A 72,089-nucleotide genomic window follows, 5' to 3' on the forward strand; every position below is an offset into this window, starting at 1 on the left:
GACATTTTTGTCTAAATCATTAATATAAATAGTGAATAAGAGAGGACCAAGTACAGAGCCCTGGGGCACACCATTCAGGACAGACAATTTAACAGACATAAGCCCATCAAATTGAGTGCACTGAGTTCTATCAGACAGATAGTTAGCAAACCATGCAACTGCATGCTCCGAAAGACCTACACTCAACAATCTCTGCCTTAGTATAGCATGATCAACTGTATCAAAAGCCTTAGAGAGATCAATAAAAAGTGAGACACAGTGCTGTTTTTTGTCAAGGGCTTCAGTGATATCATTTAAAACCTTCATGGCTGCTGTAATTGTGCTATGCTTCTTCCTGAAGCCCGATTGATACATTGATAAAATAGAGTTAGTAAATAAAAACTCTTTTAGCTGTTCACTTACAAGGGTTTCAAGTATTTTCACCAGGGGTGACAGCTTTGAGATTGGCCTATAATTATTTAAAAGAGTTGGATCTCCCCCTTTTAAAAGTGGTAGGACAAATGCTGACTTCCAGATCTTTGGAATTTCATTACATTCCAGGGTTAGATTGAACAGATATGTAAGTGGTTCAGCTATGAAATCAGCTGCCAGATTTAAAAAGCAGGGATCCAAAAGATCAGGACCTGCAGGCTTTCTTTGATCTAAGGATTTCAGGGCTTTATGTACCACCTGCACTGAGAATGGCAGAAAACTAAAAGTTTGACCAGCTCTCACTGGTTCATCCACACAGGGTTGTACAGAGACAGAGGACACTGGTTCATCCACACAGGGTTGTACAGAGACAGAGGACACTGAATCAAACAGCCTACCAGATGATACAAAGTGCTCATTGAAACAATTCAGCATTTCAGTTTTGTCATATATAGCAACAGAGTCCTTCAAAACACATGACGGTAATTCATTAACATTACTGTTACCAGACATAGACTTAATAGCATTCCAAAACTTTCTAGGGTCATTCAGGTTATCAGTGGTAACAGACATAAAATATTCAGACTTGGCCTTCCTGAGAAGAAAAGAACACTTGTTTCTTAACTGCCTAAAAATAAGCCAATCAGCATCAGAACAAGATTTCCTTGCTTTAGCCCAGGCTAGATTACGGTCGTGAATAATACAAGACAGCTCAGAAGAAAACCATGGATTATCCCGCCCTTTAACCCTGAACCTGCGGAATGGTGCATGTTTGTTTACTATTTGGAAAAAACCATCATGAAAGAATATCCAGGCAGTTTCCACATCAGGGATAAGCTCAATCTTGCTCCAGTCAACATAAAACAAATCATGAAAGAAAGCCTGCTCATTAAAACACTTCAAATTTCTCTTACGAATAAAACGTGGATTTGTCTTTGGAACCTTAGTATTTCTAACAGCAACAACAGCACAATGGTCACTTAAATCATTACAAAAACACCAACCGCAGAATATTTATGTGGAACATTTGTCAATATCAAATCAATCAGGGTAGATTTATCAGGGCATTTAAGATTTGGGCGAGTGGGTGAATTAATCAACTGGGTAAGATTCATAGAATTACAAAACATTTTTAAATCATCAGACACCGGCTTTAACCAACACCAGTTGAGATCACCAATCAAGATCATTTCACTGTAAAGAAGTTTAGACATAAGGTGCGTCAAAGAAGAAAATGCATCACCAAGAGCAGAGGGGGGTCTATAACAGCCAATCACAGTTATAGAGAGGCCCTTTGAAACCTCAATATTCAAAGCAAGAAATTCCAACTGTTTACAAATAGTTTCAGACTTTGCCACACTTACATGGAATTTAGATTTTTACATATATAGCCACACCCCCACCTTTCTTAACCCGATCTGTACGATAAACATTGTAACCACTTATACAAATATCCTTATCAAAAATAGACTTGCTGAGCCAGGTTTCCGAAAACACAATTACATCAGCATCAGTTGATTTAGCCCAAATCCTAACCCCATCAATTTTTGACAACAGGCTGCGTACATTTAAATGAAAAATACCAAAACCAGATCTAGATTTAAAATCAGAGGGGGTTTGGAGACATTGCATATCAGGGCCAGGGTTAGGTTGCACGTTACCTGATATCAACAACAGAAGAATAACTAGGCACCTCTGTTTAATAACCTTGCACGGCTTCTCTTTTTTAAGGGACCTACTGCAAGCGAATTCTACAAGTGAGTTTCCAGACAATACAAAACAGTCATTTAAAACCATTAGACTTTGGTAGTGACACAAATTCGTACTGTTCACATCATGCCACAAATACATCGGCACTTGGACGAGTGGACCGAGTGAAAAAGAGCGAGTTCCTGCAGACAAAATGTCTAATGGACGCGAGAGTACATTTTCAGATGTACTCACCCTGCGACAATGTTCGTTTTCTCCAGAGTTCAATAAAGTCAGTGCACAAAGCAATACCACGTAAATTGTCATTTTCTCTGACCAAAAAACAAGAGGCCAACGAAGGTAAGTGGAGAGAGGGACAGCGTGTATGTGAGTCAATGTGAGTGTTTGCGCGTGTGAGTAGATTGGGTGTTGAGGGCGATAGAGAGAACGGGTTGAGCTGCCACTGACAGCCAGGCGAAGAGCAAGGAGCAGCTCGGACAAGACACTCCGCGGACTAACGAGGAACTCAGGCCAGCCAGAGATAGGGTTACTTTGGTAAACTTCAAGTAATGAAGTTCCGAGTTGAGGAGGACCCGTGATCTTTACACCAGCAAAAATAAAATAGTTTGCACTACGCAACAACGAAGTTACGCAACCATAAATAAATAGATTATTAGTAGGTTAAAATGTACTAGTCACAAACAAACGACTTGACATGCTGCCATCTTGGATTAACAGAGCATCTGTTAAATCAGACTTGACGGTTAACATCTCTGAATTGCCTTAATGGGTTACCACGCTGATATAGTATAATCCTTAATGGGTTACCCTGCTGACATAGTATAATCCTTAATTGGGTTACCATGCTGATATAGTATAATCCTTAATTGGGTTACCATGGGTTACCATACTGATATCGTATAATCCTTAATGGGTTACCATGCTGATATAGTATAATCCTTAATGGGTTACCATACTGATATCGTATAATCCTTAATGGGTTACCATGCTGATATAGTATAATCCTTAATGGGTGACCATGCTGATATAGTATAATCCTTAATGGGTGACCATGCTGATATAGTATAATCCTTAATGTGTTACCATGCTGATATAGTATAATCCTTAATGGGTTACCATGCTGATATAGTATAATCCTTAATGGGTTACCATGCTGATATAGTATAATCCTTAATGGGTTACCACGCTGATATAGTATAATCCTTAATGGGTTACCACGCTGATATAGTATAATCCATAATGGGTTACCACGCTGATATAGTATAATCCTTAATGGGTTACCCTGCTGACATAGTATAATCCTTAATTGGGTTACCATGCTGATATAGTATAATCCTTAATTGGGTTACCATGGGTTACCATACTGATATCGTATAATCCTTAATGGGTTACCATGCTGATATAGTATAATCCTTAATGGGTTACCATACTGATATCGTATAATCCTTAATGGGTTACCATGCTGATATAGTATAATCCTTAATGGGTGACCATGCTGATATAGTATAATCCTTAATGGGTGACCATGCTGATATAGTATAATCCTTAATGTGTTACCATGCTGATATAGTATAATCCTTAATGGGTTACCATGCTGATATAGTATAATCCTTAATGGGTTACCATGCTGATATAGTATAATCCTTAATGGGTTACCATGCTGATATAGTATAATCCTTAATGGGTTACCACGCTGATATAGTATAATCCTTAATGGGTTACCATGCTGATATAGTATAATCCTTAATGGGTTACCATGCTGATATAGTATAATCCTTAATGTGTTACCATGCTGATATAGTATAATCCTTAATGTGTTACCATGCTGACATAGTATAATCCTTAATGGGTTACCATGCTGATATAGTATAATCCTTAATGGGTTACCACGCTGATATAGTATAATCCATAATGGGTTACCATGCTGATATAGTATAATCCTTAATGGGTTACCATGCTGATATAGTATAATCCTTAATGGGTGACCATGCTGATATAGTATAATCCTTAATGGGTGACCATGCTGATATAGTATAATCCTTAATTGGGTTACCACGCTGATATAGTATAATCCTTAATGGGTGACCATGCTGATATAGTATAATCCTTAATTGGGTTACCATGGGTTACCATCCTGATATAGTATAATCCTTAATGGGTTACCACGCTGATATAGTATAATCCTTAATGGGTTACCATGCTGATATAGTATAATCCTTAATGGGTTACCACGCTGATATAGTATAATCCTTAATGGGTGACCATGCTGATATAGTATAATCCTTAATGGGTGACCATGCTGATATAGTATAATCCTTAATGGGTTACCACGCTGATATAGTATAATCCTTAATGGGTGACCATGCTGATATAGTATAATCCTTAATGGGTGACCATGCTGATATAGTATAATCCTTAATTGGGTTACCACGCTGATATAGTATAATCCTTAATGGGTGACCATGCTGATATAGTATAATCCTTAATTGGGTTACCATGGGTTACCATCCTGATATAGTATAATCCTTAATGGGTTACCACGCTGATATAGTATAATCCTTAATGGGTTACCATGCTGATATAGTATAATCCTTAATGGGTTACCACGCTGATATAGTATAATCCTTAATGGGTTACCATGCTGATATAGTATAATCCTTAATGGGTGACCATGCTGATATAGTATAATCCTTAATGGGTTACCACGCTGATATAGTATAATCCTTAATGGGTGACCATGCTGATATAGTATAATCCTTAATGGGTGACCATGCTGATATAGTATAATCCTTAATGGGTGACCATGCTGATATAGTATAATCCTTAATTGGGTTACCACGCTGATATAGTATAATCCTTAATGGGTGACCATGCTGATATAGTATAATCCTTAATTGGGTTACCACGCTGATATAGTATAATCCTTAATGGGTGACCATGCTGATATAGTATAATCCTTAATTGGGTTACCATGGGTTACCATCCTGATATAGTATAATCCTTAATGGGTGACCATGGATTACCGTGCTGATATTGGTCGAGTTCCCATGCTTACGCGTTGCATACATCAACCAATGGTTGCATGCCACATCATCGACCCTGCTGTCGGGCACCAGATTGCTATAACATATGATGTGGTTAGCTGATATTATCAACGCCTGGGCAGAGGAACGCTCCCCTACTAATCGTCTTTAATCGGTTATTATGGGTTACCATGCTGATATTGTGTAATTTTGGCTGCCATCTGCCAGTCACAATGGCTCTAAATGTCCAATCTACCATCTGGATAATCAGTAATAATGATGCTCAGGTCTCATCAATCATGATTAGGGACAGTTTGTTTTTGAATTGTTGTTGTTTGACCGGTATTTCCAGCATCATCCACTAGTGTTGCTGCAGGTAGAAAATCCTAGGAAATGTTATTTAATTGACACAAGCTGTCTCCAATTAATCAATCACTGTCTGGTTGCGCGTGAGTGTTTGGTGGGGAGATGGACTAAACTGGGATGGCGGAGCTCTATGAATCTTAATCACACTAGTCCTGTTATTTGGCAGGGAATACTATTTGTAGATCAGTGATTATTCTAAACCTCACTTTGCTCAAGCTGATCCTCTCAAACAGACTCAGATGTTGTAGTTTAACTTGGGTCAATTAGGGGCAGTTTAAGGGGAGGGTAAATTAAACCAACCATGGAAGCACAGGATGTTGTAGCAAATTTAGGGGGTAACCTGTAGATAAGATTGTAGTATTTCATAGATATTTTTCTAAGTTTAGTATGCTTGTGATCAGGGTCTGCATGGGGTCAAACTATCTAAACCCCAATAAGAGGCTGATCAGATTCTGGGCTAGGGTCAAACCATCTAAACCCCAATGAAGAGGCTGATCAGGGTCTGCATGGGGTCAAACCATCTAACCCCCAATAAGAGGCTGATCAGGATCTGGGCTGGGGTCAAACCATCTAAACCCCAATAAGAGGCTGATCAGGGTCTGGGCTGGGGTCAAACCATCTAAACCCCAATGAAGAGGCTGACCAGGGTCTGCATGGGGTCAAACTATCTAAACCCCAATAAGAGGCTGATCAGATTCTGGGCTAGGGTCAAACTATCTAAACCCCAATAAGAGGCTGATCAGATTCTGGGCTAGGGTCAAACTATCTAAACCCCAATAAGAGGCTGATCAGATTCTGGGCTGGGGTCAAACTATCTAAACCCCAATAAGAGGCTGACCAGGGTCTGGGCTGGGGTCAAACCATCTAAACCCCAATGAAGAGGCTGATCAGGGTCTGGGCTGGGGTCAAACCATCTAAACCCCAATAAGAGGCTGATCAGGGTCTGGGCTGGGGTCAAACTATCTAAACCCCAATGAAGAGGCTGACCAGGGTCTGGGCTGGGGTCAAACTATCTAAACCCCAATGAAGAGGCTGACCAGGGTCTGGGCTGGGGTCAAACTATCTAAACCCCAATGAAGAGGCTGATCAGGGTCTGGGCTGGGGTCAAACTATCTAAACCCCAATGAAGAGGCTGACCAGGGTCTGCGTGGGGTCAAACCATCTAAACCCCAATGAAGAGGCTGATCAGTGTCTGGGCTGGGGTCAAACCATCTAAACCCCAATGAAGAGGCTGATCAGGGTCTGCGTGGGGTCAAACCATCTAAACCCCAATGAAGAGGCTGATCAGGGTCTGGGCTGGGGTCAAACTATCTAAACCCCAATGAAGAGGCTGATCAGTGTCTGGGCTGGGGTCAAACTATCTAAACCCCAATGAAGAGGCTGATCAGGGTCTGGGCTGGGGTCAAACCATCTAAACCCCAATGAAGAGGCTGATCAGGGTCTGGGCTGGGGTCAAACCATCTAAACCCCAATGAAGAGGCTGATCAGGGTCTGGGCTGGGGTCAAACCATCTAAACCCCAATGAAGAGGCTGATCAGGGTCTGCGTGGGGTCAAACCATCTAAACCCCAATGAAGAGGCTGATCAGGGTCTGGGCTGGGGTCAAACCATCTAAACCCCAATGAAGAGGCTGATCAGGGGTTTGATGGCACAAGCGGGGAGCCAACAGCAGGCAGGGAGCCCAGCCAACAGCAGGCAGGGAGCCAAGCCAACAGCAGGTGGGGAGCCAAGCCAACAGCAGGTGGGGAGCCAAGCCAACAGCAGGCAGGGAGCCCAGCCAACAGCAGGCAGGGAGCCCAGCCAACAGCAGGCAGGGAGCCAAGCCAACAGCAGGTGGGGAGCCAAGCCAACAGCAGGCAGGGAGCCAAGCCAACAGCAGGCAGGGAGCCAAGCCAACAGCAGGCAGGGAGCCAAGCCAACAGCAGGCGGGGAGCCAAGCCAACAGCAAGTTGCAGTAGTCCAGACAGGAGATGACAAGTGCCTGGATTAGGACCTGCGCCGCTTCCTGTGTGAGGTAGGGTCGTAACAGAGAGGAAGAGGAAGAGAGAGGCCCAACTCTGCTGAAAATCTTTCCCTCCAACAGGTGGCATTGATTCGCCCACCAAGCGTGTTTGTATGGAGGTCAATAACAGTGTCGCATTTGATCAACCAAAAAATGTATGAGGTTTATTTGATCTAATAGAAGTTTCTTAATGCTTAAGTTGTTACGAGAGTACTGATATAAGTAGGACGTGACATCCCGGAAACTTTGAGGAAAAACACTTTACATCAGAGTTGTCTCAAGATGGTTATGTATATTCATGACATGAGGCTAGTAGCATACCATCTCTCCATGTAATACGAGAAGTTGACGTCAACAACCCTCATCAAATATTCAAAAATAGATTACAATAATGAGATGTATCCACCAATCCAAAGAAAGGATAAGCGGGAGCTAGAAAGCCCGCCATGCCGCTTTGTGGACAATTACTCCCATTGTTAGGGCGGAGAGACGTCTATCTTGTCAGTATATCCATAATCTTTGGTTGTACTTGTAGTGTCTGAGGGATTATGACTTTGCTAATGTTTTCAAAGTGGAACCTGAGAGGATGTTTATTCAGTTTTAGGGGGAGCAGTTTTAGAGGGACACCCCATAGAACAGAGGAAGTCTGTTGTGTGGAGACAGGTGATTGGTCAGTATGGGAAACCACCCATATCCTGGTAAAGATGATAAATACTTGGTTTGAGACAAAGAAGATCAGAACAGACATATTATTTTGGGACACTGTTCTCCAGATGCTGCAGACGTCTGTAAACTTATGCTGAAATCTTGTGATATAAATAAAACGTATAATCAAAGTACAGTATAAGCGGACTCCTTGGTTTCACAGCATAATTAGCAACGTTTACTCAACACAACATACTCTACAGATGTTGTAGAGCATGAACCTGCAGGAGCGAGTCAACTGCTTTGAAGTTTGCAGAAAACGTCACGGTGTTGTCCAGGGTCACGCCAAGGTTCTTTGCACTCTGGGAGGGCGACACTGTGGAGTTGTCAACCGTGATGGAGAGGTCTTTGAGCGGGCAGGCCTTCCCCAGGAGGAAGAGCAGCTCCATCTTGTCGTGGTTGAGCTTGAGGTGGTGGGCCGACATCCAAGCTGAGATATTTGCCAGGCACCCAGAGATGCTTGTCACCACCTGGGTGTCAGACAGGGGAAGGAGAAAAATTGTGTCATCCGCATAACAATGATAGGAGAGACCATGTATCCAATAGTACCAGATTTGAAATAATCCCATGTTTTAGTGGATGTATTAAAGTAATGGGTTTGTGCTACATAGATTGACCCATATTATTAGGTTAATTGACCAGGAATTCTTGTTCTTGAGTGAGAAAGATTCTCAGCATATGCACAGTATCAAAGGCCATGGGCACAAACTGGGCTATTGTTGTTATTATTTCACAATAACTTAATCCTTACTCTAAATGGCTATTCCGTTAAGAAACTGCTCATTGCTTTCCAGGGACGGCCTGTTCAATAGGGCGATATGGGCGACGCACTGCCAAACGGGAAAAGGAAGGGATTTTTTTTCTAATCAATTATATCACGGCAACAGTAGTTATCAGTGTTGTAATCTATACGTCTGATCTGCCACAGTGCCACACTGCCACTAAATGTCGAATCAGGCTAAAGTCGTGCTTCAAATGGCTCCACCCCCTTTTGGGGCGATTTCAGTCAGATTGAAAATCGCCCAGAACTTCTGTCATAGACTCCCATGTAAAATCTATTTTTTTCAAATTTCAGAGCCTTCAATACAATCTCAATGGGTGTCTGTGGGCTTGCACTTACGCGCTTTCGTCACATGAACGTAACTAAGAAAAGAGAGGGTAGCAGCGTCAATCAATTCACTACTACTATCAACATGGCTAGGCTTCAGTGCAACTCGATTGTGTCTTTGAAAGAATTTCCTTTTTGTCGGCGAACAAATGAAGATAAATTGGCAACGAAACAATTAGGACCTCCCAGACCAAATTTAATAATTCAACAGGTTTCTACTAAAGGGGGAAGTCCTACACCCGAGGATTTTCCAAAAAAATGGTACGAACGAAAAAATAACATTGCCACTCAACTGGATGAGGGATACAGGCTAGCTGTCCGCCGCCACAACGATGAGGTTAGTGTTGATAATCACAAGTTTACTGGAGAACTGAGACCAAGTAGAGACTTTGGACAGGGTGGATATGGTTATATTGCGATATTGTCAATACAGTATATCGTAAAGTATCACTATGTAACTCGATTTCTTTCACCCCAATCCCTCAAATTAACGGTAAATAACTGAATTGTTTGCCCCACATTTAGCTAAGATGATTAGCTAGCCAGCTAAAATGTTTTATTTAGTTAGCAGTCGCATCTACAATAGTTTACTGTCAATAACATGTCTCCAAAAATGACGTGGTGTCTCCAATTGTGTTGACATTTTACAATTGCGATGCGCATCCATGAGTATCCACTTTCTGTAGCTCAGCTGGTAGAGCACGGCGCTTGTAACGCCAAGGTAGTGGGTTCGATCCCCGGGACCACCCATACACAAAAATGTATGCACGCATGACTGTAAGTCGCTTTGGATAAAAGCGTCTGCTAAATGGCATATTATTATTATTATTATTATTATTCCAGCCTTGTGTAGGTCTCCAATTTTGTCCCTGACATCCTTGGAGAGCTCTTTGGTCTTGGCCATGGTGGAGAGTTTGGAATCTGATTGATTGATTGCTTCTGTGGACAGGTGTCTTTTATACAGGTAACAAGCTGAGATTAGGAGCACTCCCTGAGATCAGTCAATAAATGATTCTGGTATTGACTTATATGCTGCCCCTGTCTTCATGTTGTTGCTGGACATATCTTTTTAAAAATGTGTGTAGGTCACCTAAATCATCAGAAAAATTGCCCCTCCTGAGAATTTTTTCAGGAGCCGCCACTGTTGCTTTCCCCGTGCAACTAATCTCTGGCCTAGAAACACACAACTTGTCGCTATCATTTCAACAAACAGCCATTGTTGTCTTGCTGCTGTTATAGTGCTGCTCCGCCGTGAGCGCCGGCCAATCATATTAGATGAGAAGGCCGAGGTGGGCGGGTGTTTGTGGGTAGCGCTATCGACAGTATGGCGGACGATGGCGACAGGTCGAGTGGAGCAGTTGACGCTAGTGGCGGTCAGAGAACTTCAGAGGAGTCTGACGGGTTCAGTCTGGGCGGGATGTTGTTAAATTTAAGTATTTTAGTTTTAGTGGTTGCGATCTGCTATGTTATTTATCGGCGATGGGGTAAACGAATTGGTGCTGACGCGGCCCAGGCAAGCGAGGCCTCGTCTCTTCCAAAGATGAGAAGACGTGATTTCACTTTGGAGCAACTGAGGGAATACGATGGACTTCAAAACCCCCGGATCATGATGGCAGTTAATATGAAAGTATTCGATGTTACCACCGGCAAAAAGTTTTATGGTCGAGGTAGGAATCTGTGAATGGAATAGAGCACACTAGTTAGTTAGCTAGGTACTGTATTTAGCTACTGTGTCTGGTGCCAGTCTAGACCAACACAAATGATAGCATCGGTTATTTGGGCGCAATAGCTAACTACTACTAGATAGCTAGCTAACTCAGTTACAGCACGTTTGTAGCTAGCTACCCAAGCAATTATTTTAGTGATTTAATTTTACACGTTAGTTAATCTGGCACTTTGCATTGTTTGCATTTACATGGCTTGTTAGCCAGCTAGCTAGTTTGTCTGTGCAAGCAGTGTCTTCTAGTTTGTAGCAGTACGTTAACGTTATACACGCTTGTATATTTACTAGGTGGTTAGCTAGCTAACTAGGTAGGTAGCTAAGGTTAACTGGCTATCTACGCTACCTGTTATGTAGCTACATCTATGCTAGATTGTTAGCTAGACAGACTGATCAACGTTAGCTAGCTAACTAGTTATCCCCAAAGGCGTGTCAAAAACCAAGCCCCTGTGCTAGCTAGTACTAAATCATGTCCGTTTTTAAAGCCAGGCATATTTGCTAGGTAGCAAACAACTTTGCCAGTTGGCTAAATTATCCTGCTGACATATATCATACATTAGCTAGCTAGCGTTAACTGTTTTGAGATCATATCAAGTTACGTAGCTAGTTAACTAACGTTTAAGGTTGACCAACCAGCCATATTCTGAGGATGAATGCTATGGGCTAGGCCTAGCTAATCAGCTGGAGAAGTTGGCTAGCTAACGTTAGCAAGGTAGGTCGCTTTAAATTGGCTGGCGGACCCACCCATCAACCTCAGTTATGTAATCATGATCATAAATACACTTACAGCACTCGTCCAGCTAGTTAGTGTCGTAGGAGTGGAAAGTTAACCAAAAATGTATCTAACAACATTATCTGGTTATTTTGAGTTGGCTATCTAGCCTTGCCATGTGCGAGAAAACCAAGATAGCTCTGTAGATTGAAAGAACAGGGCCAGCTGGCATGCAGTGTCTCTTCTAAGCAGAAGCCTGATTTCATTGAGTTCTGGTTGTTTAAAGTTTAAGGCATATCCCTTTACGGGATCCCGTGTGGCTCAGTTGGTAGAGAATGGCGCTTGCAACGCCAGGGTTGTGGGTTCGATTCCCACGGGGGACCAGTACTGGGAAAAAGTACAAAAATGTATCTACTCACTACAGTAAGTCTGCTAAATGACTAAAATGTAAAAATGAAACATTTGAAACAATGTTTCCCCTCTATTGAACAATAACCTAAATATGGAACCTTCATGCCTGTAGCTCTGGGTCCTCACATGGAGATCAGAAATGATGATTCTGTCTGAGGATATGACAAGTGCTGTATCTGTACTGTGATGGTCTTGCTAACACCAGCCTCTCTATGTCCTTGACTTGTGAAGGAACGATAATGCCCTCAGACGTCAAGGCGAGACCATACGCTGGTTGGGTATCCCCGTTTCGAATTGAATGAATCATGATCTATTGTTTGCCGCTAACATCATGAATAGGGCGCATAAATCATCACGCACATTTTCTACACTAAAACAAGGGACATATTAGACAACTGCAACCTGTTAAACATTATGATCTTGTGGCTAGCAAGTAGCAACTAACGTTAGCTAGCATTGTTCAGCCCATAGAAAGCCAGCCAGCTAATACACTTTAGCTTGTTTGCTATCAACTCGAAATCTGATAGCTAGTCAAATGTAATAATAATAAATAATAATAATAAATGTATGTTTTAGTTATAAATTAACTAGTTGGCTAATTATAGGCTGAACATTTCCTTACTCCACTGAAGTTCTTAATGTTCCTTCTTGGATGTCCTCTGTATACAGAGTAGGTCCATGATGTGAATCACCCATGCATTCTAGCTAGCTACTTCTGTACTACCCATGATGTGAATCACCCATGCATTCTAGCTAGCTACTACTGTACTACCCATTATGTGAATCACCCATGCATTCTAGCTAGCTACTTCTGTACTACCCATGATGTGAATCACCCATGCATTCTAGCTAGCTACTTCTGTACTACCCATGATGTGAATCACCCATGCATTCTAGCTAGCTACTTCTGTACTACCCATGATGTGAATCACCCATGCATTCAAGCTAGCTACTACTGTACTACCCATGATGTGAATCACCTATGCATTCTAGCTAGCTACTTCTGTACTACCCATGATGTGAATCACCCATGCATTCTAGCTAGCTACTTCTGTACTACCCATGTTCCCTTTTCTACTCATGTTTCCTCCCTGCCCCCCAATGCATGAACATGAAATACCCTAAACATGAATTGGTCAGTATGACCCAAAAATACCCATTGATTTTGTTAGTCAGTCTCACAGATATATTGAAAACTGCAAACATTTCTCTCCACACTATGGCAAAATGTGTAGAATTGCAGGAAATTAGTTATAAAATGGCTAAATCTTTTCTCTGCCCCATGGCAAAATGTGTAAAATTGCACGAATTTCACTCTAAAATGTAAAAACTGTCTCTCTGCTGTCAAGAGGGGGGCCACTAAAATGTTTTACTCACAATGGGGGGGAAGATATGGATGTGGTTACGCAGACCCACGAGCAACTGTGGCCCCTCCATGATGAGTTCTGATTTTTTGTGGCCCCTCCATGATGAGTTCTGATTTTTTGTGGCCCCTCCATGATGAGTTCTGATTTTTTGTGGCCCCTCCATGATGAGTTCTGATTTTTTGTGGCCCATCCCTGATGTACTGTAGATTGTAGATGCCTTTCATCCCCCTCTACCCTGGTGCAGTGGAACAATTCTTGTTCAGCGTCATAATAACATATTCTGGATAGTTCAAGGAGATGTAGATGTCTATGGGACAGTTTTCCAACCATAACATAGTAAAACACTCAGTGGGCTATGAGTCTTTTCAACTTGAGACCCTAGCAGGGTTATATGGTGCCGGACAATGTGACTGGGAAGATTTTAATTTACCGGCCATTTGAGAAATGTACCGGACCCATATGCATTAGTTGCATAACCCATTAGGGCGTCCACCCATGGTGCTCAGAATGACAGAAATCACATTTTAGATTATGATAATTTATCTTAACAGAAAATGTAACTCCTGTAATGAAGCGCTTCGTAATGAATGCGATTTGAGGCAAAACTCCATTCTAAACAGCGCACCTGATGAGAGCAGTTCTGTATGTGACAGAGATGAAAATCTCTGTTACAAATGTAGATTCCCCCTCTTTCTAAAGATGCAACAACTAGGATGGGTTGATAATATGACTAGGAATGTGCTTTTGGCTTCTGGACAACGAAATAAAGTTGATATGAAAACCATTAGAACAGAAGAGAAATGGCATATGAGGAAGTCTTTCATAGGCTGTGTGTCCAATAGGCTAGGGAAATTGAAATAGATTTGCCAAAATTATATAATTACTCCTGTTTATACTGAAATAAATAAAATCATTCAAAATGCTTCGCCAGAAAGCATGATTTAGCCACAGAGGAATCGAGGATCATTAGCGTACAAAAAACTGAAAATAGCTGTGGATTACACAGTAAATATCCCTGTATATAGCTACTGACCCTGGAACTGTCCCCATTACACAGTAAATATCCCTGTATATAGCTACTGACCCTGGAACTGTCCCCATTACACAGTAAATATCCCTGTATATAGCTACTGACCCTGGAACTGTCCCCATTACACAGTAAATATCCCTGTATATAGCTACTGACCCTGGAACTGTCCCCATTACACAGTAAATATCCCTGTATATAGCTACTGACCCTGGAACTGTCCCCATTACACAGTAAATATCCCTGTATATAGCTACTGACCCTGGAACTGTCCCTGTACATACAGTGGGGGGAAAAAAGTATTTAGTCAGCCACCAATTGTGCAAGTTCTCCCACTTAAAACGATGAGAGAGGCCTGTAATTTTCATCATAGGTACACGTCAACTATGACAGACAAAATGAGAGAAAAAAAACAGGAAATCACATTGTAGGATTTTTTATTAATTTATTTGCAAATTATGGTGGAAAATAAGTATTTGGTCAATAACAAAACTTTCTCAATACTTTATTATATACCCTTTGTGGGCAATTACACAGGTCAAACGTTTTCTGTAAGTCTTCACAATGTTTTCACACACTGTTGCTGGTATTTTGGCCCATTCCTCCATGCAGATCTCCTCTAGAGCAGTGATGTTTTGGGGCTGTCGCTGGGCAACACAGACTTTCAACTCCCTCCAAAGCTTTTCTATGGGGTTGAGATCTGGAGACTGGCTAGGCCACTCCAGGACCTTGAAATGCTTCTTACGAAGCCACTCCTTCGTTGCCCGGGCGGTGTGTTTGGGATCATTGTCATGCTGAAAGACCCAGCCATGTTTCATCTTCAATGCCCTTGCTGATGGAAGGAGGTTTTCACTCAAAATCTCACGATACATGGCCCCATTCATTCTTTCCTTTACACGGATCAGTCGTCCTGGTCCCTTTGCAGAAAAACAGCCCCAAAGCATGATGTTTCCACCCCCATGCTTCACAGTAGGTATGGTGTTCTTTGGATGCAACTCAGCATTCTTTGTCCTCCAAACACGACGAGTTGAGTTTTTACCAAAAAGTTCTATTTTGGTTTCATCTGACCATATGACATTCTCCCAATCCTCTTCTGGATCATCCAAATGCACTCTAGCAAACTTCAGACGGGCCTGGACATGTACTGGCTTAAGCAGGGGGACACGTCTGGCACTGCAGGATTTGAGTCCCTGGCGGCGTAGTGTGTTACTGATGGTAGGCTTTGTTACTTTGGTCCCAGCTCTCTGCAGGTCATTCACTAGGTCCCCCCGTGTGGTTCTGGGATTTTTGCTCACCGTTCATGTGATCATTTTGACCCCACAGGGTGAGATCTTGCATGGAGCCCCAGATCGAGGGAGATAATCAGTGGTCTTGTATGTCTTCCATTTCCTAATAATTGCTCCCACAGTTGATTTCTTCAAACCAAGCTGCTTACCTATTGCAGATTCAGTCTTCCCAGCCTGGTGCAGGTCTACAATGTTGTTTCTGGTGTCCTTTGACAGCTCTTTGGTCTTGGCCATAGTGGAGTTTGGAGTGTGACTGTTTGAGGTTGTGGACAGGTGTCTTTTATACTGATAACAAGTTCAAACAGGTGCCATTAATACAGGTAATGAGTGGAGGACAGAGGAGCCTCTTAAAGAAGAAGTTACAGGTCTGTGAGAGCCAGAAATCTTGCTTGTTTGTAGGTGACCAAATACTTATTTTCCACCATAATTTGCAAATAAATTCATAAAAAATCCTACAATGTGATTTTCTGGATTTTTTTCTCTCAATTTGTCTGTCATAGTTGACGTGTACCTATGATGAAAATTACAGGCCTCTCTCATCTTTTTAAGTGGGAGAACTTGCACAATTGGTGGCTGACTAAATACTTTTTTTCCCCCCACTGTATATGGCAGAGGTTTATCTCGCATTAGTTGAATTTTAACTTTTTGATTTTATTTTAAATCCGATTTTTATGATTAACCACGTGACAATGATTATATCGAGTATACTTTAAATGCCCGATGTCATACTCGTTTAGGCTTTGAGAACAGCTGATAATCAGATATGGGGAGGAGCTACCAAAATAAAATAAAAGCGGGAAACAACACAATCGCGCGTGACGTATTCTCAGTATGCCAAAATAAATGGTTTATAGTATATCAACATTTCAAAAATCTATTATGGTTTAAATGCCAGGATGTTGTACTCATCTCAGCTCTTTATCTAGTAGAATTAGATGCACACTTTTCCAAAATGCATTGGGATAGGTTAGGGTTATAGTTCTCTTCAGGTAGCCAACAACAAACTAGGCTACTTAATTGGGAAGATACCCGAATCTTCTGCGGTGGTGTTCAAACGTAGGGTTAGTAGTAAAGGGTTAGGGTTAGTAGTAAAGGGTTAGTAGTAAAGGGTTAGTAGTAAAGGGTTAGTAGTAAAGGGTTAGTAGTAAAGGGTTAGTAGTAAAGGGTTAGTAGTAAAGGGTTAGGGTTAGTAGTAAAGGGTTAGTAGTAAAGGGTTAGTAGTAAAGGGTTAGTAGTAAAGGGTTAGTAGTAAAGGGTTAGGGTTAGTAGTAAAGGGTTAGTAGTAAAGGGTTAGTAGTAAAGGGTTAGGGTTAGTAGTAAAGGGTTAGTAGTAAAGGGTTAGGGTTAGTAGTAAAGGGTTAGGGTTAGTAGTAAAGGGTTAGGGTTAGTAGTAAAGGGTTAGGGTTAGTAGTAAAGTAGTTTTTGTTCTCCTTAAAATGATCATGAGTATTGCATATTAGGCTACATCTTTGAAAACCATCTTTTGATTTCTGAATTTGTCGACACTGGGGACGTTATGGTTTAATTTTCATAGGCTATGCTACCTATCAAATTATTACATTTATGGATCAAGCCTTAGCAGTCATTCTGACCTCGTTCCCAATGATCAGTGCTTTAGTTTGTTGCTGTCCAGCGGTTCTGAATTTGGGTTCGGGTTAGGGTCCATGTTTTTCTGTGCAATAGCCTTTTCATTTGAAATGTTTTGGTGCGTGTACTAGTCTATTTGATTTAATTTGTATATGTTACAGCACTTTGGTTTCACTAATAAATATGTTGGAATGGAACCAAATGATCTGTTTGTGTTCAGTCCTTTTAAAATATGATATATGGGCTATGGAATACTGTAGGTCCAATGTGATAGTCTGCCTATAACCAGCCTGAGTAGTCCTATAACCATTAGGTCCAATGTGATAGTCTGCCTATAACCAGCCTGAGTAGTCCTATAACCATTAGGTCCAATGTGATAGTCTGCCTATAACCAGCCTGAGTAGGCCTATAACCATTAGGTCCAATGTGATAGTCTGCCTATAACCAGCCTGAGTAGTCCTATAACCATTAGGTCCAATGTGATAGTCTGCCTAAACCAGCCTGAGTAGTCCTATAACCATTAGGTCCAATGTGATAGTCTGCCTATAACCAGCCTGAGTAGGCCTATAACCATTAGGTCCAATGTGATAGTCTGCCTATAACCAGCCTGAGTAGTTCTATAACCATTAGGTCCAATGTGATAGTCTGCCTATAACCAGCCTGAGTAGTCCTATAACCATTAGGTCCAATGTGATAGTCTGCCTATAACCAGCCTGAGTAGGCCTATAACCATTAGGTCCAATGTGATAGTCTGCCTATAACCAGCCTGAGTAGTTCTATAACCATTAGGTCCAATGTGATAGTCTGCCTATAACCAGCCTGAGTAGTTCTATAACCATTAGGTCCAATGTGATAGTCTGCCTATAACCAGCCTGAGTAGTCCTATAACCATTAGGTCCAATGTGATAGTCTGCCTATAACCAGCCTGAGTAGTCCTATAACCATTAGGTCCAATGTGATAGTCTGCCTATAACCAGCCTGAGTAGTCCTATAACCATTAGGTCCAATGTGATAGTCTGCCTATAACCAGCCTGAGTAGTCCTATAACCATTAGGTCCAATGTGATACTCTGCCTATAACCAGCCTGAGTAGTCCTATAACTATTAGGTCCAATGTGATAGTCTGCCTATAACCAGCCTGAGTAGGCCTATAACCATTAGGTCCAATGTGATAGTCTGCCTATAACCAGCCTGAGTAGGCCTATAACCATTAGGTCCAATGTGATAGTCTGCCTATAACCAGCCTGAGTAGTCCTATAACCATTAGGTCCAATGTGATAGTCTGCCTATAACCAGCCTGAGTAGTCCTATAACTATTAGGTCCAATGTGATAGTCTGCCTATAACCAGCCTGAGTAGGCCTATAACCATTAGGTCCAATGTGATAGTAGGCCTATAACTCCATTCCAATTCTATTCAGAGTTTAGAGAAATTAATCAATTTGGAAATTGGCTATTATCAGGCTAGTTAATGGGATGCATGTCTGTTGAATTTGAAAAAATCCACCAGCACTCAGCCAATCAGGAGCCGTTACTGCGTTGTGGCCATGTCAGACTGCATACCTTTTACTAAACGGTACGTACTAAATAGTATGCAGTTTAAGTATACAGTCTCTCTGTCTGTCATGACAGTATCATTTGTTGGCATTGGGAAATTATACAAAATGAACACCTCATTAAAAGACTTAGAACTTTTTGTTTTACGTTGTTTCAATTTGAAGACATCTATGAGTAGTGATGGCCCCTAGTAAAGTAGACAGTCAACATGGGTTATAATCTATAGTAAGACACTATGAGTGGTGATGGATCTCTAGTAAAGTAGACAGTCAACATGGGTTATAATCTATAGTAAGACACTGAGTGGTGATGGCCCCTAGTAAAGTAGACAGTCAACATGGGTTATAATCTATAGTAAGACACTATCTATGAGTGGTGATGGCCCCTAGTAAAGTAGTCAGTCAACATGGGTTATAATCTATAGTAAGACACTATCTATGAGTGGTGATGGCCCCTAGTAAAGTAGACAGTCAACATGGGTTAAAATCTATAGTACATTTACATTTACATTTACGTCATTTAGCAGACGCTCTTATCCAGAGCGACTTACAAATTGGTGCATTCACCCTATAGCCAGTGGGATAACCACTTTACAATATGTTATTTTTAAAAAAAAAAAAATTTTGGGGGGGCTGGGGGGTAGAAGGATTACTTTATCCTATCCCAGGTATTCCTTAAAGAGGTGGGGTTTCAAATGTCTCCGGAAGGTGGTGAGTGACTCCGCTGTCCTGGCGTCGTGAGGGAGCTTGTTCCACCATTGGGGTGCCAGAGCAGCGAACAGTTTTGACTGGGCTGAGCGGGAACTATGCTTCCGCAGAGGAAGGGAGCCAGCAGGCCAGAGGTGGATGAACGCAATGCCCTCGTTTGGGTGTAGGGACTGATCAGAGCCTGAAGGTACAGAGGTGCCGATCCCCTCACAGCTCCATAGGCAAGCACCATGGTCTTGTAACAGATGCGAACTTCAACTGGAAGCCAGTGGAGTGTGCGGAGGAGCGGGGGTGACGTGAGAGAACTTGGGAAGGTTGAACACCAGACGGGCTGCGGCATTCTGGATGAGTTGTAGGGGTTTAATGGCACAGGCAGGGAGCCCAGCCAACAGCGAGTTGCAGTAATCCAGACGGGAGATGACAAGTGCCTGGATTAGGACCTGTGCCGCTTCCTGTGTAAGGCAGGGTCGTACTCTCCGAATGTTGTAGAGCATGAACCTGCAGGATCGGGTCACCGCCTTGATGTTAGCGGAGAAACGACAGGGTGTTGTCCAGGGTCACGCCAAGGCTCTTCGCACTCTGGGAGGAGGACACAACGGAGTTGTCAACCGTGATGGCGAGATCATGGAACGGGCAGTCCTTCCCCGGGAGGAAGAGCAGCTCCGTCTTGCCAGGGTTCAGCTTGAGGTGGTGATCCGTCATCCATACTGATATGTCTGCCAGACATGCAGAGATGCGATTCGCCACCTGGTTATCAGAAGGGGGAAAGGAGAAGATTAGTTGTGTATCGTCAGCGTAGCAATGATAGGAGAGGCATGTGAGGATATGACAGAGCCAAGTGACTTGGTGTATAGGGGAGAATAGGAGAGGGCCTAGAACTGAGCCCTGGGGGACACCAGTGGTGAGAGCACGTGGTGCGGAGACAGCTTTCGCCACGCCACTTGGTAGGAGCGACCGGTCAGGTAGGGACGCAACCAGGAGTGAGCCGCGCCGGAGATGCCCAGCTCGGAGAGGGTGGAGAGGAGGATCTGATGGTTCACAGTATCAAAGGCAGCAGACAGGTCTAGAAGGACAAGAGCAGAGGAGAGAGAGTTAGCTTTAGCAGTGCGGAGAGCCTCCGTGACACAGAGAAGAGCAGTCTCAGTTGAATGACCAGTCCTGAAACCTGACTGGTTTGGATCAAGAAGGTCATTCTGAGAGAGATAGCAAGAGAGTTGGCTAAAGACGGCACGCTCAATAGTTTTGGAAAGAAAAGAAAGAAGGGATACTGGTCTGTAGTTGTTGACATCAGTGGGATCGAGTGTTGGTTTTTTGAGAAGGGGTGCAACTCTCGCTCTCTTGAAGACGGAAGGGACATAGCCAGCGGTCAAGGATGAGTTGATCAGCGAGGTGAGGTAGGGGAGAAGGTCACCGGAGATGGTCTGGAGAAGAGAGGAGGGGATGGGGTCAAGCGGGCAGGTTGTTGGGCAAGTCGCAGGATTTTATCTGGAGAGAGAGGGGAGAAAGAAGTCAAAGCATAGGGTAGGGCAGTGTGAGTAGGACCAGCAGTGTCATTAGACTTAACAAACGAGGATCGGATGTCGTCAACCTTCTTTTCAAAGTGGTTGATGAAGTCATCCACAGAGAGAGAGGGGGGGGGAGGATTCAGCAGGGAGGAGAACGTGGCAAAGAGCTTCCTAGGGTTAGAGGCAGATGCTTGGAATTTAGAGTGGTAGAAAGTGGCCTTAGCAGCAGAAACAGATGAAGAAAATGTAGAGAGGAGGGAGGAAAAGATGCCAGGTCGGCAGGGGAGTTTAGTTTTCTTCCATTTCCGCTCCGCTGCCCGGAGCTCTGTTCTGTGAGCTCGCAATGAGTCATCAAGCCACGGAGCTGGAGGGGAGGACCGAGCCGGCCAGGAGGATAGGGGACACAGAGAGTCAAAGGATGCAGAAAGGGAGGAGAGGAGGGTTGAGGAGGCAGAATCAGGAGATTGGAGGGAGAAGGATTGAGCAGAGGGAAGAGATGATAGGATGGAAGAGGAGAGAGTAGTGGGAGAGAGAGAGCGAAGGTTGCGGCGGCGCATTACCATCTGTGTAGGGGCAGAGTGAGTAGTGTTGGAGGAGAGCGAGAGAGAAAAGGAAACAAAGTAGTGGTCGGAGACATGGAGGGGAGTTGCAGTGAGATTAGTAGAAGAGCAGCATCTAGTAAAGATGAGGTCAAGCGTATTGCCTGCCTTGTGAGTAGGGGGGGACGGTGAGGTCAAAAGAGGAGAGGAGTGGAAAGAAGGAGGCAGAGAGAAATGAGTCAAATGTAGACGTAGGGAGGTTGAAATCCCCCAAAACTGTGAGGGGTGAGCCATCCTCAGGAAAGGAACTTATCAAGGCGTCAAGCTCATTGATGAACTCTCCAAGGGAACCTGGAGGGCGATAGATGACAAGGATATTAAGCTTAAATGGGCTAGTGACTGTGACAGCATGGAATTCAAATGAGGAGATAGACAGATGGGTTAGGGGAAAAATTGAGAATGTCCACTTGGGAGAGATGAGGATTCCTGTGCCACCACCCCTCTGACCAGATGCTCTCGGGGTATGCGAGAACACATGGTCAGACGAGGAGAGAGCAGTAGGAGTAGCAGTGTTTTCAGTGGTAATCCATGTTTCCGTCAGCGCCAGGAAGTCGAGGGACTGGAGGTTAGCATAGGCTGGGATGAAGTCAGCTTTGTTGGCAGCAGAACGGCAGTTCCAGAGGCTGCCTGAGACCTGGAACTCCAGGTGTGGGGTGCGTGCAGGGACCACCAGGTTAGAGAGGCAGCAGCCACGCGGTGTGAGGCGTTTGTGTAGCCTGTGCAGAGAGGAGAGAACAGGGATAGGCAGAGGCATAGTTGACAGGCTGTAGCAAATGGCTACAATAATGCAGAGGAGATCGGAATGAAATGAACTAAACATCTGGGAAAGGAGAGAGTAGGGCCTCCCTCACCAAAACTTCCACCTCAGAAACTATAATTGTTTCACTGAACCACCCGAATAAAAACTCTCCCAACTTCCACTTTAGAAATTAGAATTGTTGTGAACTACAGCGGTTCAATGTTTCAAGGAATAGACTCAACTTACTTTATTCAGCTAGCTAAATATGACACCATAGCTAACTAGCATGCTAGCATCCAATAACACACAGTTTAGCACCAATACTTGGTTACAACAAACTACCAATAGTGTGTTAACACACTAAACAGATAATCGTGTCCGTGTCTAGTTCCTTTCATAACGCAGCAATAATTAAACGTTGGCTAGCTAGCACAAATATATTGTATTTAGCTGCTACAGTACAGTTAGCTGGTCGTGTTGGCTAGCTAGCAATGGCTACTGTGTTGACTTTGTTTGAAAAACGGCTAGCTAGCTAGCCGTATACACCCGGCACCGCCGAAAACAATGCTAACCTACAATAACTACCCACAACAGCCCACGATGCCTAACTATGACGCCATAGCTAACTAGCATGCTAGCATCCAATAACACACGGTTTAGCACCAATACTTGGTTACAACAAACAACCAATAGTGTGTTAACACACTAAACAGATAATTAGTGTCCGTGTCTAGTTCCAATCATAACGCAGCAATAATTAAACGTTGGCTAGCTAGCACAAATATATTGTATTTAGCTGCTACAGTACAGTTAGCTGGTCGTGTTGGCTAGCTAGCAATGGCTACTGTGTTGACTTTGTTTGAAAAACGGCTAGCTAGCTAGCTAGCTTCGTGCTACACCCGGCACATCCGAATACAATGCTAACCTACAATAACTACCCACAACAGCCCGCGATGCCTACCTACAATACCTAACTACAATCTAAATACATAATTAAGCCTTACTCGACAAAGCCCAAGCTATGTATAAAGCCAAACTTACCCGACGCCAGCTGACATTTGTCTTCTGCAATCAGTAGGTGTAATTAAGTACAGTAGCTACTAACTACCTAACGTTGATGCCTCAGATAATGAGGTTAGAAAAAACGGCTGAATGGTAGGTAGCTAGCTGGCTTAATTACAGGTACTTAAGCGTGAAATAACATTGGAAACAACTATCCACCGTTGCTAAACGTTACCAGTAGCTACCCGCTAGCTAGCTAGCCTCGTGCTTCGCCGGGCTCCGCCGTATACAATACTTACCTACAATAATTACCTACAGAAACCTACAATAACTACCTAAATAACTACCTAACTAAACTACCTACAATACCTAACTACAACTACCTACCTACAATCTAAATACATGGTTTAAGCTTTACTCAACACCATATAAGAAGCCAAGCTTACCTCAAGCTTACCTCCTGCTAGAGAAAACACAAACTCTCCCGACACTATCTATGAGTGGTGATGGCCCCTAGTAAAGTAGACAGTCAACATGGGTTCTAATCTATAGTAAGACACTGAGTGGTGATGCACTGATGTGCCCTTAAGCAAGGCACTTAACCCTAATTGCTCCTGTTAGTCGCTCTGGATAAGAGCGTCTGCTAAATGACTAAAATGTAAATGTAAAAATGTGATGGATCTCTAGTAAAGTAGACAGTCAACATGGGTTATAATCTATAGTAAGACACTATGAGTGGTGATGGATCTCTAGTAAAGTAGACAGTCAACATGGGTTATAATCTATAGTAAGACACTATCTATGAGTGGTGATGGCCCCTAGTAACGTAGACAATCAACATGGGTTATAATCTATAGTAAGACACTATCTATGAGTGGTGATGGCCCCTAGTAAAGTAGACAGTCAACATGGGTTATAATCTATAGTAAGACACTGAGTGGTGATGGCCCCTAGTAAAGTAGACAGTCAACATGGGTTATAATCTATAGTAAGACACTATCTATGAGTGGTGATGGTCCCTAGTAAAGTAGACGGTCAACATGGGTTATAATCTATAGTAAGACACTATCTATGAGTGGTGATGGCCCCTAGTAAAGTAGACAGTCAACATGGGTTATAATCTATAGTAAGACACTATCTATGAGTGGTGATGGCCCCTAGTAAAGTAGACAGTCAACATGGGTTATAATCTATAGTAAGACACTATCTATGAGTGGTGATGGCCCCTAGTAAAGTAGACAGTCAACATGGGTTCTAATCTATAGTAAGACACTGAGTGGTGATGGCCCCTAGTAAAGTAGACAGTCAACATGGGTTATAATCTATAGTAAGACACTATCTATGAGTGGTGATGGTCCCTAGTAAAGTAGACAGTCAACATGGGTTATAATCTATAGTAAAACACTATGAGTGGTGATGGCCCCTAGTAAAGTAGACAGTCAACATGGGTTATAATCTATAGTAAGACACTATCTATGAGTGGTGATGGCCCCTAGTAAAGTAGACAGTCAACATGGGTTCTAATCTATAGTAAGACACTGAGTGGTGATGGCCCCTAGTAAAGTAGACAGTCAACATGGGTTCTAATCTATACTAAGACACTGAGTGGTGATGGCCCCTAGTAAAGTAGACAGTCAACATGGGTTATAATCTATAGTAAGACACTGAGTGGTGATGGCCCCTAGTAAAGTAGACAGTCAACATGGGTTATAATCTATAGTAAGACACTATGAGTGGTGATGGCCCCTAGTAAAGTAGACAGTCAACATGGGTTATAGTCTATAGTTAGACACTATCTATGAGTGGTGATGGCCCCAAGTAAAGTAGACGGTCAACATGGGTTATAATCTATAGTAAGACACTATGAGTGGTGATGGATCTCTAGTAAAGTAGACAGTCAACATGGGTTATAATCTATAGTAAGACACTATGAGTGGTGATGGATCTCTAGTAAAGTAGACAGTCAACATGGGTTATAATCTATAGTAAGACACTATCTATGAGTGGTGATGGTCCCTAGTAAAGTAGACAGTCAACATGGGTTATAATCTATAGTAAGACACTATCTATGAGTGGTGATGGCCCCTAGTAAAGTAGACAGTCAACATGGGTTATAATCTATAGTAAGACACTATCTATGAGTGGTGATGGCCCCTAGTAAAGTAGACAGTCAACATGGGTTCTAATCTATAGTAAGACACTATCTATGAGTGGTGATGGCCCCTAGTAAAGTAGACAGTCAACATGGGTTATAATCTATAGTAAGACACTATGAGTGGTGATGGCCCCTAGTAAAGTAGACAGTCAACATGGGTTATAATCTATAGTAAGACACTATCTATGAGTGGTGATGGCCCTTAGTAAAGTAGACAGTCAACATGGGTTCTAATCTATAGTAAGACACTATATATGAGTGGTGATGGCCCCTAGTAAAGTAGACAGTCAACATGGGTTATAATCTATAGTAAAACACTGAGTGGTGATGGCCCCTAGTAAAGTAGACAGTCAACATGGGTTCTAATCTATAGTAAGACACTATCTATGAGTGGTGATGGCCCCTAGTAAAGTAGACAGTCAACATGGTTATAATCTATAGTAAGACACTGAGTGGTGATGGCCCCTAGTAAAGTAGACAGTCAACATGGGTTATAATCTATAGTAAGACACTATCTATGAGTGGTGATGGCCCCTAGTAAAGTAGACAGTCAACATGGGTTATAATCTATAGTAAGACACTATCTATGAGTGGTGATGGCCCCTAGTAAAGTAGACAGTCAACATGGTTATAATCTATAGTAAGACACTATGAGTGGTGATGGCCCCTAGTAAAGTAGACAGTCAACATGGGTTATAATCTATAGTAAGACACTATGAGTGGTGATGGCCCCTAGTAAAGTAGACAGTCAACATGGGTTATAATCTATAGTAAGACACTATCTATGAGTGGTGATGGCCCCTAGTAAAGTAGACAGTCAACATGGGTTCTAATCTATAGTAAGACACTGAGTGGTGATGGCCCCTAGTAAAGTAGACAGTCAACATGGGTTCTAATCTATACTAAGACACTGAGTGGTGATGGCCCCTAGTAAAGTAGACAGTCAACATGGGTTATAATCTATAGTAAGACACTGAGTGGTGATGGCCCCTAGTAAAGTAGACAGTCAACATGGGTTATAATCTATAGTAAGACACTATGAGTGGTGATGGCCCCTAGTAAAGTAGACAGTCAACATGGGTTATAATCTATAGTAAGACACTATCTATGAGTGGTGATGGCCCCTAGTAAAGTAGACAGTCAACATGGGTTCTAATCTATAGTAAGACACTGAGTGGTGATGGCCCCTAGTAAAGTAGACAGTCAACATGGGTTATAATCTATAGTAAGACACTATCTATGAGTGGTGATGGTCCCTAGTAAAGTAGACAGTCAACATGGGTTATAATCTATAGTAAAACACTATGAGTGGTGATGGCCCCTAGTAAAGTAGACAGTCAACATGGGTTATAATCTATAGTAAGACACTATCTATGAGTGGTGATGGCCCCTAGTAAAGTAGACAGTCAACATGGGTTCTAATCTATAGTAAGACACTGAGTGGTGATGGCCCCTAGTAAAGTAGACAGTCAACATGGGTTCTAATCTATACTAAGACACTGAGTGGTGATGGCCCCTAGTAAAGTAGACAGTCAACATGGGTTATAATCTATAGTAAGACACTGAGTGGTGATGGCCCCTAGTAAAGTAGACAGTCAACATGGGTTATAATCTATAGTAAGACACTATGAGTGGTGATGGCCCCTAGTAAAGTAGACAGTCAACATGGGTTATAGTCTATAGTTAGACACTATCTATGAGTGGTGATGGCCCCAAGTAAAGTAGACGGTCAACATGGGTTATAATCTATAGTTAGACACTATCTATGAGTGGTGATGGCCCCAAGTAAAGTAGACGGTCAACATGGGTTATAATCTATAGTAAGACACTATGAGTGGTGATGGATCTCTAGTAAAGTAGACAGTCAACATGGGTTATAATCTATAGTAAGACACTATGAGTGGTGATGGATCTCTAGTAAAGTAGACAGTCAACATGGGTTATAATCTATAGTAAGACACTATCTATGAGTGGTGATGGCCCCTAGTAAAGTAGACAGTCAACATGGGTTATAATCTATAGTAAGACACTATCTATGAGTGGTGATGGCCCCTAGTAAAGTAGACAGTCAACATGGGTTCTAATCTATAGTAAGACACTATCTATGAGTGGTGATGGCCCCTAGTAAAGTAGACAGTCAACATGGGTTATAATCTATAGTAAGACACTATGAGTGGTGATGGCCCCTAGTAAAGTAGACAGTCAACATGGGTTATAATCTATAGTAAGACACTATCTATGAGTGGTGATGGCCCTTAGTAAAGTAGACAGTCAACATGGGTTCTAATCTATAGTAAGACACTATCTATGAGTGGTGATGGCCCCTAGTAAAGTAGACAGTCAACATGGGTTATAATCTATAGTAAAACACTGAGTGGTGATGGCCCCTAGTAAAGTAGACAGTCAACATGGGTTCTAATCTATAGTAAGACACTATCTATGAGTGGTGATGGCCCCTAGTAAAGTAGACAGTCAACATGGTTATAATCTATAGTAAGACACTGAGTGGTGATGGCCCCTAGTAAAGTAGACAGTCAACATGGGTTATAATCTATAGTAAGACACTATCTATGAGTGGTGATGGCCCCTAGTAAAGTAGACAGTCAACATGGGTTATAATCTATAGTAAGACACTATCTATGAGTGGTGATGGCCCCTAGTAAAGTAGACAGTCAACATGGTTATAATCTATAGTAAGACACTATGAGTGGTGATGGCCCCTAGTAAAGTAGACAGTCAACATGGGTTATAATCTATAGTAAGACACTATGAGTGGTGATGGCCCCTAGTAAAGTAGACAGTCAACATGGGTTATAATCTATAGTAAGACACTATCTATGAGTGGTGATGGCCCCTAGTAAAGTAGACAGTCAACATGGGTTCTAATCTATAGTAAGACACTGAGTGGTGATGGCCCCTAGTAAAGTAGACAGTCAACATGGGTTCTAATCTATACTAAGACACTGAGTGGTGATGGCCCCTAGTAAAGTAGACAGTCAACATGGGTTATAATCTATAGTAAGACACTGAGTGGTGATGGCCCCTAGTAAAGTAGACAGTCAACATGGGTTATAATCTATAGTAAGACACTATGAGTGGTGATGGCCCCTAGTAAAGTAGACAGTCAACATGGGTTATAGTCTATAGTTAGACACTATCTATGAGTGGTGATGGCCCCAAGTAAAGTAGACGGTCAACATGGGTTATAATCTATAGTAAGACACTATGAGTGGTGATGGATCTCTAGTAAAGTAGACAGTCAACATGGGTTATAATCTATAGTAAGACACTATGAGTGGTGATGGATCTCTAGTAAAGTAGACAGTCAACATGGGTTATAATCTATAGTAAGACACTATCTATGAGTGGTGATGGTCCCTAGTAAAGTAGACAGTCAACATGGGTTATAATCTATAGTAAGACACTATCTATGAGTGGTGATGGCCCCTAGTAAAGTAGACAGTCAACATGGGTTATAATCTATAGTAAGACACTATCTATGAGTGGTGATGGCCCCTAGTAAAGTAGACAGTCAACATGGGTTATAATCTATAGTAAGACACTATCTATGAGTGGTGATGGCCCCTAGTAAAGTAGACAGTCAACATGGGTTATAATCTATAGTAAGACACTATCTATGAGTGGTGATGGCCCCTAGTAAAGTAGACAGTCAACATGGGTTCTAATCTATAGTAAGACACTATCTATGAGTGGTGATGGCCCCTAGTAAAGTAGACAGTCAACATGGGTTATAATCTATAGTAAGACACTATGAGTGGTGATGGCCCCTAGTAAAGTAGACAGTCAACATGGGTTATAATCTATAGTAAGACACTATCTATGAGTGGTGATGGCCCTTAGTAAAGTAGACAGTCAACATGGGTTCTAATCTATAGTAAGACACTATCTATGAGTGGTGATGGCCCCTAGTAAAGTAGACAGTCAACATGGGTTATAATCTATAGTAAGACACTATGAGTGGTGATGGCCCCTAGTAAAGTAGACAGTCAACATGGGTTCTAATCTATAGTAAGACACTATCTATGAGTGGTGATGGCCCCTAGTAAAGTAGACAGTCAACATGGTTATAATCTATAGTAAGACACTGAGTGGTGATGGCCCCTAGTAAAGTAGACAGTCAACATGGGTTATAATCTATAGTAAGACACTATGAGTGGTGATGGCCCCTAGTAAAGTAGACAGTCAACATGGGTTATAGTCTATAGTTAGACACTATCTATGAGTGGTGATGGCCCCAAGTAAAGTAGACGGTCAACATGGGTTATAATATATAGTAAGACACTATGAGTGGTGATGGATCTCTAGTAAAGTAGACAGTCAACATGGGTTATAATCTATAGTAAGACACTATGAGTGGTGATGGATCTCTAGTAAAGTAGACAGTCAACATGGGTTATAATCTATAGTAAGACACTATCTATGAGTGGTGATGGTCCCTAGTAAAGTAGACAGTCAACATGGGTTATAATCTATAGTAAGACACTATCTATGAGTGGTGATGGCCCCTAGTAAAGTAGACAGTCAACATGGGTTATAATCTATAGTAAGCACTATCTATGAGTGGTGATGGCCCCTAGTAAAGTAGACAGTCAACATGGGTTATAATCTATAGTAAGACACTATCTATGAGTGGTGATGGCCCCTAGTAAAGTAGACAGTCAACATGGGTTATAATCTATAGTAAGACACTATCTATGAGTGGTGATGGCCCCTAGTAAAGTAGACAGTCAACATGGGTTCTAATCTATAGTAAGACACTATCTATGAGTGGTGATGGCCCCTAGTAAAGTAGACAGTCAACATGGGTTATAATCTATAGTAAGACACTATGAGTGGTGATGGCCCCTAGTAAAGTAGACAGTCAACATGGGTTATACTCTATAGTAAGACACTATCTATGAGTGGTGATGGCCCCTAGTAAAGTAGACAGTCAACATGGGTTCTAATCTATAGTAAGACACTATCTATGAGTGGTGATGGCCCCTAGTAAAGTAGACAGTCAACATGGGTTATAATCTATAGTAAAACACTGAGTGGTGATGGCCCCTAGTAAAGTAGACAGTCAACATGGGTTCTAATCTATAGTAAGACACTATCTATGAGTGGTGATGGCCCCTAGTAAAGTAGACAGTCAACATGGTTATAATCTATAGTAAGACACTGAGTGGTGATGGCCCCTAGTAAAGTAGACAGTCAACATGGGTTATAATCTATAGTAAGACACTATCTATGAGTGGTGATGGCCCCTAGTAAAGTAGACAGTCAACATGGGTTATAATCTATAGTAAGACACTATCTATGAGTGGTGATGGCCCCTAGTAAAGTAGACAGTCAACATGGTTATAATCTATAGTAAGACACTATGAGTGGTGATGGCCCCTAGTAAAGTAGACAGTCAACATGGGTTATAATCTATAGTAAGACACTATATATGAGTGGTGATGGCCCCTAGTAACATAGACAGTCAACATGGGTTATAATCTATAGTAAAACACTATGAGTGGTGATGGCCCCTAGTAAAGTAGACAGTCAACATGGGTTATAATCTATAGTAAGACACTATGAGTGGTGATGGCCCCTAGTAAAGTAGACAGTCAACATGGGTTATAATCTATAGTAAGACACTATCTATGAGTGGTGATGGCCCCTAGTAAAGTAGACAGTCAACATGGGTTATAATCTATAGTAAGACACTATCTATGAGTGGTGATGGCCCCTAGTAAAGTAGTCAGTCAACATGGGTTATAATCTATAGTAAGACACTATGAGTGGTGATGGATCTCTAGTAAAGTAGACAGTCAACATGGGTTATAATCTATAGTAAAACACTGAGTGGTGATGGCCCCTAGTAAAGTAGACAGTCAACATGGGTTATAATCTATAGTAAAACACTATCTATGAGTGGTGATGGCCCCTAGTAAAGTAGACAGTCAACATGGGTTCTAATCTATAGTAAGACACTATCTATGAGTGGTGATGGTCCCTAGTAAAGTAGACAGTCAACATGGGTTATAATCTATAGTAAGACACACTATGAGTGGTGATGGCCCCTAGTAAAGTAGACAGTCAACATGGGTTCTAATCTATAGTAAGACACTATCTATGAGTGGTGATGGTCCCTAGTAAAGTAGACAGTCAACATGGGTTATAATCTATAGTAAGACACTATCTATGAGTGGTGATGGTCCCTAGTAAAGTAGACAGTCAACATGGGTTATAATCTATAGTAAAACACTATGAGTGGTGATGGCCCCTAGTAAAGTAGACAGTCAACATGGGTTATAATCTATAGTAAGACACTATGAGTGGTGATGGCCCCTAGTAAAGTAGACAGTCAACATGGGTTATAATCTATAGTAAGTGATGCCTTCTCAACTTGGCTCCTTATGTTTAACTCTCTTGTCACTCAAAGAATGTTGCATGATACCACTTTTGAACATCATGTGCTCATACAGTGAGGGAAAAAAGTATTTGATCCCCTGCTGATTTTGTATGTTTGCCCACTGACAAAGAAATGATCAGTCTATACTTTTAATGGTAGGTTTATTTGAAGAGTGAGAGACAGAATAACAACAAAACAATCCAGAAAAACACATGTCAAAAATGTTATAAATTGATTTGCATTTTAATGAGGGAAATAAGTATTTGACCCCTCTGCAAAACATGACTTAGTACTTGGCGGCAAAACCCTTGTTGGCAATCACAGAGGTCAGACGTTTCTTGTAGTTGGCCACCAGGTTTGCACACATCTCAGGAGGGATTTTGTCCCACTCCTCTTTGCAGATCTTCTCCAAGTCATTAAGCTTTCGAGGCTGACATTTGGCAACTTGAACCTTCAGCTCCCTCCACAGATTTTCTATGGGATTAAGGTCTGGAGACTGGCTAGGCCACTCCAGGACCTTAATGTGCTTTTTCTTGAGCCACTCCTTTGTTGCCTTGGCCGTGTGTTTTGGATCATTGTCATGCTGGAATACCCATCAACAACCCATTTTCAATGCCCTGGCTGAGGGAAGGAGGTTCTCACCCAAAATGTTATGGTACATGGCCCCGTTCATCGTCCCTTTGATGCGGTGAAGTTGTCCTGTCCCCTTAGCAGAAAAACAACCCCAAAGAATAATGTTTCCACCTCCATGTTTGACAGTGGGAATGGTGTTCTTGGGGTCATAGGCAGCATTCCTCCTCCTCCAAACACGGCGAGTTGAGTTGATGCCAAAGAGCTCGATTTTGATCTCATCTGACCACAACACTTTCACCCAGTTCTCCTCTGAATCATTCAGATGTTCATTGGCTAACTTCAGACGGGCATGTTAATGTGCTTTCTTGAGCAGGGGGACCTTGCGGGCGCTGCAGGATTTCAGTCCTTCACGGCGTAGTGTGTTACCAATTGTTTTCTTGGTGACTATGGTCCCAGCTGCATTGAGATCATTGACAAGATCCTCCCGTGTAGTTCTGGGCTGATTCCTCACCGTTCTCATGATCATTGCAACTCCACAAGGTGAGATCTTGCATGGAGCCCCAGGCCGAGGGAGATTGACAGTTCTTTTGTGTTTCTTCCATTTGCGAATAATCGCACCAACTGTTGTCACCTTCTCACCAAGCTGCTTGGTGATGGTCTTGTAGCCCATTCCAGCCTTGTGTAGGTCTACAATCTTGTCCCTGACATCCTTGGAGAGCTCTTTGGTCTTGGCCATGGTGGAGAGTTTGGAATCTGATTGATTGCTTCTGTGGACAGGTGTCTTTTATACAGGTAACAAACTGAGATTAGGAGCACTCCCTTTAAGAGTGTGCTCCTAATCTCAGCTCGTTACCTGTATAACAGACACCTGGGAGCCAGAAATCTCTCTGATTGAGAGGGGGTCAAATACTTATTTCCCTCATTAAAATGCAAATCAATTTATAACATTTTTGACATGCGTTTTTCTGGATTTTTTTGTTGTTATTCTGTCTCTCACTGTTCAAATAAACGTACCATTAAAATTATAGACTGATCATTTCTTTGTCAGTGGGCAAACGTACAAAATCAGCAGGGGATCAAATACTTTTTTCCCTCACTGTATATGGAACGCAGTTCTCCAACCTTGATGAAACTCTCCCGAAAGGGAGGTTTTCATTTTGTGCCCTGACCCCTATGGAAAGATGTTATTAAAAAGTAGGCTTCTGGGAGATCACGTGACCCTTGAACGAGATGGCCGCATGAACTAGGAGCTCCGCACAAGTAGTTTCCAATTCCTAATCTTACCTCCACTTCAAGTTTAAACTCATTTAGCTTTAGTCAAAAAGTCATGGCGGCTTCAAAAGGCAACACTACAGGTGACATTTTTACCCGGACTCGAGTACTTGCGACGGAAAAAGCCTCCAAGAAGCAGCTAGCTTCAGAAAAAGCTAGCGCCATTAGCCAGGAGAAAGAGGACCCGTCCCCCCCCGAGGCCCAACGAATGCCAACCTCGCACTCTGTCGAAGACATCTTTTCTGAGCTGAGATCCCAACGTACAGAACTCAACACTAAACTAGATGCTATTAACGCTCAGCTCAGTGCGATAGGGGGCAAGGTGACAATCCTGGAAAATGCCTTGCCTGACATAAACAACAAGATAACCATAAACGCGGGGCGCCTGGACGAGGCAGAGGGGCGAATCCTATCCACGGAAAACTTATTGACAGACGCCATGGAAACAATAGCATATGCTAAAAAAAAAATAGAGCAGCTGGAAGAGAAAACAGAGGACCTGGAAAACAGGGGGCGAAGGAATAATTGTGTTCTATTAAATCTGGGCGAAAAAGAAGAGGGAAACATGCCACTGATCCGCTACCTGCAAGACAAACTTCCCGAGTGGCTCCACCTGTCCACCGACCCCCATAGAACTCGAGAGAGCTCACCGAGCACTGAGGCCCCCACCAGCAGCCAGACAACCACCGCGCCCAATCACCATACGTTTCCTGAGATTCACCGACAAGGAACGAGTCCTACAGGCGGCGAAAACCAACACCATTACAGTGGGAAACGCCAAACTCACCTTACTCCAGGACCTGTCAGCTGGAATACGCCGAAAGCGCCGAGAGTTTGACGAGGTGAAGAAATGCTCCATTGACCGAGGCATCTTTAGGGGATTCAAATACCCAAACGAGCTCAGGATTCTTCACCAAGGAGCCCTGCGACACTTCAAAACTCCCGAAGAGGCAAAACGTTTTTGAAAGACAACCCCGGTCAATGAGAAATGGACCATTGACTAAATGCGATTAATGCGATTACTGTTATTACTAAAGGAGGTAAGACAACATATAGCCGATATCCAAAGACCCACCGCCCTGCTAAATTTCATTATAGCCGTCCAATCTATATTTATGTTCCTTTAGCTGAGAGGGATAGGCCCCATATTATAACTTAGGCCTACTGTATGTAGGCTGGGCTATTGATTTTATTTTCTCCCTTTCTTAATGTGGTCTGGACGGGGCTACGTTGTCAGTTACTCAATGCGGGCGGAGAGGATGAGGCATTTCTTTGGTGGGGAGGGGGAGACGTTGTGCGTTGCTAACTGTTCCCCGGTCTTTTTTTTTGTTGGAACACAGAATTGTGACTGAGCGGGGAGGTAATAGATCCAACGGGATATGTCGAGTTGTTTGGGAACTCGGCTGGGGTGTTCAGAGATTGTTATTTTATGTAAACCATTTATTTTCCTTTTATGTGAACGCAGCTGTAACTACGATCCACCTTTACCCAGAGATGACTTGCACTAAAGTTCGATTACTGTTCGATGACGATGACTAGTACCTTAAATCTATTGACATGGAACTGCCACGGTCTAGGCCATGCAATAAAACGGGAAAAAGATACTATGTGCTCTAAAAAAGGAAAAAGCAGACATCGCGCTATTGCAAGAGACACACCTCTGTGATGCTGAACATGCCAAACTCCGCAGAGCTTGGGTGGGACAGGTGTATTTCTCATCTTTCAAATCCAACAGTAGAGGTACAGCAATACTTATCCATAAGAATGTTCCATTCATAATTGACAAAAACATATCTGATCCGGAGGGGAGATTTATCTTGATAACTGGGTCACTGTATGGGCAACCAATTACTATCTTAAACATATACGCCCCTAACACAGATACTCCTGCTTTTATGTCGAAAATGATAACTCTGTTCAATGAGCATTGTGTTTCCTTTGGAGTGTTGGCCGGAGATTTTAATTGTACCCTGAACCCAACCCTAGACAAATCATCTCAAATCACCACCACAAATCCTAGATCTGCAAAGATGTTGAACTCTCTTACTAAAGAGATGGGACTGATAGATATCTGGAGAGAGACTAATAGCTCAGCTATGGACTATACATACTACTCTAATGTCCATAACACCTACTCCCGTATAGATTACATTTTTATCCCAAAGAGTTTCATAAATTCAGCCACGTGTACAATCGGACCCATAGCGCTTTCGGATCACGCCTTTGTCCACCTCCGCTTTGACCTCTGCAAAAACATCCCGAGATCAAAGAGCTGGAAATTCAACACCTCCATGCTATCAAACGAAGCATTCCATACATTGGTAACTACATGGATAGACAACTACACACAAGACAACAAAGATTCTCCTGTTTCTCCGGCCACAATGTGGGACGCTGCTAAAGCCACACTAAGAGGTCATCTAATTGCATATGCTTCCTCTAAGAAAAAAGCAATGGAAGCACACAGGCTAGATCTGGAGAGGGAGCTGGAACGCTGTGAAAAAGTACATAAACAATCCCCAGACAGCACCTCCTGGAGTCAACTTAAAGCAGCCAAAGCCAAACTGAATTTGGACTATACTCGGGAGATTAAAAAAAAGTTTTCTTTACTAAACAGAAATACCATGAGTATAGCAATAGGCCTAATAGATTGCTTGCTTATCAATTAAAAAAAAGAGCAGTCAGAGCGTACAATTATGGCTATCCGAACAGCAGAGGATGAGGTCACATATGATCCAAAAAAAGATCAATTTAACTTTTCATGATTTTTACTGCAAACTATATACCTCTGAGAGAAAACACACGGAGGCAGAACTCCACTCCTTCCTAGAGGGAATCTCGCTACCTAAACTATCAGAGACCGACCAAGAAGATCTCAACTCCCCCTTCACTCCTGAGGAGATCCTGGAGGCAATTACCTCCATGCCACCTAACAAGTCCCCAGGCCCAGATGGATTCCCCAGAGAGTTCTACAAAGCTTTTTGGCCCCAGCTTAGCCCTATTTTCATGCCAATGCTGGAGGATTTTTGCAAAAACTGAGTTCTCCCAGACTCAATGCACACACCTCGCATTACAGTGTTGCTCAAAAAAGACAAGGATCCCCTATCCTGCTCCTCCTTCCGGCCCATAAGCTTGTTGGATTTCGACTACAAAATAATCACCAAATTGCTCGCCAAAAGACTAAACACTCTTCTTCCCAAAATAATAAAAGCGGACCAGACGGGATTTATTAGAGACAGATACTCTTCTGATAACATTCGCCGTCTTTTTGATATTATTGATCAAGTAAACGCACAGAAGACCCCTGTCCTGCTGGCTTCACTGGATGCTGAGAAGGCGTTCGACAGGATGGAGTGGAGCTTTCTGTTGTCAGTCTTAGAGAAGTTCAACATGGGCCCAAACTTTATTAAATGGATCAAATCACTATACTCTCATCCAAATGCCATGGTGACTACTAACGGACTGAACTCTGACAGATTCCCTTTGGGACGGGGCACAAGACAAGGGTGCTCGCTGTCCCCCCTGCTCTACTTGTTGGGGCGGAGCCTCTGGCAGAGTTGATAAGGAGCAATCCAAGTATTATGGGTGTTCCTGCAGGCGGCCTGCAGCACAAGATTTCGCTTTACGCGGATGATGTCTTGCTCTACATATCCAACCCTGAGAAATCCCTTCCTCCCATCTTAGATACAATTGCTCAGTATGGCACGTTTTCAGGTTATAAGATTAATTTTAACAAATCCACTGTCTGCCCTCTCAATATTATACTCACCAGTTCTATGAAGACACTATGCCCATTCCAATGGAAGACACAGGGGTTTCAATACCTTGGGATATTCATAACACCAGATCTGAATAGGCTTTTCAAAGAGAATTATCTTCCACTCCTGGATCAAATCAAGAACAACCTCCAAACCTGGATCTCCCTCCCAATTAGCTTAGTAGGAAGAATTAATGTAATCCGTATGAACATCCTCCCTAGACTGAACTATTTATTTCAGATGCTCCCATGCTATCTCCCAGCTTCCTTTTTCAAAACAATTAACCAAAACATCACCAAATTTATATGGGGCAATAAAAAACCTAGGATCAAGCTTTCCACTCTATCGAAACCTGAATCTAAGGGTGGTCTTGCCCTTCCCTCCCTTCAATTGTACTACTGGTCTGCCCAAATCCGCAACATGCTAACATGGATCACAAACAGACAAGAGTCAACGTGGAGCCAGATAGAAGCCCAATCTTGTGGTTCATTGCCACTAAGCTCAACTATATTCATTGATAACTTTAGTGAAGTGGGCAACATAGCCAAAACATTTGTGATTTACAGTACCCTACGAGCGTGGAGGGACTGTAAGAAATACTTGGGCATCTCCTCCCAAATATGTTCTCACTCGCCTATAGTAGGCAACCCAGACTTGCCAAAAGCCCTGAGAGATGCCAACTTTAATCTTTGGCATACTCTAGGAATCAGGACCTTTTCAGACCTATTTCATCAGAAGACCACTACACTGAAATCCTTTCAAGAGCTCTGCAATGAATTCAATGTGCCAAGATCCCATTTTTTAAAAATATCTACAAATTAGACATGTCATCTCCTCATTTACTTCCAAGAGGAGGTTTAGAACTCAGTTGAATGAAGTTGAAACCCTTCTTGTCACAGCACAATCCATTAAAGGCAAAATATCCTATATCTATAGACTCCTTTCTGAGAAAGGAGGATCCTCCTTTACTCCTTTGAAAATAATATGGGAAAAGGACCTTGGTCTGACTATCAGTGATGAGTTATGGGCGGAGGTTTGCGACAGGGTATACTGCTCCTCTACTAATGTAAAAATGAAAGAATCTAATTACAAATTTTTGTACAAATTTTATTACACTCCCCTGAGACTCCATAAAATGAAAACAGACATTTCTCCTAATTGTAATAGATGTACCTCTGAAAGTGGAACCTATATGCATGTATTTTGGAGCTGCAGAGAGATTGCCAGATTTTGGCAATCTATACATACTGCTGCACAGAAAATACTAGATGTACAGTTTGATATGACCCCGTGTCTCTATCTTCTTAATGCCCAGCAGGACTTTGTTCTTGATCCTGACAGAGAGAATTTGCTCATGACCATTACATACTTTGCTAAGAAATGTATTATTCTATTGTGGGCCTCTAATACTTCTCCTACATTTAAAATGTGGATTGACCAGATTGTTGACTTTCTCCCTCTTGAAAAGCTCACTTATGACCTCCACAAGAGACAGCCCAAGTTTGATAGACTCTGGTCTCCACTACTCAACTATATTTCAAATTGGACAGAGTGAATGGGGGAATCAGGGAGATGGGCAGATGCGTGTTGTGTAAGGTGCTGTAAAACCTAAAAACTAATTATTGGCTCGTCATCTCAGCTAAGGCTGGAAATAGCTAATAAGAACCTTGATAGTGCTGCTGCAAGTTCTATAATTTAAATGTTGTTATAATTATTATTTGTGTGTGTATGTATGTATGTATGTATGTATGTATGTATGTATGTATGTATGTATGTATATGTATGTATGTATATATATATATATATATATACATATATAAAACAATTTTTTATTATTATTATTATTATTTATTTTTTTTATTCACATCTGTGAATGTGGAATGTGTTTGGTTGGTTGATTGAAAACTTAATAAAACTTTAAATTGAAAAAAAAAAAGTAGGCTTCTTAATTCCAATCCTCATTCAGAATAAATAATTGGTAACAATATAAAGATATTGAAGCACATTTGGTTACTATGCTAGTAGTTGTTGGGGTTTCCATAGTTGAATCCATTACTTCCTGTTGTGGCTCTTTCAGCCCTTGTGCTTCCTGTCCCCCAGTCATTTCTGATGCACTTCTACCACTTTATTAAGGATACTCAATGTATTATAGGCCTATCATGCAAACATTTAATGCACACAAACACTTCTTACTCATTACATTTGTACAAATACAAAACTTTCAATCAATCATTCACTGGTGTGTCATCACTATAATTTCCATTCCGACATTACATGTATCCATCAGTGCCATTCTATATTGTTGAAGTACAGTCCTAGGTCATTGTTCATACCATACAGTGATGGGAAAAAAGTATTTGATCCCCTGCTGATTTTGTACGTTTGCCAACTGACAAAGAAATGATCAGTCTATAATTTTAATGGTAGGTTTATTAGAACAGTGAGAGACAGAATAACAACAAAAGAATCCAGAAAAACGCATGTCAAAAATGTTATAAATTGATTTGCATTTTAATGAGGGAAATAAGTATTTGACTCCCTCTCAATCAGAAAGATTTCTGGCTCCCAGGTGTCTTTTATACAGGTAACGAGCTGAGATTAGGAGCACACTCTTAAAGGCAGTGCTCCTAATCTCAGTTTGTTACCTGTATAAAAGACACCTGTCCACAGAAGCAATCAATCAATCAGATTCCAAACTCTCCACCATGGCCAAGACCAAAGAGCTCTCCAAGGATGTCAGGGACAAGATTGTAGACCTACACAAGGCTGGAATGGGCTACAAGACCATCGCCAAGCAGCTTGGTGAGAAGGTGACAACAGTTGGTGCGATTATTCACAAATGGAAGAAACACAAAAGAACTGTCAATCTCCCTCGGCCTGGGGCTCCATGCAAGATCTCACCTCGTGAAGTTGCAATGATCATGAGAACGGTGAGGAATCAGCCCAGAACTACACGGGAGGATCTTGTCAATGATCTCAAGGCAGCTGGGACCATAGTCACCAAGAAAACAATTGGTAACACACTACGCTGTGAAGGACTGAAATCCTGCAGCGCCCGCAAGGTCCCCCTGCTCAAGAAAGCACATATACAGGGCCGTCTGAAGTTTGCCAATGAACATCTGAATGATTCAGAGGAGAACTGGGTGAAAGTGTTGTGGTCAGATGAGACCAAAATCGAGCTCTTTGGCATCAACTCAACTCGCCGTGTTTGGAGGAGGAGGAATGCTGCCTATGACCCCAAGAACACCATCCCCACCGTCAAACATGGAGGTGGAAACATTATGCTTTGGGGGTGTTTTTCTGCTAAGGGGACAGGACAACTTCACCGCATCAAAGGGACGATGGACGGGGCCATGTACCGTCAAATCTTGGGTGAGAACCTCCTTCCCTCAGCCAGGGCATTGAAAATGTGTGGTGGATGGGTATTCCAGCATGACAATGACCCAAAACACACGGCCAAGGCAACAAAGGAGTGGCTCAAGAAAAAGCACATTAAGGTCCTGGAGTGGCCTAGCCAGTCTCCAGACCTTAATCCCATAGAAAATCTGTGGAGGGAGCTGAAGGTTCGAGTTGCCAAACGTCATGCTCGAAATCTTAATGACTAGGAGAAGATCTGCAAAGAGGAGTGGGACAAAATCCCTCCTGAGATGTGTGCAAACCTGGTGGCCAACTACAAGAAATGTCTGACCTCTGTGATTGCCAACAAGGGTTTTGCCACCAAGTACTAAGTCATGTTTTGCAGAGGGGTCAAATACTTATTTCCCTCATTAAAATGCAAATAAATTTATAACATTTTTGACATGCGTTTTTCTGGATTTTTTTGTTGTTATTCTGTCTCTCACTGTTCAAATAAACCTACCATTAAAATTATAGACTGATCATGTCTTTGTCAGTGGGCAAACGTACAAAATCAGCAGGGGATCAAAGACTTTTTTCCCTCACTGTATGTAGGTCATATGAACTTCATCCTCAACGATTCAGATGATTTTGGAGCTGTATAGGACTGAGGCCAACACGTCTCTCCCGGTCTCCCCCAACACGTCTCTCCCGGTCTCCCCCAACACGTCTCTCCCGGTCTCCCCCAACACGTCTCCCCCAACACGTCTCTCCCGGTCTCCCCCAACACGTCTCTCCCGGTCTTCCCCAACCAGCTCTCCGGACTTCCGAAGACAAGGTCTCATGCACCCTCCCATATAGCGTTCTTGTCTTCCTCCACAACCACCGCTCTGAGACCCAGGGCTGTTGCCTCACGGATTTGGTTGTCCGTCCACCATAGCCTTTAGCGGGGACACGACTGTCAATTTGAGGCTTTTTTCCTACCCTCTTGAAGATTAAAACTAGCTAGCTAACTGGTAAAGGAGTCTTTTCCCCAAAGCTCGTTGGCAAGACCGCCAATACATCCTCCCCTCGCACAAAGGCTTGAAATGCTTCAAGTTGCTCCTATTTGAATGAAATCCCAAAATTGGTCATTGCTATGTGGCAGAGTCGTCTCTATATCCTTTTCCTCTACAGTTTGCTAGCTAGTCTAGCTAACTTTAGCTTGGCTGGTTTACCTCTAGTGGGGGCGTAGCAAATTAACGAGGAAGCATGTGGGGTGTTCCGCATGCAAATAGCATGCATATGATAACTATTGAGGAAAACGCAGACCAGTGAGTCACAGCTGTGTAGTCACGTGTGTTGCTGTGTAGTCACGTGGGTCGCCATGTGTGGAGTCACTGTAGTCATGTGGGTCACGATGTGTGGAATCACGTGGGTCGCTGTGTGTATGGAGTAACAAGGGTTGCCATGTGTGCAGTCACGTGGGCCGCTGTTTAGTCTAGTCAAGTGTGTCGCCGTGTGTGGAGTCCCGTGGGTTGCTGTTTAGTCAGGTGGGCAGCCGTGTGTAGTCACTGTAGTCACGCGGGTCGCTGTGTGTGGTGTCACGCGGGTCGCTGTGTGGAGTCACGTGGGTTGCTGTTTAGTCACTGTAGTCACGTGAGTTGCTGTGTGGAGTCACGTTGGTCGCCGTGTATGGAGTCACTGTAGTCGTGTGGGTCGCTGTGTAGTCACGTGGGCCGCCGCGCACGGAGTGCCATGTGTGGAGTCACGTGGGTCGCTGTGTGTAGTCATGTGGGTCGCTGTGTGTAGTCATGTGGGTCGCTGTGTGTAGTCACTAGTCACGTGGGTCGCCGTGTGTAGTCTCTAGTCACGTGGGTCGCCGTGTGTGTAGTCACTAGTCACGTGGGTCACCATGTGTAGTCACTAGTCATGTGGGTCGCCGTGTGTGTAGTCACTAGTCACGTGGGTCGCCCTGTGTGTAGTCACTAGTCACGTGGGTCGCCCTGTGTGTAGTCACTAGTCATGTGGGTCGCCGTGTGTGTAGTCACTAGTCACGTGGGTCGCCCTGTGTGTAGTCACTAGTCACGTGGGTCGCCGTGTAGTGACTAGTCACGTGGGTCGTCGTGTGTGTAGTCACTAGTCATGTGGGTCGCCGTGTGTGTAGTCACTAGTCACGTGGGTTGTGACTAGTCACGTGGGTCGCCGTGTGTGTAGCCACTAGTCACGTGGGTCGCCGTGTGTAGTGACTAGTCACGTGGTTCGTCGCGTGTGTTGTGACTAGTCACGTGGGTCGCCCTGTGTGTAGTCACTAGTCATGTGGGTCGCCGTGTGTAGTCACTAGTCACGTGGGTCGCCGTGTGTAGTGACTAGTCACGTGGGTCGCCGCGTGTGTAGTCACTAGTCACATGGGTCGCCGTGTGTAGTGACTAGTCACGTGGGTCGTCGCGTGTGTTGTGACTAGTCACGTGGGTCGCCCTGTGTGTAGTCACTAGTCACGTGGGTCGCCCTGTGTGTAGTCACTAGTCACGTGGGTCGCCCTGTGTGTAGTCACTAGTCACGTGGGTCACCGTGTGTAGTGACTAGTCACGTGGGTCGTCGTGTGTGTAGTCACTAGTCACGTGGGTCGCCGTGTGTGTAGTCACTAGTCACATGGGTTGTGACTAGTCACGTGGGTCGCCGTGTGTGTAGTCACTAGTCACGTGGGTCGCCGTGTGTAGTGACTAGTCACGTGGGTCGTCGCGTGTGTTGTGACTAGTCACGTGGGTCGCCCTGTGTGTAGTGACTAGTCATGTGGGTCGTTGTGTGTGTAGTCACTAGTCACGTGGGTCGCCGTGTGTGTAGTCACTAGTCACGTGGGTTGTGACTAGTCACGTGGGTCGCTGTGTGTGTAGTCACTAGTCACGTGGGTCGCCGTGTGTGGTGACTAGTCACGTGGGTCGTCGCTTGTGTTGTGACTAGTCACGTGGGTCGCCCTGTGTGTAGTGACTAGTCATGTGGGTCGTCGCGTGTGTTGTGACTAGTCATGTGGGTCGCCCTGTGTGTAGTCACTAGTCACGTGGGTCGCCGTGTGTAGTCACTAGTCACGTGGGTCACCGTGTGTGTAGTCACTAGTCACGTGGGTTGCCGTGTGTAGTGACTAGTCACGTGGGTCACCGTGTGTGTAGTCACTAGTCACGTGGGTCACTGTGTGTAGTGACTAGTCACGTGGGTCGTCGTGTGTGTAGTCACTAGTCATGTGGGTCGCCGTGTGTGTAGTCACTAGTCACGTGGGTTGTGACTAGTCACGTGGGTCGCCGTGTGTGTAGCCACTAGTCACGTGGGTCGCCGTGTGTAGTGACTAGTCACGTGGTTCGTCGCGTGTGTTGTGACTAGTCACGTGGGTCGCCCTGTGTGTAGTCACTAGTCACGTGGGTCGCCGTGTGTAGTCACTAGTCACGTGGGTCGCCGTGTGTAGTGACTAGTCACGTGGGTCGTCGCGTGTGTAGTCACTAGTCACATGGGTCGCCGTGTGTAGTGACTAGTCACGTGGGTCGTCGCGTGTGTTGTGACTAGTCACGTGGGTCGTCGCGTGTGTTGTGACTAGTCACGTGGGTCGCCCTGTGTGTAGTCACTAGTCACGTGGGTCGCCCTGTGTGTAGTCACTAGTCACGTGGGTCACCGTGTGTAGTCACTAGTCACGTGGGTCACCGTGTGTGTAGTCACTAGTCACGTGGGTTGCCCTGTGTGTAGTGACTAGTCACTTGGGTCGTCGTGTGTGTAGGCACTAGTCACGTGGGTCGCCGTGTGTGTAGTCACTAGTCACGTGGGTTGTGGTAGTCATGTGGGTCGCCGTGTGTAGTGACTAGTCACGTGGGTCGCCGTGTGTGTAGTCACTAGTCACGTGGGTCGCCGTGTGTGTAGTCACTAGTCACGTGGGTCGCTGTGTGTAGTGACCAGTCACGTGGGTCGTCGCGTGTGTTGTGACTAGTCACATGGGTCGCTGTGTGTGTAGTCACTAGTCACGTGAGTCGCCGTGTGTAGTGACTAGTCACGTGGGTCGCCGTGTTTGTAGTCACTAGTCACGTGGGTCGCCGTGTGTGTAGTCACGTGGGTCGCCGTGTGTGTAGTCACTAGTCACGTGGGTCGCCGTGTGTGTAGTCACTAGTCACGTGGGTCGCCGTGTGTGTAGTCACTAGTCACGTGGGTCGCCGTGTGTGTAGTCACGTGGGTTGCCGTGTGTGTAGTCACGTGGGTTGCCGTGTGTGTAGTGACTAGTCACGTGGGTCGCCGTGTGTGTAGTCACTAGTCACGTGGGTTGTGACTAGTCACGTGGGTCGCCGTGTGTGTAGTCACTAGTCACGTGGGTCGCCGTGTGTAGTGACTAGTCACGTGGGTCGTTGCGTGTGTTGTGACTAGTCACATGGATCGCCCTGTGTGTAGTGACTAGTCACGTGGGTCGTCGTGTGTGTAGTCACTAGTCACGTGGGTCGCCATGTGTGTAGTCACTAGTCACGTGGGTTGTGACTAGTCACGTGGGTCGCTGTGTGTGTAGTCACTAGTCACGTGGGTCGCCTTGTGTGTAGTCACTAGTCACGTGGGTCGCCGTGTGTGTAGTCACGTGGGTCGCCGTGTGTGTAGTCACTAGTCACGTGGGTCGCCGTGTGTAGTGACTAGTCACGTGGGTCGCCGTGTGTGTAGTCACTAGTCACGTGGGTCGCTGTGTGTGTAGTCACTAGTCACGTGTGTGTAGTCACTAGTCACGTGGGTCGCCGTGTGTGTAGTCACGTGGGTTGCCGTGTGTGTAGTCACTAGTCACGTGGGTCGCCGTGTGTGTAGTCACTAGTCACGTGGGTCGCCGTGTGTGTAGTCACTAGTCACGTGGGTCGCCGTGTGTGTAGTCACGTGGGTTGCCGTGTGTGTAGTCACTAGTCACGTGGGTCGCCGTGTGTGTAGTCACGTGGGTTGCCGTGTGTGTAGTCACTAGTCACGTGGGTCGCCGTGTGTGTAGTCACTAGTCACGTGGGTCGCCGTGTGTGTAGTCACGTGGGTTGCCGTGTGTGTAGTCACTAGTCACGTGGGTCGCCGTGTGTGTAGTCACTAGTCACGTGGGTTGCCGTGTGTGTAGTCACTAGTCACGTGGGTCGCCGTGTGTGTAGTCACTAGTCACGTGGGTCGCCGTGTGTGTAGTCACGTGGGTCGCCGTGTGTGTAGTCACGTGGGTCGCCGTGTGTGTAGTGACCCTAGTACCCTAACCCTAACTCTAGTACTGTGAATCTTGTCGGGTCAAAACTCATTTCTTTAGTAGAACCATATTCTGTTAACTGCACTATGCCTCTCCCTATAGACAGTCTTTCTATAACTGAACCATACAGTTAGATGCAGTAGGAGTAGATTCTGTTTACTGAACTGTCTCTCTCCCTACAGAAGGTCCATATGGTATCTTTGCGGGCCGGGATGCATCGAGGGGTCTGGCCACATTCTGTTTGGAGAAAGATGCCCTGAGGGAGGAGTACGATGACCTGTCAGACCTCAACGCTGTTCAGATGGAGTCAGTCAGAGAGTGGGAGATGCAGTTCATGGGTAAGATATGAAATATATATGTAGGATATGAATGATATGTAGAATATGAAATATATACTGAACAAAAATATAAATGCAACATGCAACAATTTCAATGATTTCATATAAGGAAATCAGTCAATTAAAATAAATAAATTAGGCCCTAATCTATGGGATGTCACATGACTGGGCAGGTCGCAGCCATGGGTGGGCCTGGCTCCCCAGTGGGTGGGCCTATGCACTCCCAGTCAATCAGAATGAGTTTTTCCGCACAAAAAGGCTTTATTATAGACAGAAATACTCCTCAGTTTCATCAGCTGTCCAGGTGGCTGGTCTCAGATGATCCCGCAGGTGAAGAAGCCGGATGTGGAGGTCTTGGGCTGGCGTGGTAACACGTGGTCTGCGGTTGTGTGGCCGGTTGGACGTACTGCCAAATTCTCTAAAACGACGTTGGAGGTGACTTATGGTTGAGCAATTAACATTCAATTATCTGGCAACAGCTCTGGTGGACATTCCTGCAGTCAGCATGTCAATTGCATGCTCCCTCAACTTGAGACATCTGTGGCATTGTGTTGTGTGACAAAACCGCACATTTTCGAGGCCTTTTATTGTCCCCAGCACAAGGTGCACCTGTGTAATGATCATGCTGTTTAATCAGCTTCTTGATATGCCACACCTGTCAGGTAGATGGATTATCTTGGCAAAGGAGAAATGCTCACTAACATGGAAGTAAACACATTTGTGAACAAAATATGAGCAAAATAGGCTTTTTGTGCGTCTGGGACATTTCTGAGATCTTTTACTTCAGCTCATGAAACATGGGACCAACACTTTACAAGTTTATATTTTTGTTCAGTATATATTTTAGGATGTGAAATATATATGTAGGATATGAAATATATATGTTAGGGTATGGAATATATACACTATACAGTGCATTCGGAAAGTATTCAGACCCCTTGACATTTTTAACATTTTGTTACAGCCTTATTTTAAAATGGATTAGATTAACTTTTTTCCTCATCAATCTACACACTATACCCCATAATGACAAGGCTGTAACGTAACAAAATGTGGAAAAAGTCAAGTGGTCTGAATACTTTCCGAATGCACTGTATGTAGGATATAAAGATATATGTTAGGATATAAAGATATATGTTAGGATATAAAGATATATGTATGGATATAAAGAGATATGTTTGGATATAAATATATATGTTTGGATATAAAGAGATATGTTTGGATATAAAGAGATATGTTTGGATATAAAGAGATATGTTAGGATATAAAGAGATATGTTAGGATATAAAGATATATGTTAGGATATAAAGATATATGTTAGGATATAAAGATATATGTATGGATATAAAGATATATGTTTGGATATAAAGAGATATGTTTGGATATAAAGATATATGTTTGGATATAAAGAGATATGTTTGGATATAAAGAGATATGTAGGATATGTTTGGATATAAAGATATATGTTTGGATATAAAGATATATGTTTGGATATAAAGATATATGTTTGGATATGTATGGATATAAAGAGATATGTTTGGATATAAAGAGATATGTTTGGATATAATGATATATGTTGGATATAATGATATATGTAGGTTATGTATGATATAAAGATGTAGGTATATGTGGTCCTCTGTAGCTCAATTGGTAGAGCATGGTGCTTGTAACGCCAGGGTAGTGGGTTCGATCCCCGGGACCACCCATACGTAAAAATGTATGCACACATGACTGTAAGTCGCTTTGGATAAAAGCGTCTGCTAAATGGCATATTATTATATTATTATGTAGGATATGTATGGTTATTTACATTTACATTTTAGTCATTTAGCAGACGCTCTTATCCAGAGCGACTTACAGTTAGTGAGTGCATACATTTTCATACTGGCTCCCCGTGGGAATCGAACCCACAACCCTGGCATTGCAAGCGCCATGCTCTACCAACTGAGCTACAGGTGACTATAAAGATATATGTAGGATATGTTTGGATATAAAGTAGTCCCGTGTAGCTCAGTTGGTAGAGCATGGTGCTTGCAACGCCAGGGTTGTGGGTTCGATTCCCACGGGGGGCCAGTATGAAAAAATGTATGCACTCACTAACTGTAAGTGGCTCTGGATAAGAGCGTCTGCTAAATGACTACAATATAAATGTAATAAAGACATGTGTAGGATATGTATGGGTATATTGATGCCCCTTGAAGATAAGGATTTAGAGTGCAGTTTGATTTGACCCCTGTGATCTCTCATTACAGAAAAATATGATTATGTTGGTCGGCTGTTAAAGCCCGGGGATGAGCCGTCAGAATACACGGATGAGGAGGACATCAAGGACCATCTGAAACATGACTGAACTTTGCCCTGTTCGGTTCTGTTCACACCACCAACCAAAGCCAGGACCCAAACAGCTGACAGCGCCCACCTGTCCCTCCCCAGCCCTCTGCCCTCCCCCCTCCCCAGCCCTCTGCCCTCCCCCCTCCCCAGCCCTCTGCCCTCCCCCCTCCCCAGCCCTCTGCCCTCCACCCCGCCCCACCCTGCCCTCCGCCCCACCCCACCCAGCCCTCTCCCCCCCCACCCAGCCCTCTTCCCTCCCCCCCCACCCAGCCCTCTTCCCTCCCCCCACCCAGCCCTCTTCCCTCCCAGCCCTCTTCCCTCCCTCCCCAGCCCTCCTCCCTCCCTCCCTCCGCCCCACCCCACCCCGCCCTCCGCCCCACCCCGCCTCCGCCCCACCCCCCGCCCTCCGCCCCACCCCCCCGCCCCACCCCCGCCTCCGCCCCACCCCCCGCCCCACCCCCACCCCCCCGCCCCCACCCCCGCCCCACCCCCCCGCCCCCGCCCCACCCCCCCGCCTCCGCCCCACCCCCCGCCCTCTGCCCCACCCCCGCCCTCTGCCCCACCCCCGCCCTCTGCCCCACCCCCCGCCCTCTGCCCCACCCCCCAGCCCTCTGCCCTACCCCCCCCAGCCCTCTGCCCTACCCCCCCAGCCCTCTGCCCTACCCCCCCCCAGCCCTCTGCCCTCCCCCAGCCCTCTGCCCCGCCCCCACCCAGCCCTCCGCCCCACCCCACCCAGCCCTCTTCCCTCCCTCCCCAGCCCTCTTCCCTCCCTCCCCAGCCCTCCTCCCTCCGCTGCCCTTCCCAACTCTCCTCCCTCCCTGACCATTCATCCTCCTCTGATTGGATGGCCCAGTGGGCGGGCTTTGGACTGACTCCTCCCCTCCACCATACAGATCACTACCAACAGAAACCAATGATGACAGACTTTCAGGGGGATTTGAATGACATTAACTTGTCTGGGTTTTGTGCTGATAGTATATTTGAAAAAGAAACAAAACATTTGCTAGAGTTTTCCTTGTGATGTCACTGTTCTCTTCATGTGAAGTGTAGTGGTTGTCAAGCTGAGAGGAGGTTGTGCTAGTCAGAGAAGACTGGGTGGAAAGGAGAGCTTTCCCTCCCCTCACACCTCAACTGCTTTAGCATTCGTTTGAAGCTTATCAATCAATTAATCGATTGCCTGTGGGACTTTTGTTGAAGAGAAAAAGATTTGTTTCACTTTATTTCCCCAATTGAAAAGGCAGTGCCTAACCAAAGGCAATGGGAGGGGAGTGGTATGTTTCTGTTTCCTGTGTTGGTGTACTCTACTAGGTTCTCTTTGTCAACATGTCATTCAGTTTGTGGGGTTCCATGTCATTCAGTTTGTGGGGTTCCATGTCATTCAGTTTGTGGGGTTCATGTGAATATATGTGTGTGTGGGGGGGGGGGGGGTCCTTGCCACAACATATTTAGAATCACTCAGATTGATTGGGAATACAAAGGGAAGGTCAGCTGACAGACAGTTCTAATCAATCAACCATTTCCAATCCACACTACTGGATGTCTGTACAATCCCCTGGACATGAAATGGTCAAAGTATTAATTGTGCCTTATTTTGTTTTATACTACTAAAATCCTGACCAGTCCAAAAAAAATAAAGGGGAGATTTGTAAAACTATTGTACCCATGTTGTTTAGTTCTTTATCTTGGAGGTGTTCGAAAGAGCAGTCTGCTTTAGAGGCATGCTCTGGTCTGAGAGAGACTCCCCAAATCACAGACTGGCAGAGAGACTCCCCACATCACAACCTTGTGTGTGTGTATATATATATATAGACCTCCGTGTTACTGCCATATTTATGTAGTTAATGATGAACTCCATATATTTCTGTGTTGTATTGGCCAAAAGCCCCAAGTTTGTTTTTTAGTTATTTTTAAACGTGGGTGAATTTCGAAAGGAATGTTGAAAGTGCTGTGGGGTGAGATCGGGGAATGTTCAAATTTGGGAGAGAAGTCGCTTATCTTGTAAATATATCTATCATTTTATTAAAGCATGTGCAACAATGGTGAACTATGCTGAATTCCTGTCATGTCATGTATCTAATGTTGGGTATGTGTCTGCAGAGAGGGACCGAGGCAAGGGATTATTCATGCATAATAAACTGATTTGGTTAATAATTCATGTCTGAGTTATGTCATTTCAAACATAAATGTTTGGGTTATATAAATCATTGTCTAAGACAAATGTAGGATGTTACCATACCTAGTCAAATACCATATCTACTTTACAGAAGAAAAACAAGGTGAAATTCAAAAGGAATCTGATACTACGATGAACAGAAATATAAACGCAACATACAAAAATGTCAACTATTTTACTGAGTTAAAGGAAATCCGTCAATTGAAATAAATTCGTTAGACCCTAATCTATGGATTTCACATGACTGGGAATACAGATCTGCATCTGTTGGTCACAAATACCTTTAAAAAAAGGTAGGGGCGTGGATCAGAAAACCAGTCAGTATCTGGTGTGACCACCATTTGCCTCATGCAGCACGACACCTCTCCTTCACATAGAGTTGATCAGGCTGTGAATGGGGCCTGTGCAACCCAGTCTTTCAGCACAAACTCATGGTGCATCGAACTCCAATGCCACGCCCCTTCTGAATCTCAGCTCAATGCTCTCGGAGTTCGTGCTATTAGTACAAATAAACATAACTGCTTATTTGGACGTAGCTAGCTATTTTACAGTGAAAGCAAAGTAAGTTATCGGATAAGAAATGACCAATAATCTAGTATTTTCTGTATTTCGGCATAATTCTAGACTATTATTTTACTAAGTTCTGTATATTGTGTTATCATCTCGTTGGTTCCCTGAAGCGTCTAGGGGTTCCCTGAAGCGTCTAGGGGTTCCCTGAAGCGTCTAGGGGTTCCCTGAAGCGTCTAGGGGTTCCCTGAAGCGTGTATCTATTACTGTAGGCCTTTTAGCTGTTTATAAATCTACTCGCTGTTGTTATCATTTATGTAAAAAGACAATATCAATCGTATAAAAAGCGAATTATTTATTTATTTCAGAGTCATGACAGTTTGCTGTCAGTGACGGACTGTGAAACTCAATATCCCATGATTCCGTAGTACCGGAACTGATCGTGTTGTCATTTGTAGAATAATTAATCAGCTTAATTATGTTTAATTCCACACCAAACTTAAGAAAAAACTATTACTCTGCATCTGTTACTCTGCATCTATTACTCTGCATCTATTACTCTGCATCTATTACTCTGCATCTATTACTCTGCATCTGTTACTCTGCATATAATACTCTGCATCTGTTACTCTGCATCTGTTACTCTGCATATAATACTCTGCATCTATTACTCTGCATCTATTACTCTGCATCTATTAGCATCTATTACTCTGCATTTATTACTCTGCATATATTACTCTGCATCTGTTACTCTGCATATATTACTCTGCATCTGTTACTCTGCATCTATTACTCTGCATATATTACTCTGCATCTGTTACTCTGTATATATTACTCTGCATCTGTTACTCTGCATATATTACTCTGCATCTATTACTCTGCATCTATTACTCTGCATCTATTACTCTGTATCTATTAGCATCTATTACTCTGCATATATTACTCTGTATCTATTAGCATATATTACTCTGCATATATTACTCTGCATCTGTTACTCTGCATCTATTACTCTGCATCTGTTACTCTGCATATATTACTCTGCATATATTACTCTGTATCTATTACTCTGCATCTATTACTCTGCATCTATTACTCTGCACCTATTACTCTGCATCTATTACTCTGTATCTATTACGTATCTATTACTCTGCATATATTACTCTGTATCTATTAGCATATATTACTCTGTATATGTTACTCTGCATTTGTTACTCTGCATCTATTACTCTGTATCTATTACTCTGCATATATTACTCTGCATATATTACTCTGTATCTATTACTCTGTATCTATTACTCTGTATCTATTACTCTGCATCTGTTACTTTGCATCTGTTACTCTGCATATATTACTCTGCATCTATTAGCATCTATTACTCTGCATCTATTAGCATCTATTACTCTGCATATATTACTCTGCATATATTACTCTGCATCTATTACTCTGCATCTATTACTCTGCATCTATTACTCTGCATTTGTTACTCTGCATCTATTACTCTGCATCTATTAGCATCTATTACTCTGCATTTGTTACTCTGCATCTATTACTCTGCATCTATTACTCTGCATCTATTACTCTGCATCTATTACTCTGCATATATTACTCTGCATCTATTAGCATCTATTACTCTGCATCTATTACGCTGTATCTATTACTCTATCTATTAGCATATATTACTCTGCATCTATTACTCTGTATCTATTAGCATATATTACTCTGCATCTATTACTCTGCATCTATTACTCTGCATCTATTACTCTGTATCTATTAGCATATATTACTCTGCATCTATTACTCTGCATCTATTACTCTGTATCTATTAGCATATATTACTCTGCATCTATTACTCTGTATCTATTACTCTGCATCTGTTACTCTGCATCTATTACTCTGCATATATTACTCTGCATCTATTACTCTGCATCTATTACTCTGCATCTATTACTCTGTATATGTTACTCTGCATATATTACTCTGCATCTATTACTCTGCATCTGTTACTCTGCATCTGTTACTCTGCATCTATTACTCTGCATATATTACTCTGCATATATTAGCATCTATTACTCTGCATCTATTACTCTGTATCTATTACTCTGTATCTATTAGCATATATTACTCTGCATCTATTACTCTGCATCTATTACTCTGTATCTATTAGCATATATTACTCTGCATCTATTACTCTGCATCTATTACTCTGCATCTATTACTCTGTATCTATTAGCATATATTACTCTGCATCTATTACTCTGCATCTATTACTCTGTATCTATTAGCATATATTACTTTGCATCTATTACTCTGCATCTATTACTCTGTATCTATTAGCATCTATTACTCTGCATCTATTACTCTGCATCTATTACTCTGCATCTATTACTCTGCATCTATTACTCTGCATATATTATTCTGCATCTATTACTCTGCATCTATTACTCTGCATCTATTACTCTGCATCTATTAGCATCTATTACTCTGCATTTGTTACTCTGCATATATTACTCTGCATTTGTTACTCTGCATCTATTACTCTGCATCTATTACTCTGCATCTATTACTCTGCATCTATTACTCTGCATCTATTAGCATCTATTACTCTGCATCTATTACTCTGTATCTATTACTCTGTATCTATTAGCATATATTACTCTGCATCTATTACTCTGCATCTATTACTCTGTATCTATTAGCATATATTACTCTGCATCTATTACTCTGCATCTATTACTCTGTATCTATTAGCATATATTACTCTGCATCTATTACTCTGCATCTATTACTCTGTATCTATTAGCATATATTACTCTGCATCTATTACTCTGCATATATTACTCTGTATCTATTACTCTGCATCTGTTACTCTGCATCTATTACTCTGCATCTATTACTCTGCATCTATTACTCTGCATCTATTACTCTGCATCTGTTACTCTGCATCTGTTACTCTGCATCTATTACTCTGCATCTATTACTCTGCATATATTATTCTGCATCTACTACTCTGCATCTACTACTCTGCATCTATTACTCTGCATCTATTACTCTGTATCTATTAGCATCTATTACTCTGCATATATTACTCTGCATCTATTACTCTGCATCTATTACTCTGTATCTATTAGCATCTATTACTCTGCATCTATTACTCTGCATCTATTACTCTGTATCTATTACTCTGTATCTATTAGCATATATTACTCTGCATCTATTACTCTGCATCTATTACTCTGTATCTATTACTCTGTATCTATTACTCTGCATCTATTACTCTGCATATATTATTCTGCATCTATTACTCTGCATCTATTACTCTGTATCTATTACTCTGTATCTATTAGCATCTATTACTCTGTATATGTTACTCTGCATATATTACTCTGCATCTATTAGCATCTATTACTCTGCATCTATTACTCTGCATCTATTACTCTGCATATATTATTCTGCATCTATTACTCTGCATCTATTACTCTATCTATTATTCTGTATCTATTAGCATCTATTACTCTGCATCTATTACTCTGCATCTATTACTCTGTATCTATTAGCATCTATTACTCTGCATCTATTACTCTGCATCTATTACTCTGTATCTATTAGCATCTATTACTCTACATATATTACTCTGCATCTATTACTCTGCATCTATTACTCTGTATCTATTAGCATCTATTACTCTGCATCTATTACTCTGCATCTATTACTCTGTATCTATTACTCTGTATCTATTAGCATATATTACTCTGCATCTATTACTCTGCATCTATTACTCTGTATCTATTAGCATATATTACTCTGCATCTATTACTCTGTATCTATTACTCTGCATCTGTTACTCTGCATCTATTACTCTGCATCTATTACTCTGTATCTATTACTCTGTATCTATTAGCATCTATTACTCTGCATCTGTTACTCTGCATCTATTACTCTGCATCTATTACTCTGCATATATTATTCTGCATCTATTACTCTGCATCTATTACTCTGTATCTATTAGCATCTATTACTCTGCATATATTACTCTGCATCTATTACTCTGCATCTATTACTCTGCATCTATTACTCTGCATCTATAACTCTGTATCTATTAGCATCTATTACTCTGCATATATTACTCTGCATCTATTACTCTGCATCTATTACTCTATCTATTAGCATCTATTACTCTGCATCTATTACTCGGCATCTATTACTCTGTATCTATTACCCTGCATCTATTACTCTGTATCTATTACTCTGCATCTATTACTCTGTATCTATTACTCTGCATATATTACTCTGCATCTATTACTCTATCTATTAGTATCTATTACTCTGCATCTATTACTCTGCATCTATTACTCTGTATCTATTACTCTGCATCTATTACTCTGTATCTATTACTCTGCATCTATTACTCTGCATATATTACTCTGCATCTATTACTCTATCTATTAGCATATATTACTCTGCATCTATTACTCTGCATCTATTACTCTGTATCTATTACTCTGCATCTATTACTCTGCATCTATTACTCTGTATCTATTACTCTGCATCTATTACTCTGTATCTATTACTCTGCATCTATTACTCTGTATCTATTACTCTGTGTCTATTATTCTGCATATGTTACTCTGCATCTGTTACTCTGCATCTATTAGCATATATTACTCTGTATCTATTACTCTGCATCTATTACTCTGTATCTATTAGCATCTAATACTCTGCATCTATTACTCTGCATCTAATACTCTGCATCTAATACTCTGCATATAATATTCTGCATATAATACTCTGCATCTATTACTCTGCATCTGTTACTCTGCATCTGTTACTCTGCATCTGTTACTCTGCATCTGTTACTCTGCATCTAATACTCTGCATATAATACTCTGCATCTGTTACTTTGCATATGTTACTCTGCATATATTAGCATATATTACTCTGCATCTATTACTCTGCATCTATTACTCTGCATATATTACTCTGCATCTATTACTCTGCATCTGTTACTCTGCATCTATATCTCTTGATATAAATCAAATCAAATTGAATTGGCCACATGCACCGAATACAACAGGTGCAGACATTACAGTGAAATGCTTACTTACAGCCCTTAACCAACAATGCATTTATTTTAAATAAAAAAGTAAAATAAAACAACAACAAAAAAGTGTTGAGGAAAAAAGAGCAGAAGTAAAATAAAATAACAGTAGGGAGGCTATATATACAGGGGGGTACCGGTGCAGAGTCAATGTGCGGGGGCACTGGCTAGTTGAGGTAGTTGAAGTAATATGTACATGTGGGTAGAGTTAAAGTGACTATGCATAAATAATTAACAGAGTAGCAGCAGCGTAAAAAGATGGGGTGGGGGGGCAGTGCAAATAGTCCGGGTAGCCATGATTAGCTGTTCAGGAGTCTTATGGCTTGGGGGTAGAAGCTGTTGAGAAGTCTTTTGGACCTAGACTTGGCACTCCGGTACCACTTGCCGTGCGGTAGCAGAGAGAACAGTCTATGACTAGGGTGGCTGGAGTCTTTGACAATTTTGAGGGCCTTCCTCTGACACCGCCTTGTATAGAGGTCCTGGATGGCAGGAAGCTTGGCCCCAGTGATATACTGGGCCGTACGCACTACCCTCTGTAGTGCCTTGCGGTCGGAGGCCAAGCAGTTGCCATACCAGGTGGTGATGCAACCAGTCAGGATGCTCTCGATGGTGCAGCTGTAGAATTTTTTGAGGATCTGAGGACCCATGCCAAATCTTTTCAGTCTCCTGAGGGGGAATAGTCTTTGTCGTGCCCTCTTCACGACTGTCTTGGTGTGTTTGGACCATGATAGTTTGTTGGTGATGTGGACACCAAGGAACTTGAAGCTCTCAACCGGTTCCACTACAGCCCCGTCGATGAGAATGGGGCCGTGCTCAGTCCTCTTTTTTTTCCTGTAGTCCACAATCATCTCCTTTGTCTTGGTCACGTTGAGGGAGAGGTTGTTATCCTGGCAACACACGGCCAGGTCTCTGACCTCCTCCCTATAGGCTGTCTCATCGTTGTCGGTGATCAGGCCTACCACTGTTGTGTCGTCGGCAAACTTAATGATGGTGTTGGAGTCGTGCCTGGCCATGCAGTCATGGGTGAACAGGGAGTACAGGAGGGGACTGAGCACCCACCCCTGAGGGGCCCCATTGTTGAGGATCAGTGTGGCAGATGTGTTGTTACCTACCCTTACCACCTGGGGGCGGCCCGTCAGGAAGTCCAGGATCCAGTTGCAGAGGGAGGTGTTTAGTCCCAGGATCCTTAGCTTAGTGATGAGCTTTGAGGGCACTATGGTGTTGAATGCTGAGCTGTAGTCAATGAATAGCATTCTCACGTAGGTGTTCCTCTTGTCCAGGTGGGAAAGGGCAGTGTGGAGTGCAATAGAGATTGCATCATCTGTGGATCTGTTGGGGCGGTATGCAAATTGGAGTGGGTCTAAGGTTTCTGGGATAATGGTGTTGATGTGAGCCATGACCAGCCTTTCAAAGCACTTCATGGCTACAGACGTCAGTGCTACGGGTCGGTAGTCATTTAGGCAGGTTACCTTAGTGTCCTTGGGCACGGGGACTGTGGTGGTCTGCTTGAAACATGTTGGTATTACAAACTCAGTCAGGGACATGTTGAAAATGTCAGTGAAGACACTTGCCAGTTGGTCAGCACATGCTCGGAGTACACGTCCTGGTAATCCGTCTGGCCCTGCGGCCTTGTGAATGTTGACCTGCTTAAAAGTCTTACTCACATCGGCTACGGAGAGCATGATCACATAGTCATCCGGAACAGCTGGTGCTCTCATGCATGCTTCAGTGTTGCTTGCCTCGAAGCGAGCATAGAGGCGAGCCCAGTCTTGTGTCACTGGGCAGCTCGCGGCTGTGCTTCCCTTTGTAGTCTGTAATAGTTTTCAAGCCCTGCCACATCTGACGAGCGTCAGAGCCGGTGTAGTACGATTCAATCTTAGTCCTGTATTGACTCTTTGCCTGTTTGATGGTTCGTCGGAGGGCATAGCGGGATTTCATATAAGCGTCCGGGTTAGAGTCCCGCTCCTTGAAAGCGGCAGCTCTACCCTTTAGCTCATTGCGGATGTTTCCTGTAATCCATGGCTTCTGGTTGGGGTATGTAAGTACGGTCACTGTGGGGATGACATCGTCGATGCACTTATTGATGAAGCCAGTGACTGATGTGGTGTACTCCTCAATGCTATCTAAAGAATCCCGGAACATGTTCCAATCTGTGCTAGCAAAACAGTCCTGTAGCTTAGCATCTGCGTCATCTGACCACTTTTTTATTAACCGAGTCACTGGTGCTTCCTGCTTTAGTTTTTGCTTATAAGCAGGAATCAGGAGGATAGAGTTATGGTCATAAGGTGTATTTTTATCTGTTTTTTAAATCAAATTTTACTGCTTGCATCAGTTACTTGATGTGGAATAGAGTTCCATGTTGTCATGTCTCTATGTAGCACTGTGCGCCTCCCATAGTCTGTTCTGGACTTGGGGACTGTGAAGAGACCTCTGGTGGCATGTCTTGTGGGGTATGCATGGGTGGCCGAGCTGTGTGCCAGTAGTTTAAACAGACACCTCGGTGCATTCAACATGTCAATAACTCTCATAAATACAAGTACTGATGAAGTCAATCTCTCCTCCACTTTGAGCCAGGAGAGATTGACATGCATATTATTAATGTTAGCGCTCTGTGTACATCGAAGGGCCAGCCGTGCTGCTCTGTTCTGAGCTAATTGCAATTTTTCCCTTTTTGTGACACCTGACCACACAACTGAACAGTAGTCCAGGTGCGACAAAAATAGGGCCTGTAGGACCTGCCTTGTTGATAGTGTTGTTAAGAAGGTAGAGCAACGCTTTATTATGAACAGACCTCTCCCCATCTTAGCTACTGTTGTATTAATATGTTTTGACCATGACAGTTTACAATCCAGGGTTATTCCAAGCAGTTTAGTCACCTATTCTTAGGTAGCGGAATTACTTTTGCTTCGCTCCAGGCCTGAGGGCACACGCTTTCTAGTAGGCTTAAATTGAAAATATGGCAAATAGGAGTGGCAATATCGTCCGCTATTATCCTCAGTAATTTTCCATCCAAGTTGTCAGACCCCGGTGGCTTGTCATTGTTGATAGACAACAATAATTTTTTCACCTCTTCCACACTCACTTTATGGAACTGTACAGTGCCTTCGGAAAGTATTCAGAACCCTTGACTTTTTCCACATTTTGTTACATTACAGCCTTATTCTAAAATGGATTAAATATAAAGATTTCCTCAGCAAACTACACACAATACCCCAAAATGACAAAGCGAAAACAGGTGTATAGAATGTTTTGCAAATTTGTGCATCCTGTTTCCATTGATCATCCTTGAGATGTTTCTACAACTTGATTGGAGTCCATCTGTGGTAAATTCAATTGATTGGACATGATTTAGAAAGGCACACACCTGTCAATATAAGGTCCCACAGTTGACAGTGCATGTCAGAGCAAAAACCAAGCCATGAGGTCGAAGGAATTGTGCGTAGAGCTCCGAGACAGGATTGTGTCGAGGTACAGATCTGGGGAAGGATACCAAAAAATGTCTGTATTATTTAAGGTCCCCAAGAACAGTGGTCGAAACCTAATAGGAAATTACTTACAAGCATTTTCATCAAACAAGCATTAACATGAGGGGAAAGGACATATGAATAAACACCAGTACACAGAAAGCAATCGCTTCGTTGACACTGTCCATAACTCTACCTTGGGAGCATCATTTACAGAACCCCCGCCGTGGGCCTATGGACATACCTTGGTGTTCTGGACACGCTGCACCATTAACTCAATGTTTATACCTTGGTGTTATGGACACGCTGCACCATTAACTCAATGTTTACACCTTGGTGTTATGGACACGCTGCACCATTAACTCAATGTTTATACCTTGGTGTTATGGACACGCTGCACCATTAACTCAATGTTTATACCTTGGTGTTCTGGACACGCTGCACCATTAACTCAATGTTTACACCTTGGTGTTATGGACACGCTGCACCATTAACTCAATGTTTATACCTTGGTGTTATGGACACGCTGCACCATTAACTCAATGTTTATACCTTGGTGTTCTGGACACGCTGCACCATTAACTCAATGTTTACACCTTGGTGTTATGGACACGCTGCACCATTAACTCAATGTTTATACCTTGGTGTTATGGACACGCTGCACCATTAACTCAATGTTTATACCTTGGTGTTATGGACACGCTGCCTCATTAACTCAATGTTTATACCTTGGTGTTATGGACACGCTGCACCATTAACTCAATGTTTATACCTTGGTGTTATGGACACGCTGCACCATTAACTCAATGTTTACACCTTGGTGTTATGGACACGCTGCACCATTAACTCAATGTTTACACCTTGGTGTTATGGACACGCTGCACCATTAACTCAATGTCTATACCTTGGTGTTCTGGACACGCTGCACCATTAACTCAATGTTTACACCTTGGTGTTATGGACACGCTGCACCATTAACTCAATGTTTACACCTTGGTGTTATGGACACGCTGCACCATTAACTCAATGTTTACACCTTGGTGTTATGGACACGCTGCACCATTAACTCAATGTTTACACCTTGGTGTTATGGACACGCTGCACCATTAACTCAATGTTTACACCTTGGTGTTCTGGACACGCTGCACCATTAACTCAATGTTTACACCTTGGTGTTATGGACACGCTGCCCCATTAACTCAATGTTTTTACCTTGGTGTTATGGACACGCTGCACCATTAACTCAATGTTTATACCTTGGTGTTATGGATTATCACCGTCTTCATCAGACATGTAATCAGACATAGGAAATAAATCAGGTAAATAGGGTTCTGAGGTGTCTCCTTCAGGGGTCAGTAATTGCACGGCAAGAATAGTCTCAACGGCTTTGCTGCATAATTTCTTAACACAAGTTATAATAAACATTATTGTAAAAAAGATAACTAAGCCATAAATCAACCAATGAAATATTGTAGCTCCCATAACACCAAATAATGACTGAACCCATCCAAACGGATTCCAAATGTTGTCTGATTGGTGTTTGTTTGCGAGATCACCACTAAGCTCTTTCAGATGTTCCACTACGATAGTCAAGTCACCCTCACCCCAGGGTATGAATGTACAGCAATGGTCACCTATCATTTGGCACCCTCTGCAGGAGATGTGATGCTACTACTACAGCGAACCTCCCTTCCAGTGAGGTGGCCTCCTGTTACGAATACATTTGCACATAAATCATTCCATCTAACCCATAACACATTAGTCACTACTGCTAGTCCACTGATATAGTTATAAACATATTAAAACATGCTCAAGTCAATAGTACTGTATCATCCAGAAAATATGTATTGATGCGCTTTAACATTAGATTTCTGATAACATGGTAAAACAAAACCCCTACTATCAATGACAGTCCTTAGTGCTCCACGTTGAGTCTATCACTCGAATTCAAGACCCACAACTTAGCACACATGGTTAGAATGTACATTTACAAACAGGGGACCATATATTACCAGTATTAACCTTTCTCGTTACAGCCCCCGTTTGTCCCTGTTTTACTGTCACGAGTGGCAAGTAAATTACAGATTTTAATCTAAATTACAATAAGCTTCCCAGTGTGTAGACCTCCAAAATCAACATGATACCCCAAATAAACAGTTTAGGGCAACCCTAAATCAATTTACAGGCACATTTGACCACCACCCTTCTTCTGGCGTTTCTTCATGTTCTTCTTCAGATAGTGTTTCAGTTCGTCCTCCCAATGGCACATGTTCAAAGTGGATGGCCCTTGATAATGTCTCTCACCTGAGCTGCCACTGTCCTTTACAGTCCATTATGTCTTGTCCATTTTCCTACCAGTACACCAGCAGCATGAGAGAAGTTTGGATGGGATCTCTCTCCACGCTCAGTCCACGTGGACCCATGTCGCACTCCTGAGAGAAAAGGCAGTTGATAGCTTCGACTGGATGCTGTGTACAGGTTGCTGGCTCGGACTTAGTTCTCATGGTAGAAGTGGTGAAGGACAAGGTCGTAGTGAACGCATTTGTCGCCATTTCTTCAGCTGGTTGGGGGGGTGAATCGCACACTGTTCTCGTCGATGTATTCCTTCCATGCATCAAGATACCATCTGTAGTCACTATCGCCATAACTTTGAGAGAGGACAGACCAAAACAACAGTTTAAGACATTTCTGGTTCTGGAAATCCAGACCAACTATTCACCCTATGACAAATTATTACATTCCCAATTTTCTTAATACCAACATTTCTAAGACAAATGTCAAAGAGTATAACAACACACTTGTTGAAACCATTTAGCAAATTTGCTTATACTCCCTTATCATACTGTTGACCTCACCGCAGAGTTACCAGGTCAGGGAGTTAGAGAGCTAACCATTAGGGAGACATCCCAACCATACAGCAGACCCAATCTGTTACAGGGTCAGGGAGTTAGAGAGCTAACCCTTAGGGAGACATCCTGACCATACAGCAGACCCAATCTGTTACAGGGTCAGGGAGTTAGAGAGCTAACCCTTAGGGAGACATCCCAACCATACAGCAGACCCAATCTGTTACAGGGTCAGGGAGTTAGAGAGCTAACCCTTAGGGAGACATCCCAACCATACAGCAGACCCAATCTGTTACAGGGTCAGGGAGTTAGAGAGCTAACCATTAGGGAGACATCCCAACCATACAGCAGACCCAATCTGTTACAGGGTCAGGGAGTTAGAGAGCTAACCCTTAGGGAGACATCCCAACCATACAGCAGACCCAATCTGTTACAGGGTCAGGGAGTTAGAGAGCTAACCATTAGGGAGACACCCCAACCATACAGCAGACCCAATCTGTTACAGGGTCAGGGAGTTAGAGAGCTAACCCTTAGGGAGACATCCCAACCATACAGCAGACCCAATCTGTTACAGGGTCAGGGAGTTAGAGAGCTAACCCTTAGGGAGACATCCCAACCATACAGCAGACCCAATCTGTTACAGGGTCAGGGAGTTAGAGAGCTAACCCTTAGGGAGACATCCCAACCATACAGCAGACCCAATCTGTTACAGGGTCAGGGAGTTAGAGAGCTAACCCTTAGGGAGACATCCCAACCATACAGCAGACCCAATCTGTTACAGGGTCAGGGAGTTAGAGAGCTAACCCTTAGGGAGACATCCCAACCATACAGCAGACCCAATCTGTTACAGGGTCAGGGAGTTAGAGAGCTAACCCTTAGGGAGACATCCCAACCATACAGCAGACCCAATATGTTACAGGGTCAGGGAGTTAGAGAGCTAACCCTTAGGGAGACATCCCAACCATACAGCAGACCCAATCTGTTACAGGGTCAGGGAGTTAGAGAGCTAACCATTAGGGAGACATCCCAACCATACAGCAGACCCAATCTGTTACAGGGTCAGGGGAGTTAGAGAGCTAACCCTTAGGGAGACATCCCAACCATACAGCAGACCCAATCTGTTACAGGGTCAGGGGAGTTAGAGAGCTAACCCTTAGGGAGACATCCCAACCATACAGCAGACCCAATCTGTTACAGGGTCAGGGAGTTAGAGAGCTAACCCTTAGGGAGACATCCCAACCATACAGCAGACCCAATCTGTTACAGGGTCAGGGAGTTAGAGAGCTAACCATTAGGGAGACATCCTGACCATACAGCAGACCCAATCTGTTACAGGGTCAGGGAGTTAGAGAGCTAACCCTTAGGGAGACATCCCAACCATACAGCAGACCCAATCTGTTACAGGGTCAGGGAGTTAGAGAGCTAACCCTTAGGGAGACATCCTGACCATACAGCAGACCCAATCTGTTACAGGGTCAGGGAGTTAGAGAGCTAACCATTAGGGAGACATCCCAACCATACAGCAGACCCAATCTGTTACAGGGTCAGGGAGTTAGAGAGCTAACCCTTAGGGAGACATCCTGACCATACAGCAGACCCAATCTGTTACAGGGTCAGGGAGTTAGAGAGCTAACCATTAGGGGAGACATCCCAACCATACAGCAGACCCAATCTGTTACAGGGTCAGGGAGTTAGAGAGCTAACCCTTAGGGAGACATCCCAACCATACAGCAGACCCAATCTGTTACAGGGTCAGGGAGTTAGAGAGCTAACCCTTAGGGGAGACATCCCAACCATACAGCAGACCCAATCTGTTACAGGGTCAGGGAGTTAGAGAGCTAACCCTTAGGGAGACATCCCAACCATACAGCAGACCCAATCTGTTACAGGGTCAGGGAGTTAGAGAGCTAACCATTAGGGAGACATCCCAACCATACAGCAGACCCAATCTGTTACAGGGTCAGGGAGTTAGAGAGCTAACCCTTAGGGAGACATCCCAACCATACAGCAGACCCAATCTGGTGAGATTTGTTATTGAAGCAAGACAAAAACAAACAAACAACACAAAAACAGCAATACACTTCTTCATATAAAACTAGAGGTGGGGAAAACAATACACATATATCACTCGAGGTGGGAAAAACTTCAATCCATTTGGAGCAACTGTCAACCATTACCAACATATAGTTCTTTCTTCTACATTTGCATATTTACCAAAGGGCCCCAGCGGACCGGTAATTAAAACAACATCATCACTGCCTGTTGAATCAAAAATAAACTAATTAGAATAACAAATCAAATTAGAATTACAACTCTTGATAACTCCATAAGGAAATGATTGTATTCCATAAGGTAATGGTAAAATAGACTAGAGACAGATGTCCCTCATTCAGGAGCAGCGCTCTCTCCCTCTCCTTCTCGTGTTCCAAATCACAGGACTATTGCTAAATTATAAACTTCTTCCTAATTATTAGTGTTTACATTGTCCATTTAAATCTCACCCAATGTCTCCAGTCTTTCTAGTGAGGGTGATCAGGCCTCACCAGGAAGTCAGAACAGAGGTCAGTCGGCACTATTAAGTATTTTCTTTATCTTTTCTTTCCCTGTTCTTCAGAAACCATTTCAAAACATTTCAAACATTTCCATCATTCTGCTTACCCAGTTTACAACCAAATTAAAAAAGACTCCACACAATAAATCAAACACGGTATTAACACCACTAACAAATATTCATAACCGGTGGGTTGTGTGCGTGTGCTGGTGTGTGTGGTAAAACGTAGGGCAAAAACCCACAAATGGCCAGGCCTAACCCTTTAAGGCCGAATCCGGATACCTTTATACAGTGGGGAAAAAAAGTATTTAGTCAGCCACCAATTGTGCAAGTTCTCCCACTTAAAAAGATGAGAGAGGCCTGTAATTTTCATCATAGGTACACGTCAACTATGACAGACAAAATGAGGAAAAAAAATCCAGAAAATCACATTGTAGGATTTTTAATGAATTTATTTGCAAATTATGGTGGAAAATAAGTATTTGGTCAATAACAAAAGTTTCTCAATACTTTGTTATATACCCTTTGTTGGCAATGACACAGGTCAAACGTTTTCTGTAAGTCTTCACAAGGTTTTCACACACTGTTGCTGGTATTTTGGCCCATTCCTCCATGCAGATCTCCTCTAGAGCAGTGATGTTTTGGGGCTGTCGCTGGGCAACACGGACTTTCAACTCCCTCCAAAGATTTTCTATGGGGTTGAGATCTGGAGACTGGCTAGGCCACTCCAGGACCTTGAAATGCTTCTTACGAAGCCACTCCTTCGTTGCCCGGGCGGTGTGTTTGGGATCATTGTCATGCTGAAAGACCCAGCCACGTTTCATCTTCAATGCCCTTGCTGATGGAAGGAGGTTTTCACTCAAAATCTCACGATACATGGCCCCATTCATTCTTTCCTTTACACGGATCAGTCGTCCTGGTCCCTTTGCAGAAAAACAGCCCCAAAGCATGATGTTTCCACCCCCATGCTTCACAGTAGGTATGGTGTTCTTTGGATGCAACTCAGCATTCTTTGTCCTCCAAACACGACGAGTTGAGTTTTTACCAAAAAGTTATATTTTGGTTTCATCTGACATTCTCCCAATCCTCTTCTGGATCATCCAAATGCACTCTAGCAAACTTCAGATGGGCCTGGACATGTACTGGCTTAAGCAGGGGGACACGTCTGGCACTGCAGGATTTGAGTCACTGGCGGCGTAGTGTGTTACTGATGGTAGGCTTTGTTACTTTGGTCCCAGCTCTCTGCAGGTCATTCACTAGGTCCCCCCATGTGGTTCTGGGATTTTTGCTCACCGTTCTTGTGATCATTTTGACCCCACGGGGTGAGGTCTTGCGTGGAGCCCCAGATCGAGGGAGATAATCAGTGGTCTTGTATGTCTTCCATTTCCTAATAATTGCTCCCACAGTTGATTTCTTCAAACCAAGCTGCTTACCTATTGCAGATTCAGTCTTCCCAGCCTGGTGCAGGTCTACAATTTTGTTTCTGGTGTCCTTTGACAGCTCTTTGGTCTTGGCCATAGTGGAGTTTGGAGTGTGACTGTTTGAGGTTGTGGACAGGTGTCTTTTATACTGATAACAAGTTCAAACAGGTGCCATTAATACAGGTAACGAGTGGAGGACAGAGGAGCCTCTTAAAGAAGAAGTTACAGGTCTGTGAGAGCCAGAAATCTTGCTTGTTTGTAGGTGACCAAATACTTATTTTCCACCATAATTTGCAAATAAATTCATTAAAAATCCTACAATGTGATTTTCTGGAGAAAAAAATTCTCAATTTGTCTGTCATAGTTGACGTGTACCTATGATGAAAATTATAGGCCTCTCTCATCTTTTTAAGTGGGAGAACTTGCACAATTGGTGGCTGACTAAATACTTTTTTTCCCCACTGTACTTTATAAAACTGCAGAATTTCACTAACTGCTCTCCCAAGGCAACAGCCTCGGGAAACATTTCAAAAGGAGAGATAGGGACTCCCCATCCTCTCCTAAAAGAGAAAATAAACATTAAGTTAGTTTTAACTTTGCTAAATCTTAAACCAATTTACTTCCCAATTAATCAATTATTATTAATCTATATCTCGGTTTCCTTTGACGCAGAAGCCCTCATCAAATCAAATCAAATGTTATTTGTCACATTCAAGTGTTTAGCAGATGTTATTATGGGTGTAGCGAAATGCTTGTGCTTCTAGCTCCGACAGTGCAGTAATATCTAACACGTAATATCTAACAATTTCACAACATATACCCAATTCACACAAATCTAAGTAAGGAATGGAATTAAGAATATATACATATATGGACGAGCAATGACAGAGCGTCATGGAATAAGATACAGTAGAATATTATAGAATACAGTATATACATATGAGATGAGTAATGCAAGATATGTAAACATTATTAAAGTGACTAGTGTTCCATTTCTTAAAGTGGCCAGTGATTTCAATAGGCAGCAGCAGCCTCTAATGTGCTAGTGATGGCTATTTAACAGTCTATTGGCCTTGAGATAAAAGCTATTTTTCAGTCTCTCGGTCCCAGCTTTGATGCACCTGTACTGACCTCGTCTTCTGGATGATAGTGGGGTGAACAGGCAGTGGCTCGTGTGGTTGATGTCCTTGATGATCTTTTTGGCCTTCCTGTGACATCGGGTGCTGTAGGTGTCCTGGAGGGTAGGCAGTGTGCCCCCGGTGATGCCTTGGGCAGACCGCACCACCCTCTGGAGATCCCTGCGGTTGCGGGCGGTGCAGTTGGTGATACAGCCCGACAGGATGCTCTCAATTTTGCATCTGTAAAAGTTTGTGAGGGTTTTAGATGCCAAGTCAAGTTTCTTCAGCCTCCTGAGGTTGAAGAGGCTCTGTTGCGCCTTCTTCACCACACTGTCTGCATGGGTGGACCATTTCAGTTTGTCAGTGATGTGTACGTGTGACAGGTTAAAGGACATATTCATAGCCTGTTATACACTAAAAAGTATTAGTAAGTTTATGGTATGTAAGGATCTTAAAATATCTAAGGTTAAAAAGATCATGCATCCAGTACTAGTTCATAGAGATTGATAAAATTCATAAATGTGTTAAAATCCGTCAAGAGTAAAAGGGTAAATATTGTAAGAGGAATGTGTAAACGTTATATTGACTACTTTATTTTGTGGTGCCTAATTTAAGGGTAAAAGTCTTAATCTGTGATCTACTAAATGCTCTTAATCTATGAGCCTGAGATCGATTGCTCTGGTCTCCACCCAACTTCCTGGGGAAATCGCGGTCTTTTTCCTCATTATACTAAAGTTTCAGTGAGGAAATATAACTGCGTCACTTTCGTGATTATTTCTCCCCTTTTTCAGGTACGTTATTGATATAAAACGAGTTAATTTGAATGTAATAACTTGCTAACATGTCAAGAGAGTTTAAGGTATGTGTTAGTAACATCTTGAGTAAGTTAGAGTTAAGTTGAAGAGAGTATTTAGGTGCGTGTGTGAGTGAAATCTGCTTGGTTGCAGCGAAGATTAGCTTCGTACTGAGAGTAGCTGCCATTTTATGCTAATTGTGAATGAACATGTGCGCTGTTAATAATATTTTGGGGTTATTTGTATAATGTGTTTCGAATACTTTGTTGACATGGTTGATAAATGTAGTTATGGGTTACTGAGCTAAAGCTACTTTGTGTTTGACAGTTATATTGAAACATTTGTATATGTTTTAGTGAATTACAGTTTATGCTGTTGTGACTTGAATAAGCTTTGTACCCTACAAAACTCTGGTTCCTGTAGATCTGTTGTTCTGTAAAATGTGGTATTTTTGTAAAAAGATTACACTAAAGTTTCAGTGAGGAAATATAACTGCGTCACTTTCGTGATTATTTCTCCCCTTTTTCAGGGGCGTAACATTTTGGAGGCTCCGCTGAGATTGCTGCTCAGATGTCTGGCTTCCACATCCTGGTCGCTGAATTCCGAGCCAGCTAAATCCCTACATAACAACCCAGGCAGGCTGCAGTGAGGAAAGTGTTGCTGTTCGAGGGGAGCTGGAAGTTGAGGGTTAAGTACGTGTCAACTGAGGCCGTTGAGAGACCATCAGAGACAGTAAGGACCATCTAATTCAGAGTCAACTCCTGCACAGTAAAGGTTCCTCCTGTCCTGTCAACATGACAACCGCCTTGGAAGAACTACAGGAAGAGGTAGTAGGAGAATTGCACACCCTGACTAAAGACAAGTTACTAGACGTATGTGATTTCCTTGACATATCAGGCGAACAGAGAAGAGATGTTCAAGACAAATCCCGCATATCACTGATGACTCACATTATGATGTTCCTTGAAAGAGAGGAAGTTGCAGAGTTAGAAGATGGCGGCATGTCGGAATTATTGTTACTTAAAGACAAAATGACGGAGATGATCAGTGGCATAGATGGCAAGACAGGGAAAACTGACCATGATATTGAAACAGCCAGAACACATCACAGAATAGAGGGACTGAGAACTGTAACCCCACAACAAGGGGTGGGAACTGAGCAGAGTACTGCAGACAAAGCCAGTGATTCTCTGCGCCAGCCCCAACCCCCTGCCCATCTTCAGAGGAGCATGCAGCTCTCACCCAGTGCACAGCCCGGCTCATACTGGCGCAAAGAGTTAAACATTTCTGGTCAGATAGGTGAACCGGGCCAGAAAGATAAACTGACTTTTTCCAGCCTTGCCCATCAGATTGAGAATGGACTTAACAGAGGCTATCCTGAGGTAGAAATAGTAGACGCAGTAATCAGGGCTATTTCTCCAGGCTCACAGCTACGCAGCTACTTGGAAGGTAAACCCCAGCTAACTCTTCCCACACTTAGATGCATCCTGCGTTCCCACTTCCAAGAGAAGAGTGCAACAGAGCTTTACAAACAGCTAGCTTCAGAAGCACAGCATAGCAAGGAGACCCCTCAAAGCTTCCTGATGCGCGTCTTAGATTTGAGGCAGAAAGTACTATTTGCGTCCCAGGAGTCAGAATCAGGGCTTAAGTATGACCCTGCCCTAGTCCAGCGCATGTGTTTACACACAGTCCTTACAGGTCTCCAGAGTGACAGTATCAGGATAGACATGCAGCCTCTCCTGCTTGATAGCGAAACATCAGATGAGGTTTTGCTAGAGAAGCTTAACATTGCTTGTGCTAATGAGATAGAAAGACGAAACAAAAAGCGTTTTAATGCCCCACAGCCTGCTACAACTGTAAGTGTAGTCCAGTTAGAAGATACGCCATCTGCAAAGTGTACTGTGAAGGAAGCCAAAGCTAAGATACCCGCAGAACTGTTAACAGAGTTAGCTGAACTTAAGACAGGTGTAGCTTCCCTAAAAGGTCTCAGTGCAGAGATTGCTCAGATTAAGGAGACATTACAGCAGCCTATGTTTCAGTCATCGCCTTATGCCCATGCCCCACTTCCAGTTAGGAGGCCAGATAGGGACCCCCAGCCACCTGTTTCCCAGCAGCAGTATTACAGCAACTACAGTCAGCCCCAAGCACCTGACCCTGCGCAGCATCAATATGCACCTAACCTGTATACCAACCGCTCTGCTCAAGCTCCAAGGAGGTGTTTTGTCTGCCAGCAGGCCAGAACAGATGCACGCTGCACACACTGCTTCCGATGTGGGAGTGGAGAACATTTTCAAGCTGGATGTAAAATCCGGGGAGTCAGACCATCCAAAGAGGCCCCTTTAAACGGGGAAGGGTTACCGCTGAGGGACAAGTGTTAACCGTAGCTACCAAAAAGTCCCAGAAATGTGCAAATTGTGCCAGAGAAGATTCATTTGAGAACCTGAAACAATGTTCATCATGTAAAGAGACACTGTACTGTTCCAAAGGATGTCAAAACCAACATTGGACTAAACATAAGGAAAAATGCACTCACCTGAAAATTGACTCTACCTGTGAAAAGCTTTCCTGTACAGAAGAAAATGCCCACTCTTTACCATCCCTAGCTCAAGGTTGCCACCCCCATAAGGTCACCTCGCTAGTCGGTAGACAGTGCCTTGTTGAGTGTCACCTGAATCGCCACCACCTCCAAGCCCTATGGGACACAGGCTCTCAGGTATCGGTCATTGATGAACGATGGAAAGCGGAATCTCTCCCAAACGCAAGGCTGAGGGATGTTTCAGAAATTCTGGACTCACCTGATGATCTAAGATTGACGGCAGCAAATGGGACTGAAATGCCGTACCTGGGATGGATCGAAACAGCTTTTCGGCTAGCCTCTGAAACTGACCAAACGAAGGAACTGATCATCCCAGTGCTGGTAATGAAAGGCTGTCACCTATCTCATCCCATCATAGGTTTCAATGTTATTGAGCACATCCTGACAAGGACCGAAAAGACTAAACGGTACAGTACAGTGAAAAAAGCTTTCCCAAGCCTCAAAAGAAATAAGGTGAGTGCTTTTATACAGGCTGTTAGCGCAGAACAGACAGATGAATACGCAGTGAAAACCAAGAAAGAGAAGGTTGCTGTACCAAAACACAGTAGCATTCAGATTGAGTGCCGGGTAGCTTCCCAGCCTTTCAAAGATGACATGACAATGCTTTTCCAGCCA

General features: G+C 43.1%; 1 protein-coding gene across 1 annotated transcript; it reads left to right on the forward strand.

Annotated features, from left to right (window-relative positions):
- Positions 1-10,612: 10,612 nt before the first annotated feature.
- LOC121555325 (membrane-associated progesterone receptor component 2-like) lies at positions 10,613-49,050 on the forward strand. Its single transcript, XM_041869151.1, has 3 exons — positions 10,613-10,991; positions 46,423-46,578; positions 48,831-49,050. The coding sequence occupies exons 1-3, from the start codon at positions 10,649-10,651 to the stop codon at positions 48,926-48,928; spliced, it is 597 nt and encodes a 198-aa protein (XP_041725085.1). The 5' UTR covers positions 10,613-10,648; the 3' UTR covers positions 48,929-49,050.
- The last annotated feature ends 23,039 nt before the right edge of the window (positions 49,051-72,089 follow it).

This window comes from Coregonus clupeaformis, unplaced genomic scaffold (genome assembly GCF_020615455.1).
Source record: "Coregonus clupeaformis isolate EN_2021a unplaced genomic scaffold, ASM2061545v1 scaf1296, whole genome shotgun sequence".
Lineage (NCBI taxonomy): Eukaryota > Metazoa > Chordata > Actinopteri > Salmoniformes > Salmonidae > Coregonus > Coregonus clupeaformis.

What these genes read in the sequence shown, in the direction of transcription:
- LOC121555325 (XM_041869151.1), top strand. Translation starts at nt 10,649, where the DNA reads ATGGCGGACGATGGCGACAGGTCGAGTGGAGCAGTTGACGCTAGTGGC. An exon ending in CAAAAAGTTTTATGGTCGAG is followed by an intron (nt 10,992 to 46,422) that starts GTAGGAATCTGT and finishes CTCTCCCTACAG; the next exon opens with AAGGTCCATATGGTATCTTT. An exon ending in GTGGGAGATGCAGTTCATGG is followed by an intron (nt 46,579 to 48,830) that starts GTAAGATATGAA and finishes CTCTCATTACAG; the next exon opens with AAAAATATGATTATGTTGGT.